The following is a 71524-nucleotide window of genomic DNA, read 5'->3' as shown; positions in this document are numbered from 1 at the left end:
ACACCCGGTCCTGTGCATTTCCTCCTCTGCAACCTGTGGCAGTCCCTGTGTGGTGAGAGTGCAAAGTCGTCACTTCAGGGCACATTTCTCAGCTGTCCTGTAGAACTCTAGTCTTACCTCGATATACGTTCTACCAAAACAGGATTAAGTCGCCGATGTGGTCTTTGCCGGCATGAAAATGAGAATTATGTTAACCATTTATGCAGTCTCTTGTTCAAGAAGTTGCAAGGAGGAATTAACGTGGCTTCCTTTCGTTCTGTTTTAGGAGAGAGCGCAGGTCAGGCGCCCGTGAACATCAACCCCCAGCAGACCCGCTTCCCCGATTTCCTTGACTGTCTTCCGGGAACAAATGTGGACCTAGGGACTCTGGAATCTGAAGATCTGATCCCCCTCTTCAATGATGTGGAGTCTGCCCTGAACAAAAGCGAGCCCTTTCTAACCTGGCTGTAGTCACTCGCTGGCTTTTGGTGCAGCCGACATTTCCTGGGCGCGTGGAGGACGGCAGGGAGCGGAGCAGCTCTGCACACAGGCCGCCCTCTGCCTCCTCCGTAGCCACTCTCCCGCCTTCCCCCGGGGCCGGTTAGTCACTGCCTGCTTTCGATTGACATGAACTTCAGTTAAATATAAATAAATTCTCTCATTTTTTGAAAGCCTGCATTGTTGTGACAGGTAACGGAGACTTGTGTCTGCAGGATGGGCTATGCAGAATAACATTTATTATTATTATTTTTTAAATCTTTCCTGCCCCATAGCTAAGCTTTATGGGTATTGGTTGAAATTTTATGCATCAATTGATTATAATTGATTATCAGAAGAGTTGACCACAGGCAGTGAATTCTGACAGGCAGCTCGGTCCAGGGAATGTGCACAAAGTGATTGATGCCTGAATTACAGTTTGAAAACTGTATTGGTGACAATAGTAGCAAATGCTTTAAAACTTATTTAACTTGAGCTTTGAAAAGATCCTTGTACAGGTAGTAACTGCTGTATGGATACAATGTAGTTTTGAACCCACGAGGGCTCTGACGGCTTGTTTAGTCTGCATTTCCAAAGGCACGTGGAGTCCTCCTGATGTTAGTCCCCATTTTACTGCGTAGCTTAGACAGACAACTTAGTCCTTCCGGCCGGAGGGTGCGGGCTGCCGGCGCCTCCATTCTTTCACTCAAGATCTTGGGAAAGAGACCAATTTGGTACCAGTATGACTATTACTAAACAAAACTGTTTTACAAATTGTGACTTAGACATGTTCAAAAATGCAGCTTAGCAGTTAGTGTGTATTTCATTGAACCCTGGAATGTAGCTTTTGACAACGGGCAGGCAGGTGTTTTTGATCAATGGGTGGCAACCATGTTTGTCTTTGGAAACTCTTATGAAAACATCAGGGCAACTGGGTTGTTCCCTGACGGCGCGCACAGTGAGCTGTTGTGTCTTAACTTCTGAAGACCTGCCAATTTTACTTCCAAGATGTTAAGTGTTTAAAATAATCCTGTGTATGGCACTGAAGGATGAAGCCGGTCTCTGACTGACATGTTAAAAAAAAATGCCACCAGGGTACAGGGTGGAGACGCCTCTGAATTCAGCAAAGCTGGTTTCTAAGTATGTTATCCTTATCCTGTTTGATAACTTGGTATAAAAAGACATGATATGTACTCAATACCTCTTATGTAACCAAAACCTTTTTATTTTTATTTTTTATTACTAGCTTTTAAGGACTGAGAGAGCGTTCTGTTCACCTGGCATGCAGTTTGTCTGCATAGCCAATGAAGTCCTCAGCTGAACTGACATTATTTATAGTCTATGAATTTAATCTCTTGTTTGGAAAGATATTAAGAGTTCAGGTCTCTGAGAGGAACCTTCTAATTCCCACGGGGGTGAGGGCTCATTGTTGGGAATCTTAGATAAGACCCTTTTGATCTAGAAGCACACAAACTACAGAAGACATTGGATCTTGTTGGAAGGAGGGCAAGTGGGAAGGTCAAGGAGAAGTAGTGAGGTGATAGAAGACAGTGGAAAGGATTTTCGGTGTGAGATGGAAACAGACAGGTTGTAGTACCCAAAGCAAGACATGAAAGAGGCGAGAGAGGTGCCCCAAAGAGACAGAGCAGTGGTTTTTCTACCACCCCCTTTATACCAAAAAGACTTTGCTGTAGAAGAGGGCTTTGGCGCACTTTACCGGGGAGGGAGGGCGGGGCGGGGAGGAGCAGGGCCGGGGTGCCCTGTCCATGCCGTGGCTGAACCACGGAGGCAGACAAGAGTGAGTGTTGCTTCCAGCATTCTCTAGGGATCGCTTTGTCCTGAAGGGCCCTCTCTTTGTTCCATAGCCTTTGGCTGTCTCCAAGCACGCTAAGAGAAGTAAGGGTAGATGTTTGTCATGACTCAGTTGAAAGGGAACACTTTGTTTTCCTCTTTTCTTCGCAAAAAAAAAAAAAATTGCAAGAAGAGCTGTACATTCTTTCTAAGGCAAACAAAAACAAAAACAAAAAAAAAAAAAAATAAGGGACCTAATAAAACTTAGCAGTGTTACTGTATTTTTTTTTAAATTTTTATAGACTTATTTTCAGGTTATTAAATGTAAAAGAAACAGATACTCTTCCTTTTTTAAAACGTAGTTAAATCATTCATGATTTATGTTATTGAGGTTTAGAAGTAATTTTCAAGTAAGCTTGTGGCATTAGAAAATATTAGGGTAATTTTTTAATAAATTAGTTGGAACATTTTTTAATAAATATAATATTTTTCCAGAATGAAATATGGCCCTTGACTGTTTACTAATAAAACCAGAAAATCAGATATGCTTTCTGTTGTTGTTTTTAAGACTATCGAATATGGTCTTTATTAAGTATCATTAAATCTAGAAATCTCAAACAAGAGCAACTTTTACTTTTTCCAGGGCTGGGGATTGGACTCAAGCCAAGACTTTGTACATGCTGGGCAAGCATGTACGCTGAGCTACATCTCCAGCCTTTGCAGTGAGCTTTAATGACCCTTGAGTATTATTGCAAGCAAGAACACCCTGTCAAAGTTCATAATAAGGTGCTATTTATATTTGTTATTATAAGACAAGTACCAGAATAGTGAGTCTTTAGCCTGAAATCCATCAATAAATTTCACCCTCTCACCCCCAAATTTTGTCACACAAAAGACAAAATTAAATAGATAATTTCAGGGATTTTTTTTTCAGTAAGTTTTTTTCCTGATAAAAATTCATTTTATCAGGAAATAAAGTTTCTTATAGCAAATAAATAGTCAAGACCTATATGTAATTCTTTTAAGACTGTGTAGTTGGTAGGCAGTGTCTCACGTAGGGTTCAGGGCAGGAAGGGCATCTCTCGTGCCGATTTCAACTTACACGGAAAGCACGTGAGAGCGAAGCTTCCGTCCTGGGATTTGCTGCTCCTTGATGGCAGGAGAGCTGTCTGCGGGCGGAGATGGAGGTGAGGGAGCTATCCCCAACTGCAAGCCATGTTCTCATGATGTAATTAGAAACTTCTGGAAGTACAGCGTTTATGGGAAGATACATGCTGTTGAGAAAAGGAAACAGTCAATTAATTGGGAAAATGGGTGATTGGCAAAGATCATTTTCATAACACTATCATGTATGTGCTCGCACTATAACTTCTTTAAAAAATTATCTCTACACTTGTAATGGCACATGTGTGTTTATTCTTAATTCATAACGTTCAGTACATGAGAAAATATGCAGCCAAATCTGCCCAATGAAACCCTTTTCTCTGGAGTTTGGTACACGTTTTGACTTCTCTCATTCTGTATAAGAAGAATAAATGCAACTGAATGCCCACTCGAGCCCTTGTCTTCATTGCTTGCGCGTGTCCTCTGTGCTGCGGGCTTGGGGTGGAACTGAAGAAGTTGTGTAACCTCTTGGCAGGCAAGGAAATGAGCAGAAAGGCAAAATTCTGTTGGCAAATATATTTTTGGCTCGCATCTGGCCTTCCACATAATAAATGTCCGCAGAATCCTAGTTTCCAGTTTATTTGAGACTTTTAAAGGTATGTGTTAACAAAACAATAGCTCACCCTTCGGCCAACACCCCCACAGACTCGAGGAGCAGCGGGAACATTGTGGCCTGCTTCTATCCTCCTAACGGAAGATAGTCATAGTTTGTCACTCGTTCTGAGCTTGGGGTCCTGAGAATGTCTTTCTCTGCTTCTTAAATCCATTTCTGCTCACTGAAGTCACACTTTTTAAAAATTATTAATTTCACCTTTTTATTGACAACTTCCATAATTATAGACAATAACCCATGATAATTCTCCCCACACACACACACACACTTTCCCTTTGAAACTCCACTCTCCATTGTATCCCCTCCCCCTCTCAACCAATCTCTTATTTTGATGTCATGATCTTTTCTTCCTTTTATGGTGGTCTTGTGTAGGTAGTGTCGGGCACCGTGAGGTAGTTCATGGATATCCAGGCCATTTTGTGTCTGGAGGAGCACGTTGCAAGAAGTCCTACCCTTCCTCTGGCTCTTACATTCTTTCCACCACCTCTTCCGCAATGGGCCCTGAGCCATGGAAGGTGTGATAGAGATGTTTCAGTGCTGAGCACTCCTCTGTCACTTCTCAGCACCGTGGTGCTTTCTGAGTCATCCCAAGGTCACCGCCATCTGAAAAGAGAATATTTTCTAACCAAAAGTGAGAGTTGCACTAATCTAAGCGTATGAACAGTAAGAGAAGTGCTTGCTGGGCAGTTTGGTGACTATAGTATACACATGTAGCCAGACAGCAGCAGACATTACACCCCAGGGCTCGTGACTGCCCTGCTGGGATAGTCTACAAGCCAGGGCGCTGGGTGAGCTTGCTCTGGCACCCATCTCAACCACAGACGTGAGATGCTGTAGCACTAACTTACCAATGCCTGCGTCAAAGGCTCAGCAGTGATTTTAGAGCTGTATATTCTTTTCACGTGTGTGCGTGCGTGTGGTGGATGCACGTACGTGTGCCCACGCAGCCCCCCATGCCCTCCCACGGCGGTCAGAGCTGAATGTTGGGTATGCTGCTCCGTGGCTCTTCCATCAGTTTCACTTGAGCTGGAGAGCTGCTGACCCTTCCCTTCTGTTGTAGTCCGTTCCCCATGGCTGGGGCGAACAACCAAACCAGACACAGATCACGGGAGGAAGGGGCAAATTCAGGTTTATGGTCCAGGGGACGGTCCCTCAGTGGTGGAAGACACTGCTTACTTCCTTGCGTCCAAACAGAAAATCTGCAGCAAGCCAAACACCAGCACACACACGCACACACACACGCACGCACACACACATCAGAGCTCACACTCTACACACTTTGGGCTGGGCCCCCGGAGCCACCCCCAGTGACCCTTCCTCGAGGCAGGCAGCTGGAGATCCAAGTTACAATTTCAGCAATCATCTGAGTCTACGGATGGCCATTCCTTCAAACCCCCACACCTTCCCTCGCCAGTGTCACCTAACAAAATGTGTCAATCACATCTGATTGCTGTGACAAAGAACCAGAGATCAACTTAGGGAAGGAAAGGTAGGAGAATGAGAGGGAGGATTTTCTGTGGTTCTTACTCCCAGAGGCTCATCCATGGCGCCTCCTCCATCGCTTCAAGGCCTTGAAGAAGCATCAGAGAAGAAAAGCATGCTGGGAAAGTCGTTGACCTCCTGGTAGCCAGGAAGCAGGAAGAAAGAAGGGTCCACGGGCCAGAGCACCCCGCAGAGGCACACCCTCCATGACTCTCCAACTAGGCCTCATTCCTGACAGCCCACTCAACTACGAACTCAGTGGATCAAATTGTTAGTGACAATGGAACCCACAAAAATGACTTTTTAAATTTTGTTTTTTCAACGTAGGGTCTCACTCTAGCTCAGGCTGACCTGGAATTCATCTGTAGTCTCAGGGTGGCCTCACAGTGATCCTCCAACCTCTGTCTCCCAAGTGCTGGGGTTAAAGATGTGCATCACCATTCCGGCCCTTTTATTTGTTGTTGTTTGGTTTTCCAGGTAGGGTCACCATACCATGCCAGGCAGCTTCTGGCTATTTTTTAAAAATTTATTTATTTGCAAGCAGAGGGAGAGATAGAAGAGTCAGATACAGAGTGGGCACAGCAGGGCCTCCAGCCACTGCAAATGAACTCCAGACACATGAACCCCTTGTACATCTGGCTTACATGGGTCCTAGGGAATTGAACCTGGGTCCTTTGGCTTCATAGGCAAATCTCTTAACCACTAAGCTATCTCTCCAGCCCCCATTTTGTCTTTTAATATTGTTTTATATGCACACATGTGTGCATGCATGTGTGTGTATACCTGCTGAGCCATCTCTCCAGCCTTGCCCCCTTCCCTTATGGTCCTTTTGTGAGCTGGATCAGTGTAACACATGGAAGGTTGAGAAGTTGATATCTTAACTACAACTACAATAGTCCCCAGAAATATCAACTTGGGCTAGTAAGCCAAAGCGCAAAGCAAGTTCCTCACTTCTGCACAGTAGACTTGATCTTCCCACCATTAGGATAAAATTGCTTAAGAAAAAGGCTGTTCAAATACCTTAACTGAGTAAGGGTGATATGTGATTAAACTCTACATATAAAAAGTTAATTTGGGGCTAAAGAGATGGCTCAGTAGTTAAGGTGCTTGCCTGTGATGCCTAATCTCTGGGTTCAATTCCCCAGTACCCACATAAAGCCAGCTGCACAGTGGTGCATGCATCTGAGTTCATTGCAGCAGCCGGAGGCTCTCTCTCTCTCCCTCTCTTTCTCCCCCCCCCTCTGAAAATAACTAAATAAAATATTAAAAAAAGAAAAAGTTAATTTGTAGGATTGGCAAGAATTAATAGTCATTAACCCTCGACCTTTAGAAAGAGAATCCATCATGGACTTGGTGGAGAGTCAAGGAAGGTTTCCGAGAGGCAGAAGTGCGCTGCTCAGGGAACCGAGAGGTCTGGCACACTCCCTGCAGCATGCGGAGTCCTGCGGAAGGCGGGCGTGTGGGTGAGAATGAGGGCATGTGTGGGCAGTCTCCTTTACAACGTCGCCCTGGGCTTCATTCCTCTGACCCATTAAGACATTCAGGTTCATGCAGTTCTTATTAATTAACGCCGGGGGCTTAGCCAAGTTTCTCAAGGTCTTGCAAACTCAATTCTTCACATACAAAATTGGCACAATAAAAACAGGCCGTACAACGAACATAGTAAAGATGAAGAGACATGGACTGGGTAAGACACCCTTGGTAGGTGGTCAATCAGCACTCCCCTCCCTGTCCACGCGTTCTCTTCTCCCCAGGTCCCTACAGCGCCGCCGTCAGCGAGTAGTAAGAGACAACTTAGTTCTCGGCTGTTATCAGCCATTGGCCATAGTCAGTATCATGAGAGCAGGATTTTGGTTGTTGGTTTTTCTTTAATTTTTTTTTTTTACTTATTTTTCATTTTGACATTTTCATATATGGATATACATTTTTTTTCTCCTTTTCCGCAATTACCCTTTAAAAAATATTTTAGGGCTTGAGAGATGGTTTAGCGGTTAAGGTGCTTGCCTGTGAAGCTAAGGACCCAGGTTCAATTCTCCAGGCCCCACATAAGGCACATGCACAAGGTGGCGCATGCATCTGGAGTTCATTTGCAGTGGCTAGAGGCCCTGGGGCACTCATTCTCTCTCTTTTTCTCTCTCTGTCTCAAATTTAAAAAAAATTTTTAAAGAAAGATTTATGTGTTTATTTAAGAGAGACAGAGCCTGGGTGCGCCTTTAGCCACTGCAGACGCATGGGCCACCTTGTGCACCTGGCTCTTTGTGGGTTGGGGGAGTCATACCTGAGTCCTTAGGCTTTGCAGGCAGGGTTCTTAAACACTGAGCCGTCTCTCCAGCTCCCCAATTACCCTATCTTATCCCCTCCCATTAACACCCTTCCTCTCTATTACTCCCCATCTTACTTTCACGCCTTTTTTTTTTTATTGTTCATGGAGTTAAATCAGGGTTGCTTGCATGGTCATGGCAGGAAGGTTATTCACTGTGGAGCGGCAAGTTGCCCACGGCTACACCACTGATGAAACTGGCTCCTCCTCTCCCAGCGTCCACCAGGCACGCCGGAGGTGTGAGCTCTCCTGAATCCTCTCCCACTGATGGGGAAGTATCAACCGGCCCCATCTTGTGCAAGAATCTGCACACGGGCTGGAGAGATGGCTTGGCGGTTAAGGCATTTGCGTGCAAAGCCAAAGGACCTTGGTTTGATTCGCTAGGACCCACGTAAGCCAGATGCACAAAGGAGCGCATGCGTCTGGAGTTCACTTGCAGAGGCTGGAGGCCCTGGCACACCCATTCACTCTCTCTCTCTCAATCACACACACACTTTCTCTCTCTCTCTCTCTCTCTGCCTCTTTCTTCATCTCAAATAAATAAATGATGTTTTTTAAAAAATGAATCTGCACACACTGTGAGTTCCTGAGTGTAACGGCCATGTGCTTTCCAGAAGACAGCGTTTTGCAGCTCTCCTCCTCCTGAGAGCAGGGATTTTCCTATATATAAAATGTATATTATGTATATAGTTAAATATGTACATTTAATTAATTTGCGAGAAAGAGGCAGATGGGGGTGGTGGAGAGAATGGGCATGCCAGGGCCTCTAGCCATTGCAAATGAACTCCAGACATGTGCCATCTTGTGCATCTGGCTTATGTGGGTATTGGGGAATCGAACCTAGGTCCTTAGGCTTCACAGGCAAATGCCTTAACTGCTAAGCCATCTTTCCTGCCCCAGATGTTTTTTTTCTTTAAAAAAAAATATTTTATTCATTGATCTGGGATTTTTGTTAACACCTTGAACATTGCCTTATACTGAACTTTCCATCTTTTATTGGCTGGCTCTCACCTCTACGCCTCACATGTTTGGGACTCTGGAAAATGTCCCTTTATGGAAAGCACTGGACAAAACTGGAATTCCTCAAAAAGGTAGCCAGCCGAGCGCTCAGAGAACGAGGCTATCCGCGGTCCTCTGGCGGCTGAGCCGGGCCGCCAGCAGGTGGCGTCTGCAGAGGCGAGCGCGGCGCGGGGCGGGGCGCTGCGCTGGTGCCCGCGGGTTTACGCTCAGGCCACTCCGGTGACCTCTAAAGCAAGCACGCGCGTCTGCGGCCGCCCGGCTCGGGCTTTCATTCCTCAAGGAGACCGGGAGAAGCGGAGGCTTTGCCCAGGCCCCAGACGCTGAAGGCCGCCGCCGTGCAGTGCCCGTTCCGCTTCCCTCCAGGCTCCAGGACCCGAGCAAGGTCCGTGGGCATGGGGATGCTGCTGCAGTCAGGTCCGCATTGCTGGCAGAAATCACCCAACCAAGAGCTGCTTGAGGGGGGGGGGGGGGGAAAGGGTTTATTTTGGCTTACAGGATCGAGGGGAAGCTCCACGATGGCAGGGGAAAACGATGGCTTGAGCAGAGGGTGGACATCACCCCCTGGCCAACATCAGGTGGACAATAGCAACAGGAGGGTGTGCCAAACACTGGCAGGGGGAAACTGGCTGTAACACCCATAAGCCCGCACCCAACAATACCCTGCCCACAGGAGGCGTTAATTCCCAAATCTCCATCAGCTGGGAACCTAGCATTCAGAACACCTGAGTTGATGGGGGACACCTGAGTCAAACCCCCACACCTGGGAAGCTGGAAAGTAGGCTGAATGGGGCGGTCTGTGCCTAGACAATTGACACCGGCTCCCAGCAAGCAGGCATCCTTACACTCGCTGATCATGGTCGTCAACCTCCGCTCACGGAGCCTTTGGAGGCTGCCCTTAACCTTGGCTGGCCTCTGCCTTCACAGAGATACACTTGGGGACACAGGAGGGGGGGGGGCGGGAAATCCCAGTGGTGGGGAGCTCGTGCTCCAGTGACAAGGGTCCTGGGCTTGATGTCAGCTCTGCTACTTAGCAGCTGAGCGCCCTGGCTTGCTGTTCAGTGGTTTCGAGGCTCGGCTCTCACATCAGGATGGCACATAGAAACCCAGCCGTTGCTGTGGCGGAGACTGTTACATGGGTTGTGGTGGGGATGAATAATGGTATTTATATCGGACTAAGCACGCCGCCATGCCAGTCCTCCATGGGGCAGTGGGAAAGAAATACGCCTGCATGTAGGGCAAAGCATGTAGGGTCCTGCCTTCTTCCTCCCGCCCCCTCTCCTTCCATTTTAGGTTCTCTAGGGGCTGCAGAAATCTGAGTGCGCATGCTGGTCTCTTCCACACACGCGGAATCAAGTCACTGAGGAGAGCTGCTCAGCAAACAAACAGCACAGGACTGAGCAGTCAGGATGGGAGGACGCGGTGTGTGGCTCTTCTTATGATATGATTGTGCTCTGAGTATCATGTAACATACCCACCTTGATTACGCTTCAGTTAATTTTTCACTGACTTAGGTGAGGATGTAATAAGCAGATGAATCCTAATATTTTTAAAAGTTACATCTTATTATCTTCCATTTCTATTTTGGAACTCGAAATTAGTATAAGAAAAAAAGTTAGTGTGATAAAGCATTCCATCCTAAATACTTGCAGAATCGAGGTGGGGTGTGGCATACTGGCCGAAGGGGTATATGCTCAAATATTGGGGTTTGCATCTGAACTTCTGTTTGCTTTTTTAAAAAAATATTCTATTTAGGTAAATAAATAAATATTCCTTAAAAAGGGCTGGAGGGATGGCTTAGTGGTTAAGTCATTTGCCTGCAAAGCCAAAGGACCCAGGTTCAATTCCCTAGGACCCACGTTAGCCAGATGCACAAGGGAGCACATGGGCCTGGGGTTTGTTTGCAGGGGCTGGAAGCCCTGGCGTGCTCATTCTCTCTCTTTCTCCCTCTTTCTCTGTCAAATAAATAAATAAAATATTTTTAAAAATTCTATTTAGGGCTGGAGAGATGACTTAGTAGTTAGGGCACTTGCCTGTGAAGCCTAAGGACCCATGTTCAATCTCTCCAGAACCCAGGTAAGCCAGATGCACAAAGGTGAGGCAAGCGCAAGGTTGCACATGCCCACTATGTGGCACGCATGTGTGGAGTTTGACTGCAGTAGCTGAGGTCCTGGTGCACCAATCCTCTCTTACATACTCTCTCTAGCCCTATTTGAGAAAGAGCAAGAGAGAGAGAGAGAGAGAGAGAGAGAATGGGTGCGCCAGGTCTTCCACCCACTGCAAACAAAGTCCAGATGCATGTATCACCTTCTGTATCTGGCCTATGTGGGTCCTGGGGAGTTGAACTTGGGTCCTTTGGCTTTGTAGGCAAGTGCCCTAACAACTAAGCCATCTCTCCAGCCCCATTGTATTTTTAAAATATTTTTATTTATTTACTTGCAAGCAGAGAGAGGGAGAGAGGAGACAGAAGAGAGAAAGGAAGAGAGAGAGGATGGGGTGTGCCAGGGTCTCGAGCCACTGCAGACAAACTTCAGAGGGGTGTGCCACTGTGCATCTGGCTTTATGTGGGTTCTGGGGAATTGAATCCAGGTCATTAGGCATTACAGGGAAGCACCTTAGCTGCTGAGCCATCTCTCCAGGCCTGGTCTTCATTGCTGTCTAAAGCCTCACAAGCACATTTTGACTACCTATTACATTCTGTTCTTCCCAACTCCCACCAGAATCACCCTTAAAGCTACGTTTACATTCTAAGGTCTCTGTGGCCTGCATTTCCAAACTGTACCAAATCTTCCCTACAAACCAGCTCCAATGGCTGAAAAACCACGTGGCCAGGTTTACTTACAGTGACAACACCATCAACTTTATCTGTTAGGGTTTTTGTTTGTTTTTGAGAAGGGTCTCACTTTAGCCCAGGCTGAACTGGAACTCTGTATTCTCAGGCTGGCCTTGAACTCACCGTGATCCTCCTACCTCTGCCTCCCGAGTGCTGGGATTCAAGGCGTGCGCCTCCACGCCCGGTCAAAGAGGCTGTCTTGGCCTTGGCCTCCCTGCTTCTCCTTTTCTCCCTCCCTCCCTTCTCCCTGTCTGCCTCTGTCACGAGGTGAGCACTTGCAGGTGAGCACTTGTCGCTCTGCTTCGGCGTGTTCTTTCTTCTGCTTCGGCGTGTTCTTCTGCTGCCGTGATGTCTCTGCGCCGCGCCGGTTTAGAAGCAACGGCGCCAGTGGAGCGCAGGCAGAGCCCCTGGAGACGGGAGCCAGGACCCTTCATTTTGTCCAGCTAACCCACCACGTGACCGGATGCGGGTCCAGTGGGCCAAGGCGAAGGCGAGGCTACTCACATCTCCAGTGCAACGGAAAGCGTGTGGAGTGAGGCAGATGCTTCCTCCGTGGAGGCTGTCTCTGTGATCCTCTCCTGGACTGTTTTAAACCCTGGACTTTTTAAAAAAATTTTTTTGCTATTTTCTTTGTCCTCTTCCTTCATTTCTCCTCTCCTCTCTCTCCATCCATCCATCCTGCCTCTCCTTTCTCCCTCCTGTCTCATAGATTTCTGTCCCATCTCATCTCTTGGGTAACTAGCTCCTGCAGACTACACATTGCCTTTGGTTTGTAGGCGGGATAGTTATTCTGTGGTTTGGTGACTAAACTGCTGCACGGAGTGTCCACTCTGTGAGATCGACCTGGAGCCTTCAGTCATGTCTTCCTGCCCCGCCTAGCTCTTTGTAGATTGGAAAAATATGATGTCTGCCTTTTGTCTTTTGTGTTTTTATTTATTTATTTTTTTTTTGGGTAGGGTCTCATTCTAGCCCAGGCTGACCTGGAATTCACTATGTCGTCTCAGGGTGGCCTTGAACTCCTACCTCTGCCTCCTGAGTGCTGGGATTAAAGGTGTGCACCCGGTAAGAGACTTTTTACAAATTTTGATCCTTAGGTTTTCCTTAGGTGCTGTGGAGACCTGTGTCCTCCTTCAGCTACTCAGAGTGGAGCTTTGCAGGAAGAGCTGCTTTGCACAGCACTTCCTGACAGTATTTTTTAAAATATTTTATTTATTTATTTGAGAGAGAGAGAGAGAGATGGGTGTTCCAGGGCCTTCAGCCTCTGCAAATGAACTCTAGATGCATGTGCCGCCTTGTACATCAACGTGGGTCCTGAGAAATGAAACCTGGGTCCTTTGGCTTTGCAGGCAAGTGCCTTAACCACTAAGCCATCTCTTCAGGCCCCCTCCCCCAGCAGAATTTTGCCTCTTACCATATGTAGGGCTGGCATGTTTGGACAAAGTCTGCATATTATTTTGGCTCTATCCCTCCATCTTTCCCTCCATTAATTCCCCAAGTTCATCAGAAGATTGCGTGTGTGTTGCTGGATGATATTTATCTTTGCTTAAAATTTTTTTTATTTATTATTTATTTGGTTGCAGAAAGAGAGGGAGACTCCACACATGCCACTTTGTGCATCTGGCTTTACATGGGTACTGAGGAATCGAAGCTGGGTGGGCCATCAAGCCTTGAAAGCAAGCCCCTTTCACCCCTGAGCTAGCTCTCCAGCCCCGGATAATAGTTTGAAATGAAAATTGTTTTGTCTTTCTTTCCCAGTATTTCCTCTCCTCCTGAGCAATTGGCCTTTAGGACCTGTGCTTATGGGCTCAGTGGAACGCTGAGGCAGAGGGGACAGCCCCAAGAAAAACCACGTCAAAGTGCAGTGCAATGACACCCAGAGTTGGAAATCAAATGGGGTTGTAGAAAATACAATTGTAAACTGGGTGTGGTGGCGCACGCCTTTAATCCCGGCACTCGGGAGGCAGAGGTAGGAGGATTGCTATGAGTCTGAGGCCACCCTGAGACTCCATAGTGAATTCCAGGTCAGCCTGAACTAGAGTGAGACCCTACCTTAAAAGACAAAAACAAAAACAAACAAAAAAATTCTAATGTTTCATGGTCTTTTATTCCTATTATTATTGTTGTTGGATTTTTGGGGTAGGGACTTGCTCTAGCCCAGACTGGCCTGAAATAGTCTCAGGGTGGCCTTGAACTCACAACAATCCTCCTGCCTCTGCCTTCCAAGTGCTGAGGTTAAAGGCATGTGCCACCGCGCCCGGCATGTTTAATTACTTTACTGGACCTCTGCACCCAGTCCCGTGTTCGATTTGAGACACGAGGCCTGCTTCCTCCTGTTCCGCTCGCCCCCCTGTGAAGGTTGCCACGGTTTATCTCAGAGTCGAGGCTTACTCACTCAGGTCACGGGAGGGGACAAGTAAGCCTGGCGCGGAGCACATCTATCGAATAGCTGTGGCGGGCGAGACAGCGCGCACTGCAAGCCAGCGCTTTTAAAAATATTTTTTTGTTCATTTTTTATTTATTTATTTGAGAGCGACAGACACAGAGAGAAAGACAGATAGAGGGAGAGAGAGAGAACGGGCGCGCCAGGGCTTCCAGCCTCTGCAAACGAACTCCGGACGCGTGCGCCCCTTGTGCATCTAAGCCAGCGCTTTTAATGAGCGCGCCACCTCCCAGCCCTCGGCCTTTGCAATCTTAGGGCTGTAGAGACATTGTTGATGCTTTCAAGAAAGCAACACAAAATTGGCCACTCCTAGAGAAGTTTCTGGAGATTCTAAAGAGTTGTGTGTGTGTCCACACACACGCATACATGTAGGGAAGAGATCCTCTTATCTGGCTCTTTTTTTGGGGGGGGGGCTGAGGTAGGGTCTCGATCTAGCCCAGGCTGACCTGGAATTCACTCTGTAGTCTCAGGGTGGCCTCGAGCTCATAGCGATCCTCCTACCTCTGCCTCCCGGGTGCTGGGGTCGAAGGCGTGCGCCGCCACGCCTGGTTCTGTCTCTTTTTACTCAGTCCTCTTGTCCATGTCATGCAAGTTGCCCTAATTGTCTGGACATTGGATGTGATGAGTATCCTTTTGCATGGAAACTTGTCAAAGACGTCAGCCCTTGGTGCATAAATGATGACACAGACTGGATGACAGCTGTAGATCCCTTTTTTCTCTCAAATGCTGAGTCAATTAAAAACCCTCCATGAGGAACTGGTGCCTTTTCGCACATTCCTGTTTTCTCCCTGAAGAAACCGGGGTGGCAGTGGCGTAGATCAGGCCCCAGAGGCAGGCATCTCCCTCCCCTGGGCGTGGCCCCACTTCAGCACTCAGTGTGAACCCCGGCCAGGAGCGGAGCTCTTGAGGGGCCGTGACTGGGCCTCACCGAGATGCCACGAGGCTGACAGGCCGTCACCTGAGGCCGCACACAGTGGCTGGCTGCTGGCGTCACCTGGTGAGCTGTGGACACTGACAGAGAGACCCGGACTTCATGCCTCATTCCCAGATGTCCTGGCGCAGGAGGTGGAGCAAGGGCGTGAGCATCTAGGTTCAGAGCACTTCCTAGACTGATCTGATAGTGCCCCCACTTGAGAACCGGTGGTCTGAGATGAATTGAAACGTGTGTGTGTGTGTGTGTGTGTGTGTGTGTGTGTGTGTGTGAGTCTTCTAACAAGATTGTAAAGGCCCACGTGCCCGGCCGTGTTCCTCATGCAGAAAGAATTCCGGGCGCCACTTGTAATGGCTTATGTCACTAGGTTTATTGGGTTTATCGCAGAGGGGCCACATCATAGCCTGTGACTCTTTGTGCCCTGGGTGGCCCGCACCTAGCAGGTGACTCTCGTTAACTGCTTTCCTGGTGAGCACGAGGACCAGCTCTGCGCGTGCCTGACACGCACGCAGGCGAGTCTCCGCCCAGGAACTCGAGGCCCCCCGCACTGTTCATAAGGCTTTTGTTTAGTATAGAGTGACTTCAAAGTTTCCCAGATGAATGCCTTTCAATCGTTCTTTCACAGATGGGGAAACTGAGACTTAGAAAGTCAACTTCCCAAGAGCCCTAAAGCTGCTACGTTGTTGAGTTGAAGCTTGAACCTAAAGGGATTTGACTTTGTTTCAGTGTTTGACTCTAAAATCAAAAGTTAATGTCTAGTGTCACACATGGAATTAATATTACTTATCCTCTTAATCCTGGCAAATAGCTGAATGATTATTATCCAAATCAAATTTTTAAACTGTTTTTTTTTTCTTTTTGATGGATCAAAAAAAAAAAAAAAAAAGCCTTTGGTCAGGGGTTGTGATGCATGCCTTTAATCCAAGCACTCAGATGTTTACAGAAAGGGCAGCTTAGGGTACATAGCAAGTCTCTTCTTTAAAAATAAAAATAAAAGAAGCAAAAAAATCTAAGAAAAAAACATAAAGTTTTTAAAAGAGGTTGAGTAGGCATGACTTATTCAATGTTTTCCTCTTTCCTCCCCCAAACACACAATACTCTTTATGACTGTCCCTCTGAATTCAATTGGAAATGCACGAGGGAGCCCTGGCAAATGATGGCAGGCTCATAAAACACGTCTGGAGTAGCAGAGATAAGCTAGCAAAAACAAGCATCACATACAAGTTATTTATGACAACCATTCTTCCCTTTACCCACAAATCTTGGTAAAACTGGTTTCTTATTTTTATTACATTTCCAAAGATGGGAACATCTCTCTCTACAAAGAAGCAGAGCTGTGGGACAGGTGACTTTACTCATTTTATGCTTTAAGGGAAAATCATGAAAAATTTTCTTTGCATGTGTTCTTGCATTTTAGAGTGAACCGAATTGGAAGGATTTACACATCAAATTCATTGCCGCCCTATTTGTTTTATTTGAAAATAATAAAACTCAAACTTGAGCCAAGCTGTCTGGAAAGAGGAAAGGATTTTTCTACTTTCCTCAAGCCTTGTCGGTGAGGGTGAGGAAGCATCCAGGAATGGGTGACCCCAGTGGGCAAGGCGGGGTCACGGGCAAGGCTGCCCATATGCTGAGCGCATAAATTAGATCAGCGTTGCAGGTTAGACAGGTCCATCTCCCTGGAGGTCAGAAAAAGAAATTTGATTATGATTTCCTTTCTTTTTCTTTTCTTTTCTTTTCTTTCCTTTCTTTTCTTTTCTCTCTCTGTCTCTCTCTGTCTCTCTCTCTCTCTCGTCTTTGTTTTTATTTTTTTGAAGTAGGATCTCACTCCAGCCCAGGCTGACCTGGAATTCACTATGTAGTCTCAGGCTGGCCTTGAACTCACAGTGATCTTCCTACCTTTGTCTCCTGAGTGCTAAGAATAAAGGAGTGTGTGTGCTACCATCCCCCATACTGAGAGGGAGAGAGAATGGACATGTCAGGGCCTCTAGCCGATGTCAAAGGACTCCAGATGCATGTGTTACTTTGTGCATCCGGCTTTATGTGGATACTGGAGAATCAAACCTGGGTCGTTAGGCTTTGCAGGAAACTGACTTAATCACCAAGCCATCTCTCCAGGCCAGAAGTACAAATTTTTGGTAATACATTAATTTTACTATGATTTGGGGAAAATTTATTTATAGTTTGTACTTTAAAAAATAATATCTGGACTTCCAATTAAGAGAGCAGCGTGGGAACCACGTCAAAGCAGCCTAGGGGAGAAAAAGAAAAAAACCAGCACAATACACTCTTCTACTAAAAATTGAGGTGTATAAGAAATCATCAACTGCAGCAGAGAAGGAGGAGAGATCCAGAGGGTCTAGAGCCCACGGAAGCTGGCAGAAGCGGCTCCAGCAGGCAGGGCACCAGGTCTGCACAGCCACAGCCGCCAGGCTCGGCCTGAGGTGCAGAAAAAGCCTGGTGAGGAGACCTTCCACTCCCAAGGGCCTCCTGCCAACTCAAGAAAGATGAAGGAAGGACGGCAGGGGCCAATGGAATGGCTCGTGAGGAAGAGGATTGCGAGGACCAGTGGGAGAACTTCAGCCACCATCCACAGCCTCTCCTCTCCTCACCACCTGCACAAGCGCCAGCAAGCACCAGACACCTGGGGAAGGAGCTCACCTACACAGCGCGCCGCACAGGCGATCGGAGCGGCGACCCACCCACCCGCCCAGCCTACCTGAGCCCACAGCGCACCCAGAGGGGCCCAAGCGGGCGCGCAGCATAGCTGAGACAAAAGCCATCCCCAAAGGTAACTGGGATGACACCAGGTCAGTACCCACCAAAAAAGCCTGGTTAATAGGCTTGCATCGGAAGTGCTAATTGCACCTTCCATGTCAGGGGAAAGTAGGTGTTAAATCTGATGGGTGGTCACATCTGCCATTCTTAAGCTACATTTGGACTTGCACTTGTTGCTTCTTGATTTATAGTGCCTTTGTCTCCTCTTCTGTTGTTCACTGGGCAGAGTCTCACTCAGCCACAAGCTGACCTTGGAATCCTCTACAGACCAAAAATCTCAGCCTCACAGTTGACAGGATTAAGGGTGTGGGGCAACACACATCCTTAGGGACTGTGACTTTGTTAGAGGATCTGGTCATAATACCTACTCTTGCATAAAGACTCTGTGCTGGTTTTCACTGAATGTGTACATTGTTTAGTTAAATTTCAGAATTTGCCTGTATTTTGTTCTACCCAGCCTACTAGAATTCTCGCATAGCAGGCAAACCCAACACCAAGGGTCACTTTTGTAGATACTCTGAGAGTCTTAAGAGCCACACCCAGCACCTTAAGCTCCTGCCCTGAAGATATATAACATAAGATTGATTGATACATCCAATAATATTGCAGCTAATGAGAAAACCCAAGGATTAAATTAATCCAAGATGCAAAAATCTCTACATTATAATACAACAAACAAAAAATCAAGACAATATAAATCCACAAAAGTATAAATCCATCAGAAATGACTTCCAGTGAGACTAATTTAGAGGAAATGCCTGAGAAATATTTTAAAAGAATGATTATAAATATGCCAAAAGAAGTCAAAGAGGAAATCTTAAAGAAATGGATGATTTCCTTTATTTGTATGACCTACCAAAATTAAATCAAGATGAGATTAACCACTTAAATAGACCTATAACAAGTATGGAGATCCAAAAATCTCCCAACTAAAAAAAGTCCAGGTCTAGATGCATTCATTGGTCAATTTTACCAGACCTTCAGGGAAGAATAAACACCACTGCTTCCCAAACTTTTCCATAAAATAGAAAAGGAAGGAATCCTACCAAATGCCTTCTATGAAGCCAGCATCACCCTGATACCAAAACCAGACAAAGACAGAACAAAAAAAGAAAATTACAAACCAATCTCCCTCAAGAACATAGATGCAAAAATTCTCAACAAAATATTGGCAAACAGAATACAAGAATAGATCAAGAAGATCATCTACCCAGACCAAGGAGGCTTTATCCCAGAGATGCAGGGATGGTTCAACATATGCAAATCAATAAATGTAATTCACTATATAAATGGACTGAAGGACAAAAATCACATGAAAATCTGGTTAGATGCAGAAAAAGCAATTGACAAAATCCAACATCCCTTCATGATAAAAGTCCTACAGAGACTGGGAATAGAAGGAACATATCTCAATATAATAAAGGCTATTTATGACAAGCTTACAGCCACCATATTACTAAATGGGGAAAAATTGCAAGCTTTTCCACTAAAATCAGGAACAAGATAAGGGTGTCTACTGTCCCCACTTTTATTTAATATAGTACTGGAAGTCTTAGCCATAACAATAAGGCAAGAGACACACATTAAAGGGATATAAATTGGAAAGGAAGAGATAAAGTAATCATTATTTGCAGATGACATGATTCTATACATAAAGGACCCTAAAGACTCTACCAGCAAACTGTTAGAACTGATAAACACCTATAGCCATGTAGCAGGATACAAAATAAAGACACAGAAATCAGTAGCCTTCCTATATGCTAACAACAAACACACAGAGGATGAAATCAGAGAACCACTCCCATTCACAATTGCCTCAAAAAATAAATAAATAGAGTACCTTGGAATAAACCTAACCAAGGAAGTGAATGATATCTACAATGAAAACTTTAAAACACTCAAGCAAGAAATTACAGAATCAGTAGGAAATGGAAAGATATGCCTTGTTCTTGGATTGGAAGAATGAATATTGTGAAAATGGCAATCTTATCAAAAGCAATCTGCACATTTAATGCAATCCCCATCAAAATTTCAATGGCATTCTTCACAGAAGTAGAAAAAACAAACCAAAAGTTCTTTTGAAAGTACAAAAAAGCTTTGAATATCTAAAATAATTTTGAGCAACAAAAATAAGGCTGGTGATATCACCATACCTGATTTTTTTGTTTTGTTTTGTTTTGCTTTGTTTTGTTTTTGAAGTAGGGTCTCATTCTAGTTCAAGCTGACCTGGAATTCACTATGGTGTCTCAGGGTGCCCTCGAACTCAAGGCAATCCTCTACCTCTGCCTCTTGAATGCTGTGATTAAAGGCATGTGCCACCACGTCTGGCTACCATACCTGATTTTAACCTATATTACAGAGCCATAGTAACAAAAATAGCATGGTACTGGCACAAAAACAGATATGTAGATCAATGGGATAGAATAGAGGACCCAGATGTAAGTCCAGGTAGCTACAGCCACCTGATCTTTGACAGAAATGCCAAAAATACTTATTGGAGGAAAGACAGCCTCTTCAGCAAATGGGGCTGGCAAAACTGGATATGTATCTGTAGAAAGATGAAAATAGATCCTTATCTCTCTCCATGCACAACAATTAGTCCAAATGGATCAAAGACCTTAATATCAGAGCTAAAACTCTTAAAGTGCTAGAGAAAAAAGTATGGAAAATCCTTCAACATACTGGTCTTGGCAAAGATTTTCTAAATATAACCCCAGTTGCTCAGGCAGTAAAACCACAGATTAACTGCTGTGAACTCATGAAATTACAAAACTTTTGTACATTAAAGGACACTTAATACAGCAAAGAGGCAGTCCCCAGAATGGAAGAAAGTCTTTGCCAGCTATACATCTGATAGAGGATTAATATCCAAAATATACAAAGAACTCAAAAAACTAAATTAAAAGAAATCAAACAACCCAAATAAAAAAATGGGCTATGGAACGAAATAGAGTTCTCAAAAGAAGAAGTACAGATGGCATATAAACATCTAAAAAAAAAAAAAAGTTCTACATCCCTAGTCATCAAGGAAATGCAGATTAAAACTATGCTGAGATTCCATCTCACTCCTGTCAGATTGGCTACCATCATGAAAACAAACGACCATCAATGCTGGCGAGGATGTGGATAAAAAAAAAAAAAGGAACACTTCTACACTGTTGGTGGGAATAAAATCTGGTCCAGCCATGTGGAAATCAGTGTGGAGGTTCCTGAGACAGCTGAAAATAGATCTACCATATGACCCAGCTGTAGCACTCCTAGGTGTATAACCTAAGGACTCATTTCACTACTGTAGAGATATTTGCTCAACCATGTTTATTGCCACTCTATTCACAATAGCTGGGAAATGGAACCAGCCTAGACGTCCCTCAACTAATGAGTGGATAATGAAGATGTGGCACATTTACAAAATGGAGTTCTACTCAGAAGTAAAGAAAAATGAAGTTATAAAATTTGTAGGAAAATTGATGGACCTGGAAAGGATTATACTTAGTGAGGTAACTTAGTCCCAGAAAGCCAAACATCACATGGTCTTTCTCATATGTGGATCCTACCTACAAATGATTGGACTTCTATGTGAGTAAGAATTAAACTCAGTAGCAGAGACAGTAAGCTAGAAAGGAGATATAAAGGGAATGGAATGAGAGGGAGTGGACTTAGGTATTGTATATATGTGAGTAGAAGAACAGATTAATGGGGGTGAAAAGGCCTAAGTGAGCTCAGGGAAAGAAATTGAATAAAGGAAATGTGGAGGAAGGACTAATCAAAACTAAGATGGTATAAATAAGTTATATGGAAACCTACTTTTTGTGTACAATGAACACTCAGGAGCCATAGATTGTTACTAGAAAATTTTCAGTGCCAGGGATGGGATACCTTCCAGTGAGTTGTTGGCCAGGGAGTCCCTGGATGACTCCAAACCATTACAGGCCATTACCAAAGCTCTTGGTTTCCCACCAGGAATAGATGGTAAGACTCTATTGCTGAAGCCTCCATGTACTTGGGCTGCAAGGTCACTGAGAAATCCTACTGGAGCTGAGCTGAAAACCTCCTCCATGTAGGCCAGCTCACAGAAAGCTGGAAGAAGCCATTCTGCATGCAGTTCAATGGGAGAAAGAGAAATCACCAGTGAAGATACTCAACAGTGGACACTGCAAGCCTTATATTTGGCCAGCCAGGCCAAATGAGCCAACGGGTGCAATAGTGACACGTCTGTCATGGTGGAAACCAACTGCGCTCTAATTGGACTGGAGGCCCGCTCTATGAGAGGGAATACATCCCTGATACTGAAAGCTTAAAAGAGGAGTAGTCATGAGCCCTAGGGGTGTAACATTTGCTGGTGTCTGGCTAAATGTGTATACTATGCCCACCAAACTACCTGGTGAGCACTTCTGTTAATGTTCATACCTATATATTAATGCTACTCTCACTTTTGGTTAGAAAAGCTTCTCTTTTCAGATGGTAATGACCTTAGGATGACTCACAAGGCACCATGGTGCTGAGAAGAAGTGACAGAGGAGTGTTCAGCACTGAAATATCTCTATCACACCTTCCAAGGCTCAGGATCCATTGTGGAAGAAATGGTGGAAAGAATGTAAGAGCCAAAGGAAGGGTAAGACTCCTTACAACATGCTCCTCCAGACACAAAATAGCCTGGAAATCCATGACCTCACAGTCCCTGACATTACCTACACAAGACCTTCATAATAAGGGGAAAAGATCATGACATAAAAATGAAAGAGACATTGATTAAGAGGGGGAGGGGGTATGATGGAGAATGGAGTTTCAAAAGGGAAAGTGGAGGGAGGGAGGGGATTACCATGGGTCATTTGTCTACAATCATGGAACTTGTCAATAAAAAATAAATTAAAAAGTAAACAAAACAAAACAAAAATATCTGCTTATTTTTTTGTAGAAGTAGGAGAAAAGCCAATCTTCAAACTCAGAAATGACTGTAACAACATTTTGGTTGGATTTCTTCAGGTTTTTTTCTATTCATAATGTTTTACTTTTTTCTTATTTTTGTAATCATAAATTATTCACATATTTGTATCTTTGTTCTTTTCAAATAACCACCTCAGAAGCTTTTTTGTTGTTGCTGGTTATTTTGCACGTGCTAGTGATGGGCCCCAGTCTAAGCCAGTGCTTTACCACTGAGCTACACAGCCAACGCCCAGGCTGACCTGGAATTCACTCTGCCATCCATTCTGCATGCAGTTAAAGAATATTCTTTTGAGATATGGTGAATAGGGTGCTTGCAGGGGACAGAATTGGTTCTATTTTATAGATGGTGAAGAATACTAGGAAGAACCAGGATACATGAGCACATCAAGAAGAGAGAACCAGGGCTGGAGAGATGGCTTGGTGCTTAAGCCCTTGCCTGTGAAGCCTAAGGACCCTGGTTCGAGGCTCAATTCCCCAAGACCCATGTTAGCCAGATGCACAAGGGGGCGCACACATCTGGAGATCATTTGCAGTGGCTGGAGGCCCTGGCGTGCCCATTCTCTCTCTCTATCTGCCTCTTTCTCTCTATGTCTATCGCTCTCAAATAAATAAATAAAAATAAACAAAAAAATTAAAAAAAAAAAAAGAAGAAGAGAGAACCACCTAGCGTGGTGGCACATGCCTTTAATCCCAGCACTCGGGAGGCAGAAGAAGGAGGATTGTTGTGAGTTCAAGGCCACCCTGAGATTCCATAGTGTATTCCAGGTCAGCCTGGGCTGGAGCAAGACACTATCTTGAAAAACAAAAACAAAACAAAACAAACAAACCCAACAACAACAACAAAAGCCAAACCAAGAACAGAGAGCCAACTGTCTGCCATGAGGTGGTCACCTCCACCTCATCTGCCAGGGACCAGAAGTCACTACAGAGGAGGCAGTGCCATAACTCTGCCCTCACAGGTGGCCTGAAAACCAGCTCCAGGGAGAGAGCGACAGTGTGGTCCCTGGAACCTCATCAAAACAGAGATCCAAAAGTCTACAAAGAAAGCCACTCTAAATCAGATCCCTCGTGCGCCCACCAAGGCTCAGGGAACACTGTGGGAGAGGGGCCGAAAGACTGTAAGAGCCTCACAGCGGGGGGAACAGCCGGAGGCCCTGGGTCTCCCCCCTCCTTCCCCCTCGGTAGAGACTGACTGAGACCTCACAAGAATACCAATAACTCCACTGAAGAAGACACTTAGCAGAATTGGGGAGGGACTTAAGAGTGCAACCTTCTTATCAATAAAACAATAGAAAGATATGGTGATATTGGGATAATATGTAAGAAATTATGACTGGGCATGGCGGCACATGCCTTTAATCCCAGGACTTGAAAGGCAGAAACAGGATCACCATGAGTTCAAGGCCACCCTGAGACTACACAGTACTTACAGTGCAACCTTGGCTAGTGAGACACTACCTCAAAATAAAAAATTATGCTTTGGACAGATTACCTAAGGTTTAAAGTCACTTGCTTGCCAAGTCAGCCAGCCCAGGTTCAATTCCCCAGTACCTTCATAAAGCTAAATGCACAAAGAGGCACACGCATCTAGAATTTGTAGAGGTAAGAGGCCCTGTCACACCTTTCTTTCTCTCTCTCTCTCCTCACAAATAAATAATTTTTTTCAAAGAAATTTTTTTATACAGTGTGGGGGCTGGAGGAAATTAGTTAGCTAGAAGACAAGGAAGGGCTGTCTTTACATATTTTGTGCATGTGTATATACACACAGATGGAGTTGCATACATATAACGCTTATTCAAAATGGAAATAAAATGATTGTTTTGTTTGTTTGTTTGTTTTTTTGAGGTAGGGTCTCATTCTAGCCCATGCTGACCTGGAATTCACTGTGCAGTCTCAGGGTGGCCTCGAACTCACAGTAATCCTCCTACCTCTGCCTCCCGAGTGCTGGGACTAAAGGAGTGCACCACTATGTCCAGCTTAAAATGATTACTTTTTATTCATACATCTGATTACACTGTATAGTCAGTGTGTGCATATGTATCTAATTGTTTGGTTTTGATTGGTTATTAGGTATAATAGCCAGATGTCTTGCTATTACATGTTTGTTTTTATTTTTTATATTTTGCTAATATTTTATGCTGGTAGAGACTAAATTTTGAGTGATTTTATTTTTTCTCTTCTTATATAAGATTTCTCTTTTCTGTGTCAGAAATTGTATCAAAGTAGAGGTTTATTCTGTTCACTGGAAGTAGTGAGAACATTCTATTCCAGATGATTTATCTAATAATAATAATAATAATAATAATAATAATAATAATAATGTAGTTAGTAATGTGCTCCTATGGTAAATTTTCTTTTACTTTTTCTTTTCTGAGGCAAGTCCAACAGACTGCCTTTTTTTTTTTTTTTTAAGAGAAAGGACAGAATTGGCATGCCAGGACCTCCAGCCACTGCAATTGAACTCCAGATGCCTTGTGTGCATGTGCGATCTTGTGAAATTGTGTCACTGTGTGTCTGGTTTATGTGGGACCTGGAGAGTCGAACATGAGTCCATAGGCTTCGCAGGCAAGCGCCTTAACCACTAAGACATTTCTCCAGCCCCCATTATAAGTTTTCATAGGTAGATAAGTAGAGTCCCTTTCTCCAAGACGATGGCCAGCTGGATGCGAGGTCGGTGAGTGTGGTCAGCCCCAGCCTGGGCATGTTACATGTGTAATAATGTTTCTGTGAGCTGGTGGATGGAGTGCCAGGACCCCCGGTGGCCCAGCTTCTCTGCAGGAGCCAGCCTCCCCTTGCCTCATCCCACTGGCGCTGGTGGCCTGAGCTGGCCACCTTCGTTCTGAGAAGAAACAACAGAGGTGCCACTCACCCCACAGCAGCCACAGCACTGGCAGTCTCCACACAGGGTCCCCAGGAGACCGTTGATCACCTGGATGGCGCAGAGAACCATCTGTATCCCTCCAACCACCAGCAGGATCGAGAAGAGGGTCAGGTTCCAGGGAACCACGTCAGCGGGCTCTTGACACTTGTTCCACAAGGCTTGGTCACTGAGGTAGTCCCTGCGCATGGGCCGGGTGGGCAGGAAGAAGACATCTGAAACAGCTCCCTAGACCCAAAGGTCACCATAACAAGCTGTCACTGTAACAAGTTTTTGTTTGTTTGTTTGTTTTCAAGGTAGGGTTTCACTCTGGCCCAGGCGGACCTGGAATTCACTATGTAGTCTCAGGGTGGCCTCAAACTCACGGCAATCCTGCCTCCCGAGTGCTGGGATTAAAGGTGCGTGCCACCACTTCTACTTGTGACAAGCTATCTGTCAAGTTCAGTAGCCATAGGAAGCCATGTAAAATGAGGTCATGTCATAGGACAGGTCGTAGGAGGAGCCTAAAGCACTTGGGAGGCTGCGGCAGGTCAGGTGCTTCCAGCCCATCAAAACCAAAAATAAATAAGACTTACTTGAATCCAGTTGTGGTTTTCAGGTCCTGGGGATACAGTTCAGTAGTACTATACTCAGTGTCTAGCAGTGTAAGGCCCTGGGTTTGATTCCCAGGATTACAAAAGTATCTTAAAATTATGTTCTTCCTGGACATGGTGGCACACACCTTTAATCCCAGCATTTGTGAGGCCTCTGTATGGCTGTGAATTTGAGGCCAGCCTGGGACTACAGAATGAGTTCCAGGTCCGCCTGTGCTAGAGTGAGACCCTATCTTGGAAAAACTAAAAAAAAATTTTAAATACTAATAAAATATGTTCTCTCTTGCTATCCTTGCAAATAAACAAATTTAAAATGTTTAGGGCTGGAGAGATGGCTTAGCAGTTAAGGTGCTTGCCTGAGAAGTCTAAGGACACAGGTTCAACTCTCCAGGTCCCACATAAGCCAGATGCACAAGGTGGTGCATGCATCTGGAGTTCGTTTGCAGTGGCTAGAGGCCCTGGCATGCCCATTCGCTCTATCTCTTTCTCACTCCCTTTCTCTGTATCTAATAAATAAAATTTAAAAAACTTAAATCTTGAAATTATGAATTTGACTCAAATATATTTTTATTAAAATACAGGAATTCCACATAAGGAAAGACTTAGTTAATATTCTTTTACATATATATATATATATATATATATATCCATATCCATATACACACACACATACATATATATATATATATATATATATATATATATATGTATGTATGTATGAATCAATGAAAGAAATAGCAGGGCATGATGGAACACACCTTTAATCCTAGCACTTGGGAGGCAAAGGTAGGAGGATCACCGTGAGTTCGAGGCCACCCTGACACTACAGAGTGAATTCCAGGTCAGCCTGGGCTACAATGAGACCCTACCTGGAAAAAAAAAAAAGCGAGACAAATATTTGGTTGTCTTTCATTGTATATTTTATATGAACTAAACCAAGAGAGACTGTAGCATTTAGACTTCATCTTATCTGTGCAGAGAGAGTTCATTGCAGCGGAAAGGCACTGCTCCTTGAAGGAGAAAATGCTGTGTTAGGAGGAGAGTGCAGTGAGACAGCGGTGGGCGGGGCTTGCGGGCTGCCCCCTTTCCTTCTCAGGCTCTCAGAGCCGAAGTGTGGGCTCGCCCTCTTCCTATACGTACCTTCCACTCTTAGCACCTCAGCTTCATGTTCTTAGACCTTTCGGACGACCTCTGCTTCCTAGCAGTTCTTGGGCCCACCAGTAGACTATACTTTCATTTAAATACCTTCCAAATTAAGATTTTGGAAATTCTTCAAGATGGTAGAAGATGCTCTGAGGTTGTGTAGAGCAAGAGGAATAAGGGAAGGGACCATCGGCTTGCAGAGAGAGAGGGGGGGGAGGGAGGGAGGGAGAGAGGAGAGAGAGAGAGAGAGAGAGAGAGAGAGAGAGAGAGAGAGAGAGAGAGAGAGAGAGAGAGAGAGAGAGAGAGAGAGAGAGAATACCGGGGGTGAAACCCAGGACTTAAAGAAAAGATGCTAAGGCGCTGTGATGAAATTTGGCGGTCCCTTTTCCGGAGGGTTTGTGTGTAGCGGTGGGTGCAGCGCCACCTGGTGGTTGGACGGGGAAGCGCTCGGGGTGGCAACTGGGTGCCTGCCGAACAGTCCTTCCTGCTCAGGCTGCTGTCCCACCCCTCACAAACCGTCTCCCCAGGCCCCCTCCCCTCGGAGCTCTCAGGTTCCCAGAGCCTCGGAGGGCCCGTGTGCATGTGCAGGTTGATTGCTGAGCCCCACTGCCCAATCGCAGGCTGAGGGGGCGCAAGGCCCTGGTAACTGACCAGTAACTGACCACGTCCCGCCTGCGGCGTGGCAGAGAGCGCCGGGCCCCTGGGAACCGCTCCACCGGCGTGCAGAAGCGCCCACAAGGACGAAGCTGGAGGCGCCTCGTTAACTCGGGAGCAGGGAGAAGTGCTCCCCAGAAAGCGTGAGCAAAGGAGCAGAGGTCCGCGGGCTGCGCGGGGCTGGTGCGGTGGCCCGTCCTCAGGACAGGCTACTGCTGCTCCTAGACAGGGCCTGCGCTCTCCCGAGCTCCGCCGCCTGCTGGCTTTCCCTCCCTGCAGCCTGGGCTCTCACTGCCCACCCGCGGGCCTCCTGTCCCAACCATACACCCACGAGTTCCCAGCCCTGCTCCGTCAGATCCAGCGCAGGAATCGTTTGCTAAGTGCAGCCGCTGCTTGTTACTCCGCAGGCCCTCGCCCTGTGCAGCCCTTGCGCCTGGCATGAGGCTACCTTCAGGTCTACGTAGAAGGAGTAAATACCCAATTTGCAGATTAAGAAGTTGACGTTTGGACTGGGGAGATGGCTCAGCCCTCAGAGTCCTAGTTGGGTTCTTCAGGGGCCATGGAAAGCCAGATGCACAAAGTGGCACATGTGTCTGGAGTTTGCAGAGGCAGGAAGCCGCCTGGTTCTCCAATTCTTTTTCTCCCTCTCTTTCTCTCTCATGAGAGTGGGAAAGAGAATGAGAATGGGCATGCCAGGGTTCCCTGCCTCTGTAAATGAGCTGTAGATGCATGCGCCACCTTGCGCATCTGGCTTTAGGCGGGTATTGGGGAACGGAACCCAGACCATCAGGCTTTATAGCGAGTGACGTTAACTGCTGAGCCATCTGTCCGGTCGCCAAGAAGAATATGTTTAAAAAGAAGTTGAGGGCTGGACAGATGCTAGCAGTTAAGGTGCTTGCCTGCGAAGCCTAAGGACCCCGATTTGATTCCCCAGTACCCACATAAGCCAGATGTATACGGCAGTACATGCATCTGGAGTTCATTTGCAGTGGCTGGATGCCCTGGTGCACCCATTTTCTCTCTTTCTAATAAATAAATAAATAATTTTTTTTTTTTTTTTTTTTTGGTTTTTCGAGGTAGGGTCTCACTCTGGTCCAGGCTGACCTGGAATTAACTCTGTAGTCTCAGGGTGGCCTTGAACTCATGGCGATCCTCCTACCTCTGCCCCCCGAGTGCTGGGATTAAAGGCGTGCGCCACCACGCCCGGCTTAAATAATTTTTTAAAAGAGAAGTTGAAGGCCAGACATTGTAGTCCACACATTTAACCTTGTGCTTGGAGGATTGCCATGAGTTTGAGGCCAGCCTGGACCACAGAACGAGTGCCAGGCTAGGCTTGACTAGAGTGTGATCCTGCCTTGAGACAAACAAATGAATAAACAAGGAAATTGGAGCTAATAAACAGAAGTGCATGGATTTCACTTATGTCAGCCGCACTCCAAAGCTAGCATTTTAACCAATTACACAAAATCTGAGTAGTTATGTACCTTTAGTATATTTCAAGTATGATTATTTATGAAATTTACACAATTTATCTATAATGGTCCATCAAAGTTTATCTGTAGGATGCAAGATTTATCTCAACAAAACTTCACTGGAAGGATTGACATTATCAAAAAAAAAAAACAAAAAACATTTTTGGGATGGAGAGATGGTTTAGCGGTTAAAGTGTTTTCCTGGAAAGCCTAAGGACTCATGTTTGACTCTCCAGATCCCACATTAGCCAGGTGCACAAAAATGAGGCAAGCGCAAGGTCGCAGTCTCCACGAGGTGGTACAACTGCCTGGAGTTTGACTGCGGTGGCTGAGGCCCTGGCAATTCTCTTTCTCTCTTTAAAAATTAAAAAAAAAATTAAAATTTTTAAAAAAGCAATATTTTTTCTAGGCATGGTGGTGCACGCCTTTAATCCCAGCACTTGGGAGGCTGAGGTGGGAGGATCGCTGCAAGTTTGTGGCCAGCCTGAGACTAATTCCAGGTCAGCCTGAGCTAGAGCAAGACCTTACCTTGAAAACACACACAAAAAAAAAGCAAAGAAAAAAAAGAAAATTATAACATTTTTGATAGTCCTAATGTATAATAATGCATCCCCTTCCAAGCACTCATAAAATAAAGAAGGCCAAATATTTATCAAGTATGTGGCCAGAATGTGCAAAGTGCTTTGTGTATATCACATTACTTTCATCTCCCAGAAGCCTGAGTAGATCGCACCATCATGCCTGCCACAGAGGAGGGCCTGAGGGATGAGGGGATGGCCCAAGGTCACACTGCTGGCATGTGGCAGCATTGTGACTGGATCATAAGTTGGCCTGTCTATGAGTTCTCACTCCTTGGGAACATGCACTTTGTGGCATTCCTTGACAATAACTTGTCTAGGTCTTACAAATGAATATGTATGTATGTATGTGTGTGTGTGTGTGTATATATATATATATATATATATATATATATATATATATATATATATATGAGAGTGTGTGTGTGTGTGTGTATATATATATATATATATATATATATATATATATATGTGGTTTTATTTTGTTTTTGTTTTTCAAGGTACAGTCTGTCTCTAGTACAGGCTGACCTGGAATTTACTCTATAGTCTCAGGCTGGCCTTGAACTCACAGCGTTCCTCCTACGAATGAAAATATGTACTTTTATTTTTATTTATTTATCTGATGGAGAAAAAGAGAGAGAGAGAATGGGCACACCAGGGCCTCCAGCCACTGCAAACGAACTCTAGATGTATGTGCCCCCTTGTGTATCTGGCTAACGTGGGTCCTGGGGAATCGAACTTAGGTCCTTTGGCTTTGCAGGCAAACGCCGTAACCGCTAAGCCATCCCTCCAGCCCTACGAATGAAAATATCTTTAACTGAGACTCTAGGCAGATTATTTAATCGTATTTCGTTGTGGGTCTTGGGGGTCCCAGCCACCCATACAGAAGTGCCCTCCCCATGCTGAACTTTGTCCGGGGAGCGGGAGGGTGACAGCCTGACCCCGGGGCGTGGCTCCTTCCCTCCTGCGCTGGCAAGGGCTCGCGCTTCCTCTGCGATGCACACAGCCCCAGCCTGCATCCTGCGCCCTGCGCCCTGCGCCCTGCGCCCTGAACCCTGCGCCCTGTGTCCTGCGCCCTGTGTCCTGCGCCCTGCCCTGCACCCTGCCCAAGCTGCTTCCTGTTCAGCAGCTCAGGGTCACAGCTGGGGGCTCCATCTAGAAGGTTCTACTTCAAAGCAAGTGAGCAGGGAGTGTCTCAAGTGCCAGGTTTCGTTTGCTCTTCTAAGACGCTTCTCTAACACTGTTCTCACGACACATACAGGCCTCATGCGCCCTCAGCGCTCGCACCAACAAATACTTCTGAGGAAAACAGCGCTCAAGTCTATCGCAGGGAAGAGGCGTACATTTTGCATGGCAACTTGGGAAATCTCAGAGGGCACCTTGAAGACCTACCCATGCCCAGGGTGGTGGTCCAGGGGCGATTGCGGGCGGAGCCTTACCCGTTGTGGAAGGGGTAATCCCATGTGTTATTGCCCGTGAGACACTTCGGACCCTTGTTGATGGAGACGGCTGAGATGACGAAGGAATACGCAGCGCCCAGGAATCCGATCACAGCGAATATCGTAGAGGTGAACATCTGAAAGAGACCACGCAGCAGGGCTCCTGGGTGATCTGAGCAGCTCGGAGATGAGCTTGGCGACCCCAGGAGGCGATGGGGACCAGCTATGGTGGGTGGAGCCTTCCAGAATGAAGTATTATGGAGCGTGTTCTTTTTCACTCCTTTCCAATATATATTTTAAATGTTTTATTTATATTTATTTATTTGAGAGAGAGGCGGGGGGGGGGAGTTAGAGAGAAAGTGACAGATATAGAGAGAATGGGACTGTCAGGGCTCCAGCCACTGCAAACAAACTCTTTTTAATTTTTTTTTTTTTATTATTTATTAGAGAGAGAGAGAATGAATGGGCACCAAGGACCTCTAGCGGCTGTAAACAGAACTCCATATGTGTGTACCTGCCACCTTGTGCATTTGGCTTACACGGGTTCTGGGGAGTTGAACCTGGGTCCTTAGGTTTTACAGGCAAGCACCTTAACCACTAAGCCATCTCTCCAGCCCCCATTCCAATATCTGACACTCATTCATAGATGCGCAAGCATCTGGAGTTCCTTTGCAGTGGCTGGAGGCCCTGGTGTGCAGATTCTCTCTTTCTCTCTCTCCCTCCCTCTCTCTCTGTCAAATAAATAAATAAAAATAAAACATTTTTAAAAGATTTAAAATAAATAATTAAATAAAAATTTAAAAAGAATTAGCAAATTTAAAAAGTAGATGAAACAAATACCCTCAACTGATTCACATAAATAAAGTTATATTTTATATCATGTTGCTTTAAGTAACTTCACATAGAGAAGTATCGGACAAAATTCATTAGTGTGGGATATCATCAGTGTTTCAACCAGCATGAATTATGATTATTTTATTTATTTATTTGAGATAGAAATAGAAAGAGAGAGAATAGGCGCACCAGGACCTCCAGCCACTAGAAACAAACTCCAGATGCATGTGCCACCTTGTGCATCTGGCTTATGTGGGTCCTGGGTAATTGTACCTGGATCCTTAGGCTTCACAGGCAAGCGCCCTAACTGCTAAGCCATCTCTCCAGCCCTGAATCATGATGGATGTATTATAGAATTGTTGATGCAAAACTTCTTATGTTAAGAGGAAGATGACTGAGGTCACTTGAGTATGTTAGGGCAGGGTGGGTATTACTTAAAGGGAGTGGGCAGAGGACCTGGGACAGTTCTGGGAGGAGACCACTGTGGGGACAGAGCTGCCTGCCAGATCTTAGAGTCCAGAATGGGAACTTCTTTCTATTTTAAAAAATATTTTATTTATTTATTTGAGAGAGAGAGAGAAAGAAAGAGGCAGAGATAGAGAGAGAATGGGCGCATCAGGGCTTCCAGCCATTGCAAACGAATTCCAGATACATGCGCCACCTTGTGCATCTGGCTAACATGGGTCCTGGGGAATCGAGCCTCGAAATGGGGCTTCACAGGCAAACGCTTAACGGCTAAGCCATCTCTCCAGCTCTTTCTTTCCATTTGTGTCTCCACCCTGTGCTTTACCTTGTGAAGTGAAGAAACAGTCAATAACAATGACAATAGTGTGTCACAATCAAGGGCACGAGTTTGTAAGTAGACAGATCTGGATCTAAGTACTTACTGGATCTTCCTCCATGACCTTGAGAAATTAATGACAACATCTCACTTGTCTCATTCTTTCTCCTGCATATAAGGTCCAGGGATAATTACCAGTGTCACAGAGTTGACAATGCATGCAAAACTGCTGGGTAGTGACAAGTAACACCTTTAAAACATCAGATACTGGCTGGGTGTGGTGGCCCAGCACACCTTTAATCCCAGTACTTGGGAGGCCAAGTTAGGGGGACCACTGTAAGTCTGAGGCCAGCCTGTGACTACATAGTGAATTCCAGACCAGCCTGGGCTAGAGCAAGACCCTACCTTGGAAAACCATACAAAGAACAACAACAAATAAACAAAAACCCCAGACAGTCCCCTGAGTTAGAGTGGGAGTGGGCTTCTAAATCATGTCTAGTACTTATCTGCTAAGACACCAGAAGTCTCTTTTATCCTTGGGAAGTTTTCATGGTATTAAGCTACAGTTAGTAAATTAGTATGCTATATATTGTCCTGCTATGTTGTTATCTCTCTTTTTTGTAGCCTTACACATTCTTTCTTTCTTTTCATCCATACAAAAATGCAAAACTCTGGGGAGAAGAAAAATAAAGGCAAGTAGGCTAATTCTCTCATGGTGGCTCAGCAAACACCTTCTTTCATTCACACTGCTAAAGAAATGCATTTGCGCCGGGCATGGTGGCGCACGCCTTTAATCCCAGCACTTGGGAGGCAGAGGTAGGAGAATCACTGTGAGTTCGAGGCCACCCTGAGACTCCATAGTGAACTCCAGGTCAGCCTGGGCTAGAGTGAGATCCTACCTCAAAAAAACCAAAAAAAAAAAAAAAAAGAAAAAAGAAAAAAAAAGAAATGCATTTGCAGTCTATGATAAACGCTTCCCTTGAAACAGAGGACACGAAAGCCCTGAGGTCACATGCCATTGAAGTCACCTTCTCCCACCTTTGAGACCTTTCTGTGAGGGTCTGGTGGCACCAGGACCCAGCTTGGTAATTGCTCGCAGTGTGTCTCTGGCCGCCTACCTGTTACTATTTGCCAGAGTAAATGGAGAGTTGGGAAGGGAAGGAAAAGTGAGTGGCCTGGGGACCAGGTCGTTTCCGAGTTGGGCCGTGACAAAGAGCACATGAGGACACCTCCCCGGAGCCGCACCGAGGTCAAGCATCCTTTAAGGCTGACTGACTCGAAGTTCCAAGATTGTGCAGCGTTTGGAATGTTTCAGGTCCACGGGCAAATGATCCTGGGCTCTCAGCCCATAAGGGCCATTATCACGTGCCTCTGTGTGACCCAACCTCCTGTGACTATTAAGCAAATGCTTTCGGAACGTAGGAGCCGAGTAACAACTTCTACAAACCCCAGCGCTAACACTGCCAGCAGGGAGCAGGTGAGACCCGAGTCGAGATTTCCACCAATGGATCTGAACAGTGCCCAGGCTATGACTTTATTTCGTTCTGTTTCATGCAACCTTTACCAGGTTGGAACATGGTATTTGGGGAAAACATGAATTTGTGTTTTCTGGGCCACGGCCACCCACGTTTGGCACCAGAGTAAACCATCTCTTATGCCCTTTGAGGTGGAAACTGTTGGTGGTTTCCCCCCCCCCCTTCTCATGGATAGTCTTATTTGGCAAATATTCTAAGAGGCCTATGGAGGCTACTTGAATTCAGTTTTGTTTCTCCCTCTAAGGTCTCCCTGTGTAGCCTAGGCTGGACCAGAACTCATGATCCTCCTGCCTCAGCCTCCTGAGTGCTGAGCTTATAGTGCGCCAACAAGTCCCGATCTTTTTCTCTTAAAAACAATATTATTGCGCATTTCCTGCCTTGGCAAGGCTTGAGAAAGGCACGTGTGTTGGGGGTTACAATCAGGAACTTAACTTGTGGATGCCTCAGTTTCCTCATTTATAAAATGAGAAGCTTATTACTTAATCCAAAGATTATTGTGAGGTTTAAGAGTGGAAATCCCCCCAAATCCTTCCTGAGATTCATCACTTCATTTCTTTTGAAAAAAAAATTATTTATTTGAGAGAGAGAGAGAGAGAAAGAGGCAGAGAGAGTGGGAGAGAGAATGGGCACTCCAGGGCATACAGCCACTGCAAACGAACTCCAGATGCATTACCACTTTGTACATCTGGCTTATGTGGGTCCTGGAGAATCGAACCTGGGGTCCTTTGGTTTTGCAGGAAAGTGCCTTAACCGCTAAGCCATCCCTCCAGCCCAAGCTTGCTTCATTCTTTGAAGAGGTATTTATCCAGGACCTATGTGACCTTCTGATCCCAGGCACTTAGGTGACACACTATGCTTGCCACGCCCTCCCCCAACTTTCGTAACACCCTCCTGGAAATACCATAGCCTATTTATTTATTTATTTATTTATATTTGCACACACACACACACACACACAGACAGAGAGACAGAGAGACAGAGACAGAGACAGAGTGAGAAGAGAGACAGAGAGAATGGGCATGCCAGGGCCTCTAGCCACTTCAAACAAACTCCAGACTCAAGTGCCGGGCATCTGGCTTACATGGGTACTGGGGAATCAAACCTGGGTCTTTAGGCTTCACAGGCAAGTGCCTTAGCCATCTCTCCAGGCCCTACAACCCGTTTTACAGCAGGGGGTTTTACTGTTTGTCTTCATTTTCGGTGGTGCTGGGTATTGAACCCAGGGCTCATGCTAGCTGAGCATTCTCCCAGGGAGTCTCCTCCCGAGCCGGCGGCACAGGGGAGTTCTATGGAGGAGAAGTACAGCTCTGCACTCTGATTTCTTACTCCGAGGGAGTTCTATGGAGGAGAAGTACAGCTCTGCACTCTGATTTCTTACTCCGAGGGAGTTCTATGGAGGAGAAGTACAGCTCTGCACTCTGATTTCTTACTCCGAGGCAGTGTGTCCTGCAGAAGGGTTGCCTTCTCAAATTTCCTTCAAACTGGCTGCCAGGGAAGGAGCCCAGCTAGACAGAGTTTGACCTTGGGCCTCTGCAAGAGGGCGCCCCATGCTGCTCACCCCGGAGCTGTCTCTAGGGGGCACCGGTGAGCTGGGCACGGGAAGAAGTGCTGAGTCACCAGCACCCAGACTGCTTTATGACCACGATGCCAGCCTGCCAAGGGTGAGGGTGTAGGGATTTGTTTACCTGTTGTGGCTTAAGGATGCTGAAATGCCTCCAAATACCTCCTTTATCAATCTTTCCGTCCCATTATTAGAGACACACAACTCTGAGTCAAGTCCAAGGTCTGGAAAAGGCCCTCGTTAAAGCACATGCTTTAATATGAATGAGTTGATAAAATTAATTGGCCCTCTGAACGCTGAGAGATAACTTTTTTGTTTGTTTCAAGGCAGGGTCTCAGTCTAGCCCAGGATGACTTGGAATTCACTCTGTAGTCTCAGGGTGGCCTCAAACTCATGGTGATCCTCCTACCTCTGCCTCCCGAGTGCTGGGATTAAAGGCGTGGGCTGCCACATCCAGCTGAGATGAACTTTTTGAAAGAATTGGAGAGAAGGCAGGAGGCACTGAGCAGACAAGCAGCTAGGAGGGAATCCGTGAGTCTCAGGCATGGGAGGAAGAGGTTGTGACCTGAGCCAGGGTTTTCAAAGATCACCCTGAAAGCCACCTCACTTTTACGCTTCCTGGCTGGCTTCAGTTGGATGCAGGATGCAGTTCAATTGGCAGAAGACTTGCCTAGGATGCAGGAGGTCTGAGTTTGATTCTTAGTGAGAGAAGAGAGAGAGGTCTGAGGGGAGAGAGAGAGGCCTGAGGGGAGAGAGAGAGAGAGAGAGGGAGGGAGGTCTGAGGGGGAGAGAGGAGAGAGGGGAGAGAAGGGAGAGGGAAGCCCGAGGGAAAAGAGGAGAAAGAGGCCTGAGGGAAGTGAGGGAGGCCTGAGAGGAGACAGAACCCAGCAAGTTCCATCTCCATTTTCTCAGGTTCACTATGAAACTAAGAATTAGATGATCTTGAAGTTGTTTCCCACTTCCTGTTTTACTTTATCTCCACAGCCACCACATCCTGCTTCTCTTATCTTCTAACTCCTGGTTTTATTACAGCAGGAAGAGAATGGTACATTTGACATCTGGGGAATGTTCTAGAAAAACAACAAAGGGGGGGGGTGTATACGGAGGAGGGGCTTGAGATAACAGAATTAAGCGGAAGGCTACTCCCGCTGCCCCGGCCTCCTCTGTGCTGGCCGCATGGGTCTCTCAACTGGCGGGGCTCTCAGAACCCCAGAGATACCTTTGGGTAGGATTCCCCTAAAGCATCAGTGGGCAAGTGCCCTGAGCCTTAACAGACAGATCTTCGACATTATAGGGTTTAAATCACTACATAGCTCTTTCCTTTGAGTCTGAAAAAATTGTTTATCAATACCTTCACTTGGTATTCCTGACCTCTGAGCAGAAGGAAGCACAGTATATAAAGCAGGGGTCTTGAACTAGCAACTGTGCCTTGGAGGAGGCCCAGTGACCTTAACAGAGTGGAACGGCCAGTTCTACTCAACGTCAGTGATGAGGATAGATTTCCTTTGTTTAGCTGTGTGCGCGGCGTGTGTACTGACCTCAGTGAGGACCGTAATGGGGTCGTGTGCATGGGCGTTGGTCCTCTCTTTCCATCTTGTTTGAGACAGGCTCCCTCTTGTTGTTTTGCCAAGGGAAGGCCAGGCTAGTGGGATTCTCCTGACCCCTCCCCTTTTCATAGGTGCTTTGGGATTACAGATGCACAAGCCACTTCTGCGACTGTCTTTACATGGGTGCTGGGTGCTGGGACTCTGCACAGAGAACTCACTCCAGTCAGCAAACTTGCAAAGCAAGTGCCTTTAACTGAGCCACCTAGATTTCTAAGATATGGGGTTTTTTTTTTCCATCTAAATTCCTCAATTGTTAATTTTTTTCAACCTGTCACCTCTAACTTATCCTCCCCAAATTCACAAGTTATAATGGGATTATATTCCAACAGGAAATGAGTTACATATTTTTCTTTTATAATTAATCATATGAAAATATTTAGTAATATATAAAACATATATGGTTATATCAGATAAATTATGACTATTTCTTATACCCATTGTAAATGTCAAAATTTTAAATGTCAAAATAACAACTGTCAGGCTGGAGAGATGGCTTATTGGTTAAGGTGCTTGCCTGCAAAGCCAAAGGACCCATGTTCAATTTCCCAGTACCCACATTAAGCCAGATGCAGAAGGTGGCACATGTGTCTGGAGTTCATTTGTAGTGGCTAGAGGCTCTGGCATGCCCATTTTCTCTCTCTCACTCTCTCTCTCTCTCTCTCTTTTTTTTTTTTTTTTTTTTGGTTTTTCGAGGTAGGGTCTCACTCTAGACCAGGCTGACCTGGAATTCACTATGGAGTCTCAGGGTGGCCTTGAACTCACAGCAATCCTCCTACCTCTGCCTCCCAAGTGCTGGGATTAAAGGTGTGTGCCACCACGCCCGGCTCCCCATTTTCTCTCTTTATCTGCCTCTCTCTCCCTCTCAAATAAATAAATAAAATGTTTTAAGAAAATAACAACTGCCAATGCTATTTGGTACTCATAATGATGTTTTGAAGGTGAAAATTCTTTGGAAGATGTGATCTCATATTGAAAACTGTAATATAGACACAGTATACCAACCTCAGCCCTTCATATGTGCCTAATAAATAATTGTTGTTTAAATAGCTTGGGAAATAATGTTGAGAAAAAAAATTAGTATGGCTCCGTTTCAGAACAGGTAGCTAGGGCTTTAGGAAGTGAAAGTGAGGGCATAGAGTTCCCTGTGAGGATTCAGGAGTCTTCTTGATGGGAAACTGAGCCCTGGGTGGATAAAGCAGGGGTACTTCTACTCATTTTATAGCTTAGGGGTGCCAGTTCCACCTCCCTCTTTTTTATATTTTATTTATTTATTTACCTGCAAGGGGAGGGGGGGGAGGGAGAGGAAGGGTGCCCCAGAGCCTCTAGCCACTGCAGACAAACACCAGATACATGTGCCATTATGTGCATCTGGCTTTATGAGTGTTCCGAGGAGTCAAACCCTGTCATTGGGCTTTGTAGGCAAACGCCTTAACCACTGAGCAATCTCTTCAGCCCCTTCCTCATTTTTTTTTTTTTTTTGCTGCACCAATATACCAAGTGCTTAGTATTTTCTAAGCAAACTGTTATTCTTTTACCTAATCATCTTGAAGGAAAAAATAGAATCATTAGCAAGTGCACCAAGTTTTTAAAAATGTAATACTGCTTGTTCTCCTGGAGCCTCGGACTTGTTCTTTCTTGGGAGATATTGAAGGGTTAGCAATAACAGTCTTGGGCTGGAGAGATGGCTTAGCGGTTAAGGCGTTTGCCTGCAAAGCCAAAGGACCTCGGTTCGATTCCCCAGGACCCACATAAGCCAGATGCACAAGGTGGCACATGTGTCTGGAGATTGTTTGCAGTGGCTGAAGGCCCTGGCATGCCCATTCTCTCTCTCCCCCTGTCCCCCTGTCTCTTTCTCTCTCTCAAATAAATAAATAATAAAATATGTTTTTAAAAGGAATAACAGTCTTATTCCCATGAAAAGACTTTTTTCCCTTTGACAGAATCTAAAGACGTGAAAAAGAACAACATTCCCGGCTGCCTGCGCGCGCGCACCACCAGGTCTCGGGGGTCCCAGAGCAGTCCCCGCCCGCCCAACTTCCTCAGCTCGCGCATCAGTGAAGGCGGCAGGGCAGAGGCCCGCCTGCAGGACTGGAACCTGACCCTGCCTGCCAGCTTGTCCCCCTGGAATCCTGATGACCGAAGATGACCGAGGGCCACACAAAACCAGAGAAAGACAAAGTCCTGGGGCAGAAGCTGGGTGACAGTGGGAGGTGACAGGCCTCCCAGGGAGGGGAGCCCCGCTTGGGTAAAGATGCAGTGACCCAGTGGGAGGGGAAGTGACCGTCTTTTATGCTATCCCAAGGTCGCGCGGCTTCTCAGTGGCAAAGGGGAGGCCACCGCCCCACCTTTGCCTTCCAAGAGTGCATTCTTTGCGTGGCACTCCTCCAGTTCTCCAGCTCAGCCATCCCTCTCCTCCCTCTTAGAAAGCCTAAAATGGTATTTGTGGCTTTAAATACGAGGACTCCGGGATTTGATACATCTATTCTTGTACTAGCAGGAAGAACTTAATCAGAGCCTGGCCGGTCACTCCTGGCCCCCACCCCCAGGGTCCAGCGCCAGCGGACGGTGCACCGTGACGCGATCCCGGCCCCTGGGTGACTCACCGCGAACCGCTTCCCGCAGCCCTCGTTCCCGCAGCAGCCGCAGCAGTCGTTGTTCTTCAGGCCCAAGAACACGAGCGCAGGGAAGATCATCTGCCGGGGGACAGGCGCTCAGGGGCTCTGGCCGGCGCAGCCCTCGGCTCGGGGCCGGGGGCCGGGGGCCGGGGGGGTGCCTAGAACTATTAATCCAAGAACTAGGAGGATCGCTGTGCGCTCCAGGTCAGCCTGGGCTGCACTGAGACCCTACCTCAAAGAAACCCAAAAAAACCAAAACCACCGGAACGTCATATGGCCCACGGGGTAGACTCAAGCTATGGACCATCAAGGTTCCATTCGGCCTGGCAGGTCAACCACAGCAAAGAGGATTTCAAGGTGTGGCACCCCTCACTTTCCATGTGGATGGTGGAGTAGGCCGTTGCCATGCATAGTGAGCCCCCTCCCCGACTGCAGACCCAGAGGATCCCAACTCGCTTAGGAACAAGAGGAAGACGTCCTGGGCACCTGTGGGGCAGGGCGCCATTGGCAGCTGCATCTCTTGGATTCAATTCAATCCACTTGTCATAAAACATTGTTTTTCTAAAAAAAAAAAATTCTTATAGGCAGTGTTTTGTTGGAATAAAGTATTCACATGACCTTCAGTTTGGTTCATGGGAGATAAGTGTCCCATGGAAATTGCTAGCCCAAACTTGGGGATAAATTAGTAAACTGTGTCCTTGTCAAGGAGCAGAAAGAGGAGTTACATGGAGGCTCTAATCGCCATCAAGCAAAGCTCGGGCTGTGTGAGCTTGTAAACAGCCCCTGTTCACTGGGTACCGGTTTGAAAAGGAGAGGCCCAGGAGAGTGTCCTTTAGGGGGATTTTCAGGTTTCCTTACTCACCAAGACCCCGCTTCCTATAATTCCTCCGAAATACCAGACCTCTGCCGAAAGGTTGTCGTTGTTACTGATCACCTTTCCTCCGGGGAAGAAGAGCAGGACGTTGGCCAGGAAGCCAAACACAGCCAGGGGAATGAGGGTGCCCCCCAGGCACTTGGCACAGCTCCCGGTGCACATGCTGGGGTGACACGGGGAAGCCCAGAGATCAAATGCGCCTCACCACCCCTTTCACAGGTCTCTTCAGGGCTTTTTGGCAGAGCGACCCAGTGGCCTTCCCCAGTTCAGTAAGAATTTTGTGACCAGGAAGCAGATCTCTTCGAATTGTATCCTTGCAGCTGGTTTGGCTCCCAATGATAGCAACCCCTTGATGGTGATGAGCACTTATATATCCTCCTTGACCTGAAGTCTTTTTTTTTTTTTTTTTGCATCCCATAAATGAGATTACATTCAGTGCACTCGTTCAATTGTTTTGCCATGGAGACCAATAACCTCTGTTAATAATCCACCAGCAGGCAGATACGTCCTTGCGATCGAAAGGAAGGCTGGGACAAGCAGCATTTAGAACCATTGCCCTTTTAATATGACAATGCCCATGCTCAAATAAAGAAAAATCCCCCCAGGCTCTTCATAAATCACTCTTATAATTGAATAACACGCTAATTAATGCCATGTCTCCCAAGGACTTAATGGCCAGCCGTGAGCATCTTTGGACTTTTCTGCTGAAAGCTTGGAATGCAGGGTTATCCAGAAAGGCTTCTGTTTTCTTCCGTATGAAAGTGATTTGGTCTAATTGGATATTGTTAAGTTCAGGCCTGAGATTTTGCTTTTTAAAGGAGAAAATCAGAATAACTTCTTTGTATTGCCTGTTTCTTTACTTGTTAATTAAGCAATGTTTCTATTTTTTTTAAATGATTTATTTTTATTTTATTTATTAGTGACACAGAGGGGGAGAGAGAGAGAGAGTGAGAGTCGACAGAGAGAAAGAGAGAATGGGTGTGCCAGGGCCTCCAGCCACTGCAAACGAACTCCAGATGCTTGCACCACCATGTGCATCTGGCTTATGTGGGACCTGGAGAATAGAACTTGGATCCTTATGCTTAGCAGGCAAGTGCCTAAACCCCAAAACCATCTCTCCAGCCCATTTTCTTTATTTCTTTACTTGCTAATTAAGTAATTAAGTTCCATGTTCCTCCCAACATGTCGTGGGATTAGCAAAAACTATTTTTCTCATAAATGTGTTTAGCTACTTCTTCATACAGGAATAGGAACCTCTTTTTTAAAAAATATTTGATTTATTTATTTGAGAGAGAAAGAGAATGGGCACGCTGGGCGTCCAGCCACTGCAAACGAACTACATACAGGTGCATGAGCCCCCTTGTGCATTTGGCTTATATGGGTCCTGGAGAGTCCAACCGGTATCCTTTGGCTTTGCAAGCAAACAGCTTAATTGCTAAGCCATCTCTCCAGCCCCAGGAATAGGAAGCTCTTTGAGTGAATAAGTCAAAGTGAGATTGTGTACTACACTTCAGTCTTCTTGCAGGATTTTTAGGATGTGTTACATGAGTAACATTTTATTTCCCATGTAATGAGGAGATCCTGATAGACAGTCATCCTTCTGGAATGCTCTGACGACCGCAGACTCCCTGCATTTGAATGGTGACTAACTCATTAACTGTCTAAATATTAATTGTGCTTTCAGACCTTCAGGCAGGAAGTAGAATGCCTAATCTGGAGAGAACGGATGAGAGGAGGGGAGGCTTAGAGGAATTCACACTCAGACATGTGTGTGTGTGTGTGTGTGTGTGTGTGTGTGTGTGTGTGGAGAGGAGTCACTCGCAGATTGCTGGAGGCAAGGGGGAAAGCTGTGGGACATTCTGGGAGTCACTGATGCCCTGCCCTTGCTTGATAGTGATGCTTTTGACACTTTGCGCATCTGGCTTTATGTGGGTAGTGGGGAATTGAACCCAGGCCTTCAAGCTTTGCAGGCAAGTACCTTAAAAGTACATTGAGCAGTCTGTCTAGTCCAGGGATGGGCATTTTATATTCCGCTGCCACGCCCTGTGTTACTGGGTCATTTTCACAGCACACAGCAGCCCTGATGGGAAGGAGTTTCTGATTTTCCTCCCTGACAACTGGTTTCTTTCATATCCTAACTTTGACCCACAGTCTTGCCACTCTCCTGCCTCACTCCCCGCTGCCCACCGAGGATGGCAAACCCAGAAATGGTTTCGTGGAGCTGAAAGATGTTGCTCTGACTCATTTGACACCTCTTCTTCCATGATGAGCAGGGGGTGGCCCCGCCTGAGACATCCATTCTCTGCAGAGGTTTGGGTCCCAGGGGTGTGGCCCCGCCCGAGACATCCATTCCCTGGAGAGGTTTGGATCCCAGGGGTGTGGCTCCGCCCGAGACATCCATTCCCTGGAGAGGTTTGGATCCCAGGGGTGTGGCCCCGCCCGAGACATCCATTCCCTGGAGAGGTTTGGATCCCAGGGGTGTGGCCCCGCCCGAGACGCATCCATTCACTGGAGAGGTTTGGGTCCCAGGGGTGTGGCTCCGCCCGAGACATCCATTCACTGGAGAGGTTTGGATCCCAGGGGTGAGGCCCCGCCTGAGACATCCATTCACTGGAGAGGTTTGGATCCCAGGGGCGTGGCCCCGCCCGAGACATCCATTCACTGGAGAGGTTTGGATCCCAGGGGTGTGGCTCCGCCTGAGACATCCATTCACTGGAGAGGTTTGGATCCCAGGGGCGTGGCCCCGCCCGAGACGCATCCATTCACTGGAGAGGTTTGGATCCCAGGGGTGTGGCTCCGCCTGAGACATCCATTCACTGGAGAGGTTTGGATCCCAGGGGTGTGGCTCCGCCTGAGACCTCCATTCACTGGAGAGGTTTGGATCCCAGGGGTGTGGCCCTGCCCCAGACGCATCCATTCACTGGAGAGGTTTGGATCCCAGGGGTGAGGCCCCGCCTGAGACATCCATTCACTGGAGAGGTTTGGATCCCAGGGGCGTGGCCCCGCCCGAGACGCATCCATTCACTGGAGAGGTTTGGATCCCTATGTGAGAATTTGTTGAAATTCCTTTATCACAAGGAGGTTCGTGGGAAATTCCTGTATCCTTGAAGACACAAATTTTGCAAAGAAACAAAAACATGAGCTCTAAAAGTTGTAGCAACCAAAGGACAAGGAGCCCAGGAAAGCCACGGCCATGACAGCCCAGGAAAGCCATCTTCCTTGTGGACTCCTTGGATTTCCCCCCCCACACACACTTTTTTTTAAAGAAAACCTCAAAACACAATACGTAGAGAACAACATGGCAAAGTAGAAAAGAGTGATTTTAAGAAGGACCCCAATAGTGAAATAGATTAAAAGGAGGCTGTCATCTTTGAGAATACATTTTACCAGCTGAGGTTAAAAATAAGAAAATTCAAACATAATGTAAGATTACACCTATAGCTAGATTATAGATAGAATCTATTTCTGCATTTAAGTAGGTAATACAGCCTTTTATTGTCTGAGAAGAATGTTGTCCTTTAATACTTTACAGGTGTAAGTGGCCTTGTCTTTAAGATGCTCCCGACACCATGGAGATCCAAAGGAGAAGGTTTTCTTCTAGGGAGTAACTCTGTGTTCTTTTAGTCTGGGTCGGGTTAATCCTCTATGTACCCTAACGAGGTGTCAACAAACTTCAGAAGACCTTATATCCTATCTAAAGAAGTGTGAGTAAAATCTAAGCACTTCTCTTAATGCTCATACCCATGTATCAATGCTACCCTTACCTTTGGTTAGACAAGCTTTTCTTTTCAGATGGCGGTGACCTTGGGATGACTCAGGAGGCATCATGGTGGTGAGAAGTGACAGAGGAGTGCTCAGCACTGAAAAATCTCTGTCACACCTTCTAAGGCTCAGGGTCCATTGGGGAAAAGTTGTCGGAAAGAATGTAAGAGCCAAGGGAAGTGTAGGATGCCTTGCAACACGCTCCTCCAGACACAAAATGGCCTGGATATCCATGACCCCACAGTGCCTGACACTACCTACACAAGACCCTCATAATAGGAGGAAAAGATGATGACATCAAAATAAAAGAGAGACTGATTGAGAGGGGGACAGGATATGATGGAGAGTGGAGTTTCAAAGGGGAAAGTGGGGAGGGAGGAATTACCCTGTGTTATTGTCCACACTTATGGAAGTTGTCAAAAAAAAAAAAAGAATATAAGAGCTTTAAAAAAAAAGTTTGAGTAGCCGGGCGTGGTAGATCATGCCTAGGGAGGCAGAGGTAGGAGGATCACTGTGAATTCGAGGTCACCCTGAGACTACATAGTGAATTCCAGGTCAGCCTGGACCAGAGTGAGACCCTACCTCGAAACACCAAAAAAAAAAAAAAAAAAAAGTGTGAGTAAAATCTAATTGTTCCCCCTCTCCACTTTTTTTTTTCTTCTGTTTTCAGAGATAAGGTTTTACAGTAGTCCAGGCTGGCTTAGAATTCACTCTGTAGTCTCAGGATGGCTTTGAACTCACAGTGATCCTCCTGCTTCTGCCTCCCAAGTGCTGGGACTGAAGGTGTGTGCCATCACGCCTGGTTAATTGTCCATTCTTGTTTGGAGCATGGAGGAAAAGCAGTGGCTTTATTTTTTCCACTAGTGCCCCATAAATGCAGAATCTAGCCATAGAAGAACTGGAAGAGTCCCCTGACCTTTAGGTTAGAACAGTTATGCCTTGTTGTTGAGCCACGGATAAGGCGATTTCCAAGGCTGGGCTAAGAACAGTATTTCCTTTGGCTTTTGGGCATTCCTATCCATACTGCTTACAACACGAGTTTATTTAGAAAGGAGCGCTGAGTTACCTATTCAGAAGAGAGCAAAGCCCTGGTATTGCAAAGAAATTTAGCTTTTGTACTTGAGGCACCTTGGTGGCCATCTGAAGCCACTGGAGTGGGGCTTATTTTTTATGGAACTCATTCTTTTTCATATTTTTAAATTTTAACTTTTTATTGATAACCTCCATACACATAGACAATATACCACTGTTGGTACTGAGGAGTGGGGTCATTTGCTACTAGACACCTGACTGTGTGGCTTGGGCCTTTTGGAGCTGAGTTTTAAGAGGAATGTGGAAGAATTTGAAAGGTCCTAAGAGATGCCTTGCAGTGCTGTAAGTACAGCTTGATGGACTGTTATGGTCAGAATTGAAAGAGCTGAATGCAGTAAGAACTATGGACTGTGAGGTTTGGCTTCTGAGGGTGAGAAAGAGCTTTGCTTGGATTGGACTTGAAGAAGTTTGTGTAAGAAACTTGCTGTCATGCCCATGTTCTGAGAAGTTCTGCAGGGTTGCATTGTATAGAAATGGGCTGGTGTGAAAAGAGGGATATGGCACACACAAAAAAATGAAATCTTTGGGTGAAATTGCTGCCTGTTCATCTGCAATTGAGAGATTACAATGTTTGAGATTGGGCCACCTGACCTGCACTGGGGCAACAGGAAGACTGTAGACTCTTTTGAAGGGGCCTGAGTGCTCAATAAGTGTCCTATTCTTCAAAGTCTGCTATTTCCGCCCCCCCACCCCCACTCTCCGATTAACAATTTGGCACCTCACCTGGTATTGTGGAGTATAAGAGATGCAGGGAATAGAGGATCATTGAGTTAGCAACATGTTCTTGTGTTTTGGAAATGGCCATGGGCAGTGTGAAGCAGGTTTGTTGGATCCCTGCATGGAGACCTCATGGGGCCGTGAGGATGAACCGTGGGTTGCAGTGGAGACCCAGTGGAGATGCCGGGACCATGAGGTGGCTGCTAAGGAGAGCTGCCTGCCCCAGATGAAGTTTTCCAGGACTGTGAGTAGTCTAGCTGGAGAGGCAAAATTGGAACTCGAGTCTTGTTGCTGGTTAGAATTATGGGACTTGGAGATTTATCACTTTCTAGCATTGTTGGACTTGGAGCTACAGAGTTTAATGTTTGCCCTGTTTAAATATTGTATTGGTTTCATATTTCTTTGCTATTCCCAATGACATCTTTTGTAGTGTGTTTATTCTGTGTCATTATAGGGTTTTTGAGGTTATTTTTTGGTATTATGGCTCAGTTAAAAGCTCTTGGACTATGGGGGTGTGTGAATATCATTGGAATTGATAAAAATTATGGGGGCTTTAAAACTTGGATGAATGTATTGCAATTTATATCATGGATGGTTATCAGTTTATGGGGGTCGGGGGTGGAATGTGGTGGTATGATTCAGGTGTTCCCCATAAATATAGGTATTCTGAATGCTAGTCTGCCTAGCTGATGGCAATTGGAAATTAGAGCCTCCTGAAGGTGAGCATAGTATACACATTTAGCCAGACACCAGGAGACATTACACCTCTAGGGCTCGGGACTACCCCTGTTGTAGGTTTTCAGTACTAGGGGTGTATTCCCTCCCATGGAGCAGGCCTCCAGTCCAATTAGAAAGAGGTTGGTTTCTCCACAACAGACATGACATTATTGCACCTGTTGGCTCATTTGGCCTGGCTGGCTAAATATAAGGCTTGCAGTATCCACTGTTGATTATTTTTGGCATTTTTATCGAATATCAGGTGGCTATAGCTACCTGGGCTTACATCTGCATCCTCTATTCTGTTCCACTGATCTACATGTCTGTTTTTGTGCCAGTACCATGCTGTTTTTGTTACTATGGCTCTGTAGCATAGGTTAAAATCAGGTATGGTGATACCACCAGCCTTATTTTTCCAACTTCTTTTTCTAATTTTATAGATAAGGTCTCATGTAACCCAGCCTTAATATGTAGCAAAATCACCACTAGTTGAGAAGCACTACCTTCCACACAGCACACGTTTTGATTTCAGGAAGAAAATCTCTAGTGAGATCCAAAAAACCCTGTTCATCTGCAACTCAGGCAATAGAAAATTCACTATTTTGGTTTTATTTTGGGGGTGAGGGGAGTTGAAGCAAGGTCACTTTGGCTGATCTGAAACCCACTCTCTAGCTTAAATGTAATAGTCATCACACCTTACTAAGACAGTGTCCTAACACAGTCCATCCAAGGCCTTTTAACTGAGCCATAATGCCAAAACGTCTTCCAAAAATGCCATAATGGCACAGAATAAGCATTCACACTGCAAAAGATGGCACTGGGCAGAGCGGAGAAATATTCAACCAATACAAGGTTTAAAATAACCAGGGCAAACATCAAACTCTTTAGCTCCAAGTCCAACAACTCTAGTCAGTGACAAATCTCCAAGTCCAATAATTCTAACCAGTGATAAGTCTTTGGAGTTCCAATGCCACCCCTCCAGCTAGGCTACTCACACTCCTAGAAAACTTCATCCAGGGTCGCAGCTCTCCGTGGCAGTCATCTCATAGTCCTAACACCTCCACCGGGTCTCCACTGCAACCCACAGTCTATCCGCGTGGCTCCTTTGGGTCTCCATGCAGGTAACCCAACAAGACTGCTTCACATTGCCCATAGCCATTTCCAAAATACAAAACCATGTTGCAAATTCAATGACCCTCTCCTTCCTGAAGTTGCTACACTCCATAATACCAGGTGGGCTGCCAATTTATTAATCTGGCTGGGGGGGGGGTGGTGAGGAGCTGAAGCAGACTTGGAAGAACAGGACACTCAGCATTCAGCCCCTTCAAAAAACTCTGCATTCTTTCTGTTGCCCTAATACAGATGAGCTGGGCCAAATCTTAATGGTTGTAATGTCTTAAACAGTTGCAGCTCAGCGGGTAGCAGTTTGGGCCCAAAGATTTCATTGTTTCTGTGCCATATCTCTGCACAAGTTCTCAGGACCTGGCCATAACAGCAAGCCTTTCACACAAACTGTTTCTAGCCCAGTCCAGACAAAGCTCCTTCTCACCCTCATAAGCCAAACCTCACAGTCCATAGTTCTTACTGCACTCAGGTCTTTCAACTCTGACCACAATAGTCCATCAAGCTGTACTTACAGCACTGCAAGGCATCTCTTAGGCCAAAGTTTCAAATCCTTCCACATTCCTTCCTCAAAAATCAGCTCCAAAAGGCCAAAAAGCCACACTGTCAGGTGTCTAGCAGCAATGATCCCACTTCTGTGTACCAATTTTGCTTTTGAAGTCAGGTTCACATTCCTGTCAGAAAACACCCAAACAAGAGCAGCTTGTGGGGAAAAAGGTTTTATTTTGGCTTACAGACTCGAGGGGAAGCTCCATGATGGCAGCAGAGGGTAAACACCACCACCTGGCAAACATCAGGTGGACAAAAGCAACAGGAGGGTGTGCCAAACACTGGCAAGGGGAAACTGGCTATAATGCCCATAAGCCCACCCCCAACAATACGCTGCCTCCAGGAGGCTTTAATTCCCAAATTATCATCAGCTGGGGACCTAGCATTCAGAACACCTAAATTTATGGGGTACACCTGAGGCAAACTACCACAGAAGGGAACCTGAGTATTTTTAAAGGGAAGAAACAAGAAACAAGGGTTTCTACACTGGGGGAGACATTCATCTCATGTCCTTAAGATGACCCAATGAGATGGGGATGCTCTAAATCATGTCACGTGACCAGACACCCCTTGGCAAATGGAACCTACAGCAGGGTTAGACGCTGGTTTGAACTTAGAACTCTTTTGGGCTTCCCTATGTCCAGACTGGGATTCCCATCAACTGCTTGTGTTGTTTTCCTCCTAGAACCATGTTTCACAATACTGTGACGTAAGTCTTTGCTATGGACATCTGAGATCACTTTTCTGCCTCGTTGGTTTAAGGTCATTGTGATAAGGAGGTCTGAAAAGGCCCAAGACGCTGGGTTCTGAGAAGAGACTTCCCTGCATAAACAGCTGGGACCTTTTTCCAGATTCCCAAGTTTAAAAGTATAAATAGGCAGGTTTTTTTTTTTTTCCCTGGATCCAATTCTTACTATCTGGGAGACTAACTCCATACCCGAAGGGATGGGACTGACTAAGTAACTGAACAGAGAGCACAGCACATTCTGGCCCATGCTTTATCCATTAAAAGTTGGGCTTGGTGAGGAGGAGTTTCCACTCTTCTCTGCCAACTGGTTTCTTTCCTGAACTTATTTTGACCTCATTTTCTGTGCTACTCTCTTGCCTCAAAATTACTCAAAAGTGAAAGAAGAAACAGTGCTCCTAGATTGCCAAGAGGCTATAGACAACACAGACATTACCCACAAGCTGTAGTCCATAAGGTATTGGCTCAAGCACATTTGAATTATATATTGTGACTCATGAAAAGATGTCATGACTGACAGCCATAGAGGAAGCAGATAGTGGCCGTATTGACTGTGTATTTGTTTCCTGGATGTTAGCTCTTAATTTCTTTTGAACTCTTGAGCTCCCCTAAATAGTATGGTATGTTTCAAACTTGCTTCTTTTTTCAGCTACTTTTGTATTAAGCTTGTAGACAAACTATATTTTTTTAAACTGCCTGTAACTTGAATACTCAGGAACATCAATGTGAATTTACTCATTCAACAAATATTGGACTCATCGCTATTGGCCAAGCATTATTGTAGGCACAGCAGTGAACAAAACACAGATTTTACTGTTTGTAAAGTTTATCTTCTTGTTTGTTTCTTGTGGTACTGGGGTTTGAACCAAACCTAGAGCCTCATATATGCTAGGTTTGACATGCAGTGTGTGTGTTGTTATAACAGACTGAATAAAAGGCAAATGTGAGAATTTAATTTTTTCTGTAGTCAGACATTAAAGAGATTTGCAAGTATAAAACAGCGGTATTTTACCAGCGAATTCTTTGTTCTAGAAAAAGTCACTTCTGGGCATTGATGGTGCACGTTTTTAATCCCAGCACTGGGGAGGCAAAGGTAGAAGGATTGCTTCTGAGTTGGAAGCCAGCCTGAGAGTCCATAGTGAATTGCTTTTTATTGGGAAGAAGGCTTTAAAACGGAGGAGCTGAGGGTTAAGAAGATAATTGGGGGCACTAAGATTAAAATACATTACATACATGCTTGAAAGTGTCAAAATTAAAAAGAAAAATTTACCTTCTGAAAAGTTCTGTTAATATGTGCTTGATTTTTATGTAATTGGTACAAGTATTTTATGGCTGGAGAAATTGCCTAGTGGTTAAGGCACTTGCGGGCAAAGCTGAGCTGGATTCCCCAGTTCCCATGTAAAGCTTGATGTGTCAGTGAAGCCTGTATCTGGAGTAATTTGCTGCATCTGCATCTCTGGTGCTCCTATTCTCTCAGGCTGTCCCTCTTCTCTTTATCTCTCTCTGCTTGCAAATAAATAAAAATATTTAAAAAAAAGAAAATTATAATTATGGGCTGGAAAGATGGCTCAGCAGCTAAGACACCTGCAAAGCTTAACAGCCCAGGTTTGATTTCCCAGGACCCATGTAAAGCCAGATGCACAAAGAGGCGTATGCGTCTGGAGTTCATCTGCAGTGGCTGGAGACCTGGTGCGCCCATTCTCCCTCCCTCTCTCTGGCCCTGTCTCTTTGGAAATAAATGGATAAATCAAATCAAATAAAGAAGAATGTAGTTCTGTTATTCAACAAGAATTTACGTTCTAGAGTTGGTCAGCCTCTAAGCAGATAGGTTGTGCCCATCTAGGTTGCCCTATAAATGCTTGTGTTTCTGCCCAGAGATTGGAGCCGCTCTCCCCTTCCTCAGAGAAGCTTCCTTCTGCAGATGGAGGTGGTGATGGGGAGACTCAAAGCTCTTCAAAGTGCTGAGAATAAGCAACGTTGGGTGCTCTGTTCTACACATGACTTCTCTATCTCATTCTCCAAGGATCAGGAAACACTGCAGGAGATGATATGGAAAGAACGTAAGGGCCAGAAGACGCGGAGGAGTGCTTCGGAACGTCATCTTTTGGACATGCATGGCTGTTGTGGTCATGACCTCACAGAGGCCGTGTTTGCCTACAGAACACCTGCACTATTAGACCCACCAACATTTTGTCATGGGGGGAATGGAAGAGGGCAAAAAGCAATGCCTGATGACCCAGGTTCGATTCGCCAGTACCCATGTAAAGCCAGATGCACAAAGTAGCACCTGTGTCTGGAGTTCATTTGCAGTGGCTAGAGGCTCTGGCCCGCCCATTCTCTCTTTCCTTCTCCCTCTATGTCTTTCTCTCTGTGTTTTCAAATAAATAATTTTTTAAAAATACTTTATCTATTTGAGAGAGAAAGAAGCAGAGAGAGAATGGGCAGGCCAGAGCCTCTAGTCACTGCAAACCAACTCCAGGAGCACACACCACCTTTTGCATGTGGCTTTACGTGGGTCCTGGGGAATCAAACTGAGTGCCTTAACTGGTAAGCCATCCCTTCAGTGCCAAATAATTTTGTTTTTGTTTTTGTTTTTTCAAGGTAGGGTCTCACTCTATCTCAGGCTGACCTGGAATTCACTGTGTAGTCTCAGGTTGGCCTCAAACTCACGGCAATCCTCCTACCTCTGCCTCCCGAGTGCTGGGATTAAAGGCGTGAGCCACCGCTCCGGGCTTCAAATAATTTTTTTTTTTTTTGGTATGATTTCACTCTAGCTCAGGCTGACCTGGAATTTACTATGTAATCTCAGGGTGGACTCAAACTCATGGCGATCCTCCTACCTCTGCCTCCCGAATGCTGGGATTAAAGGCATGCGCCACCATGCCCAGAAATAATTTTTTTTTTCAAAGATGTCAAAGTAGAAGAGGGGCTAGTTGGAGAGAATAAGGGACTCCTTGGAAGGGAAGGGGGCATAGGAAACAGGATGGGACTTTGTCTATTTTGAGTGCATGGGCTCAGTCTGAGCTGGGCTGTGGGCTACAGGATCTAGTAGGCACCATCTACACCCAAGTCAGCATCCCCGGTTGGTTTTAAAATTTGAAATTCACAAATACAGGGCCATCCCTGCCTGATGGCTCAAAGGGAAGGAGGGTTGTGTGATCACTAGCTCTAATCTCAGTACAAAGGCCACAGTGGTGACTTCTCAGAGAGGCATGAGTATTGACTGTCACAAGTAACCTGCTCAAATATTGGTTGTTGTGGCATTCTCCACGTTGCCATGGCTATCGGTGAAAAGTTAACTCTCGGAAAGAACTGACTCCGGTTCCGTGCTGTGGGAGGTCACACTAGCTGAAGTCCCGCACACATATGCACAGCTCTTGGCTCTGGGGGAGTCGGGGAGGCGAAGCTTAGAAAATCCTATTATGGCTTTACAATGATTTCGCTTTTTTTTTTTTTTTTTTTTTTTGAGGTAGGGTCGCACTCTAACCCAGGGTGACCTGGAATTCACTATGTAGTCTCAGGGTGGACTCAAACTCAAAATGACCCTCCTACCTCTTCAAAAAAAAAAAAAAAAAAAAAGGAAAGAAAGGAAGAAAGGGAGATAGCTATGACGACGCGCACATTAGGGGCTGTGGTCTTCACAGTGCTCAGCTCCAGGCGTACCCTAGAGGGTTGGGTTAGTAGTGTCTGAGGGCGGAAAGGACGTCAGAGCCACATGGCGGGTCATGATATGCAGAGACATTTGTCCTACCCATGACTGTGGGCTAACTCCACAATGCACGACCCATTTACCTCAACAAGGAGGGGCCAAGGGGAGGGGCGAGGTCACGGATGAGCCTAATAATGGTACCAAACTGACTGTATTTGCTGAGTACAAAACTAATTAATTATTAATAATAACAAAGATCAGCATTCTTTTCATTCCCTGTAAACACATCAAAGCATGGGCCAAGGTCATGACTTAGGGCTCTTCAAATCTGAACGGGGCATGTGTATATGAATCGCAACAGTTTGGATCTTAAATGGTCCCCAAACACCAAAGCATTAAAAACTTGGCTTCATACTGGAGAGAGGGCTCGACGGTTAAGGTGCTCACCTGCCAAGCCTACCAACCCTGGTTCAATTCCCCAGTACCACTTAAGCAAGATGTACAGAGCGCTGCACGCATCTGGAGTGCGTGTGATCACTGGAGGCCCTGGCACGCCCACTCTCTCCTCTCTCTACTTGCAAACACACACACACACACAAATTGGCTTCTATCTTGGGGCTGTTGGGAGGTGATAATGATTTCCAAAGGTGGGGTCTAGCAGGAGGAGGTGACTCTTGCAAGCGATCATGGGGTCCCAGCTCTGCCCTCTCTTGTCATGTGCCAGCCCCGAGAGGAGGCTTTGTTCTAACCCATAATTCCCTTCTAAGAGGTGACGCCTTCCACAGACCCAAGAGCACCGAGACCAGCCAACGATGAAAGCCTCTAAAGTGCGAGTCAAAATTAAGCTGGTCTTGGGCTGGAGAGATGGCTTAGCGGTTAAGCACTTGCCTGTGAAGCCTAAGGACCCCAGTTCGAGGCTCGGTTCCCCAGGTCCCACGTTAGCCAGATGCACAAGGGGGCGCACGCGTCTGGAGTTTGTTTGCAGTGGCTGGAAGCCCTGGCGCGCCCATTCTCTCTCTCTCCCTCTATCTGTCTTTCTCTCTGTGTCTGTCGCTCTCAAATAAATAAATAAATAAATATTAAAAAAAATTAAGCTGGTCTCTTGTTCACTTCACTGTCTAGATATTCATTTTAGTGACAGAAAGCTGACTGACCAATGAATCATTTGCAATCTCGTTAAATTCGAACGGCCGTGGAAGGTCTGGGGTGGGGCCAGACATGACATCTGGAACAAGCTTCGGGTGCTTCTGCAGCCCTTGGACCAGAAAACCACGCTGCCCGTGTTTGTTGCTGCAGTTGCTGCTGGGCCACATGCATGTCTCTTCTGGCTTCCCACTTTGCCTTTGAGGATGCCTGCGAGGCCCACGCGCAGGTTGCTACGCTTGGGGATCTGAGGAGGCCCTGGGCTTGGGCGAGAGCTTGCACCCCTCTCTCTGCCTTGGTGCTTTTTCTGTGCCTTGAGGCGTGGGTCATAGCGGGCAGTGCATGCTGACCTCCCCTGGGGGCAGCCTGCCACCCCACAGCGGTTCTGTCTGCCCATTGCTGTTACCCCAGACCTTCTTGTTCCCCTCCGCCACCCTCACAACACAGGTCACCATTTCTTCTCTCTTTGCTGAAACAGAAGCCTGGATCTTCCTTCTGCCATCCTTTCAGTTTTATTTTGTTTATTTTTATTTTATTAATTTTAATATTTATTCATTTGCGAGGGGAGAGAGAATGAGAATGGGTGCACCAGGGCCTCCAGCCACTGTAAACAAACTCCAGATGTGTGAGCCACTTTGTGCATCTGTTTTTTACGTGACTATTGGGGAATTGAAGCCATCTCTAATATTTCATTCCCTTCCTTCTTAGCATACATTTTAGTGTGACAATTTTTTTCTTTTTTTTATTTTTGTGAGATAGGGTTTCACTCTGGCCCAGGCTGACTAGGAATTCACTATGTAGTCTCAAGGCTGGCCTCAAACTCAAGGCGATCCTCCTGCCGCTGCCTCCCAAGTGCTAGGATTAAAGGCATGTGCCATCATGACCAGCTCTTTAAATTGAAAACAAATTCTTTTACTAAATTAGTTAATTTGCAACTAGAGACAGATAGAAAGACAGAGAGACAGGTAGAGAGAGAATGGCTGCACCAGGGTCTCTAGCCACTGCAAGTGAACTCCAGATACATGCAACAGTTTGTGCATCTGGCTTTATGTGTGTCCTAGGGAATCGAACCTGGATCCTTAAGCTTTGCAGGCAAATGCCTTAACTACTAAACCATCTCTCCAGCCCCCTCTGGCCTTCATTTATTTTTAGTCTGGTTCTTTCCTCAGCGGGTTAATTCTTTCAACAACCCTTGTCACATTCCACTCCACCTCTGAGACCGTCAGCAGTTATTGCCACTCTCTTGTACAGGGAGTCCTCTCCTTCTGTCCACTTCTCTCTCTTCTCACATGCTCCATTTTCACCCTTCACTTCCTAAGTTAATATTAAAGAAATGAAAACAGATACCTGCTAAATAGTTATATAATGAATTCCCGTCAACCAACTTCAGCAATTATCAAAGGGGGGGGGGTGCTGATCCTTCTCTCAATGGCCATCTCGTGCTTTGATTTCCTTTTGTAACTAAGCTCCTCTCTCTAGTTCCTGACCCTCGCGCCTTTGCTAAGCCCTGGGCACCTAGCGTCCCCCAGGTCCCACTACGGGAAGTCCATCCACGCCAGCGTGCCTTGCTGAAGTCAGTTCTCGCTCCTTTTCTCTTTCTCTCTCAAAGCATAAGGAAAGATAGGAAGGAAAGGAGGAAGAAAGGAAGGAAGGAAGGAAAGAAGGAAGGAAGGAAGGAAGGAAGGAAGGAAGGAAGGAAGGAAGGAGGGAAGGAAGGATAAATTTAAAATTACATTGGACTCACAAAAACATATATATTCCCGCCTGGGAAGTTTGGGTTGTTAGATGTAAAAGAGATCAAAACTAAAGGTTCAAGGAGTTGACAAATGATTGTATCTGCGTTTTCCACAACCTAGTTTTATAGTTGTGCATAAATGATAGTTCCTATCATCGCCATCGCCATTATCAGGTAATATTTTATGGTGCCTTCATTAAGTGAAGGGCACTCCACTAGGTACAGTTAAGGACTTTACCTTTCCATAAGATACCATCATGGAGTCTAAGGAGTGTCCCATATCCACCTCTAGGGCAGAGGTAAGATTAAGGGTTTTGACATCATGACCCGTTTGAAGAACTGGAAATCCCGGAGTAAGACTTGGAGGGTTCACTTCCAAAGTCCTTGGTGGAAAGCTCGTGTTCACTCGGCTGCCCAGGGAGCAGGGTCTGAGGAGCGCCGGGCTGCGCCAGAGAAGCGAGATTTAGAGAGAGAGAGAACGGGCACACCAGGAACTCCAGCCCCACTGCAAATGAACTCCAGATCCACGCACCACTTTGTGCATCTGGTTTATGTGGGTCCCAGGGAATCAAACCTGGGCTCTTTGGCTTTGCAGGCAAGCGCCTTAACTGCTAAGCCATCTCTCCAGCCCAGAAAAAAAAAAAAAATCAAAAAATGATGTTGACTGGAACACTGTCTGGCAAATAGTCTGGACAATTATATTTGGGACAGAGATGTGATGTTCTGGAAGCTCTGTCCAGATCCTTCTGCCATGTGCACACGCTGGCTGACAGACCCCAAGTGAGCACCATCTTACAGCCACCCTGAGACCTGAGTGCACCATCCGCCAAACCCAGGACCCATCTATGATTTGCTGCCTGTGAATTCAGCCCCCAGTGCCTTCAAAAGCTGCCTGATGGGCTCCTGGTTCATGCACCAGCTTTGGAATAAGCAAAGGAGGGAAGCAGGAAGATCTGTCGCAGCTCCCTGGCTGAAGGGATTTGTCCTCTGAACCTTCTCGTTTGTCCTTGTCAAGCCGCCTGGTCACTCCACGTGGTTGGCTGCAGGTCACTGGAAATCAAACTGGAGCTGAGCTGGAAGCCTCTTCCTTGTTGACTAGCTGTCAGAATGCTGGAATGTTGGGCTAGAGGAATAGCTTAGTGGTTAAGGTATTTCCCTGCAAAGCCAAAGGACCCAGGTTTGATTCTTTAGGACACCATGTTAGCCAGATGCACAAGGGGGCGCACACATCTGGAGTTCATTTGCAGTGGCTGGAGGTCCTGGTGTGCTCATTCTCTCTCTCTCTCCCCTCCTCCTTTGTCAAATAAATTTAAAAAAATAAAAATACTTTCAAAAAAGAATGCTGTAATAAGTTATGCTGCCTGCAACCTTTTGAGGACGAGAAGCCATCAACAGTTTCAACCAGCACTGGACCCTATACGCCTCACGGCTGGCCAGCCACGCCAAATGTGCCAACTGGGTCAGTGGTGGCATGTCTGGTATGGAGGGAACCAGCTGATCTCTGATTATACTGGAGGCTTATCAGGGGTGGTGGGAGGTTATGCCCGGTTCTGAAAACCTAGTCCACACAGCCATGGCAGGAAAGGTCAGAAGGCCTGGGGAGAACTACCGCTGTTGTCTGGCTAAATGTGTATACGCCGCCCACCCAACTCTAAACACATATGTTTGCGCTCACATACGAAGGCTACTCTCACTTTGCATTAGAGAAGCTTCTCTTTGCAGATGACAGTGACCACAGGGGTGACTCAAAACCCATCGTAATGCTGAGAGGAAGTGACAGAGGACTATTCAGCACGACAGGCGACTTCTCCGTCACACCCTCCAAAGGCTCAGGGCTCGCGTTGGAAGAGGTGGCAGAAGGCATGTGAGAGGAAGGGAGGAGCGCTTTCATGCTGTCTTCCGGACATAAATGGCCTTGACATTCACGACCTCACCGTGGCTGGCACCACCTACGCAAGACCTGCCTCACCGGAGGGACAGAAACACCTGATGACGTCACGCAGAGAGTCTAACTGGGAAGGAAAGAAGGGGTTCAGTGGAGGGGGTTCCGGAGGTGGAAGTGGGGGTTGTGGGAGGGGCTTATGACCACAATATATTGCCTATGCTTACGGAAGTTTTCAATAAAGGTTAAAAATCTCAAAAACATTATAAAGATGCCTGGTCATTGTTGCAAATGAAGCCGCTCTCAGAGCGCGCGGGCAGGTGTGCCCTTGAGGCCGGCCTCCTTTGACTTCTCTCGAGAAGCCTTGCTGGAAAACAATGGAAAGTGTCCCACGTATATATACACGCTCTGCTTGCTGCGGTCCTTGCGATTTTAGCCCCTTAGAATACCAGCCTCTTCACCTGCGATGTGGAATAATTACTTGGGGTTAGCCGATTACAAATCAATTAAGTGCAATAATGACATACATTACCATTCATACAACTTGCTTATAAAATAAAATACGGGTATTTGACATCATGCTGATCAAGATCTGCTTTGGTTTTGTTTTTCGGAGACAGAGTGTCGCTGGGTAGCGCAGGCTGACCTCAACTTTGCCCTCCTTCTGCTTCAGTCTCTCGGGTGCTGGGACTGTGGGGGGCACCACCGTGCCTGTCTCCAGGCTTGAACCCCGGGCTTTGCTCATTGTATGCCAGTGCTCCACCAAGGAGCTACCCCCTACCATGCTTTCTCCAGTTTTGATTTTGAGATGGGGCCTTGCTAGTTACACTTTCTGGGTTTGATCTTGTTCTGCATCCCAGGGGAGCTCTGAACTTGTGATCTTCTTGTCTCTGCTTCCACTCTGATTTTTTGTTTTTTGGTGTGTGTGTGTGTGTGTGTGTGTGTGGTGCATGTACACATGTGTGCAGATGTGCATGCTCCATTCCCCTGCATGCTGAGGACAGATTTGGGATGTACTCTGCTATTGCTTTCCTGCCTTACTTACCTGAGAGAGGCTCTCTGGGAAGCTAGAGCTCCCTGCTCATTGGTCAGACTGGCCGAGCAGGGCGACTGGAGGACCTGCCTCTGCCCCACGCAGTGCTGGAGGAACAGGCATGTGAGGCCACGTCTAGTTATCTAGCTGGGGTGCGTGGGAGCCTCGGGTCCTCTTGCTTGCACGAAAGCACTTTCACCTGCAGAGCCATCTCCCCTGCCCCGACTTTTCTCCTTTTAATTCAAAACTCGTGTGTTTACTTCTGGAATTTTCTATTCCATAAATAGAATTAAGCTTTCTTTTATTCACTGACTGTAGCTGACTACCGGCAACTGAAATAGTAGAAAGTGAAATCGGATAAGAGAGTTGCAATGTATTGCACATCAATACACACATCCTGATAATGAGGTCACTCAACACAACCCAAATCCCACAATAGCAGTGACCCACAAGCCTTTTCTCAAAATATTTACTTAAGTAACATAATATTGAGCCCAATACTAAGGACATGTTCAAATAGGCAACAAAAATCAAAGGTAATAATTAGACATATATGTTTTGAGCATATATAAACATTTAGCATTCTTCTCATTTGAAGTTTTGATTTTTTTTTGTTTTCTTATGGTAGGGTCTTGCTCTTGCCCAGGCTGACCTGGAATTCACTCTGCCCAGCAATTTTCTTTAGCTTTTTTTTAATCAACAAGTTTCATGACTGTAAACAATACCCCATGGTAATTCCCTTCCACTTTTCCCACTTCCCTCTTTGAAACTCCACTCTCCATCATATCCCCTCCCCCTCTCAATCAGTCTCTCTTTTATTTTGATGTCATCATCTCTTCCTCCTATTATGATGGTCTTGTGTAGGTAGTGTCAGGCACTGTGAGGTCATGGAGACCTAGGCCATTTTGTGTCTGGAGGAGCACGTTGTAAGGAGTCCTACCCTTCCTTTGGCTCTTACATTCTTTCAACCACCTCTTCTGCATTAGACCCTGAGCCTTGGAAGGCGTGACCGAGATATTACTCAGTTCTCCAGTCAATTCTCAGCACCATGATGCCTTCTGAGTCATCCTAAGGTCATTACCATCTGAAAAGAGAAGCTTCTCTAACCAAAAGTGAGAGTAGCATTAATATATGGGTATGATATTAAGAGAAGTGCTTACTGGGCAGTTTGGTAAACATAGTATATATATTTAGCCAGATACCAGCAGACATTACATCCCTAGGGCTCATGATTACCCCTGTGGTAGGTTTTCAGTATCAGGGATGTATTCCCTCCCATGGAGCGGGCCTACAGTCCAATTAGAGGGCAGTTGGTTTCCCCCATGACAGATGTGCCACTATTGCACCCGTTGGCTTATTTGGCCTGGCTGGCCAAATATAAGGCTTACAATGTCCACTGTTGAGTATCTTCACTGGTGATTTCTCTCTCTCTCTCCCATTGAACTGTGTGCAGCATGGCTTTTTCTAGTTTTCTGTCAGCTGGTCTACATGGAGGAGGTTTTCAGCTGAGCTCCAGGAGGTTTTCTCAGTGATCTTGCCACCCAAGCACATGGAGTCTTCAGCAATAGGGTATTACCATCGATTCCTGGTGGGAAACCAAGGGCTTCAGCAATGGCCCATAATGTTTTGGGGGTTTCAGTGACCTCCCTGGCCAACAACTCACTGGAAGGTATCCCATCCCTGGCCCTGAAAATTTTCTAACAATCTATGGCTTCTGAGTGTTCCATTGTCCAAAAAAGTAGGTTTCCATATGACTTATTTACATCCTCATAGATCTGACTTTTTTAAAAAAAATGTGGACAGTTTTATCAGACATGTTGAATAACCCAGACAAAACCATGGCATGATCAGTGGAGGCTTCTGGACACAGCATCAGTCATTTCAGTTCAGCCACGACTGAACATGACACTGGCTCAGTCTTTGGTGCTTGCTCATACATCACTGCACTCAGTACAGTCAGCTACTTGGGGAGGGAGAGGGGGCCCAGGCCAGAGAAGCCCATAGAGTTGTCAAATATCCAGCAAGTGGCAGAACCAAAATTAGAGTGAGTACTCTCTGATGCCCAGGTGAAGGCTTGGGCTGTTGCCAGGCAGAGAAGGGCAGAATGCCCTGACGAGGAAGCCTTCCAGCCTGTGGCCCCAGTGACCTGAAGCCCACCAGGCACTCTTCCCACCCACTCAGCAACCTACCCCCACCCTCGTTCATCCACCTCAGGTAAAAGAATTTGAAGAAGTGTCTAAATGGCCTGGTTATTTTATGTGTCAAATGGTTATTATGTAATACCAAGAGACAATCTGCATTGCAAGTATATAAAACACACAAACTCACACATTGTTTGTTTCGAGGTAGTATCTCACTCTAGCTCCAGGCTGACCTAGAACTCACTCTGTAGTTCCAGGCTGGCCTTGAACTCTCAGCAATCCTCCGACCTCTGCCTCCCAAATGTTGGGTTTAAAGATGTTAGCTGCCATACCTGGATTTTTTTTTAGCATTTTTATTGAGAATTTTAATAAACTCACATGCTGGAATTTAATTTTATTCTCATCCCGTCATCCTCTTTTGTAACCACTGCCCACCCCCACCCCCGTTTCCGCCGAGCTCCTCCTCTTTCCAAGTGCTTCTTCTTCCGTTCGGATGTTTGTTCTTTTTTTTTTAATTTTTTTATTTAAAAAAATTTTTTTTTTGTTTATTTATTTGAGAGTGACAGACACAGAGAGAAAGACAGATAGAGGGAGAGAGAGAGAATGGGCGCGCCAGGGCTTCCAGCCTCTGCAAACGAACTCCAGATGCATGCGCCCCCTTGTGCATCTGGCTAACGTGGGACCTGGGGAACCGAGCCTCGAACTGGGGTCCTTAGGCTTCACAGGTAAGCGCTTAACCGCTAAGCCATCTCTCCAGCCCCGGATGTTTGTTCTTTTTGTCTTCCTCGGTCCTCTATGTCAAAATGTCGATGGGCTCAGAACGGTACAGGTCTTGTGGGTGTGGTGACAGCCACCGTGAGGTCCTAAATGCACCAGTCAGTTCATGTCTGGAGAACAGTGCCCCAAAGTCCTCCATGCCACCCTGTGCCCCTCACCTTCTTTCTATTTCTTCTGCAATGTCCCCCGAGCCTGCCAGGGCACGGCAGAGATGTCTCTTCCAGCTTCTGTATTTTCTTTTGTATTGCTTAGTGATGGCTGTGTAACAAGCCACCCCCAAACTCAATGCTTAATCCAAGTCTAAGGAGGCCAAAAAGATCAGGTCTTCTGTAAGTGGAGGCCCAGGCAGAATGTGGTCTACCCTACAGGTGATGGGCCTACAGGCTCCACGTTTCCTCCCCCATCCCCAGCCCACTTACATGGATGTCTCGCTTAGAGCTACCACATGGCCACAGAAAGTAATGCTAAGAACTGTTTGAGAAAAATATCTGTGTCTTTACTTTTGGTTTCTTATTTGCTTTGAAGTTGGTCATCATGCCTCTTAAGTTCACATCAGTGTTCTAAAACTCTCTGTAGTCACACTGTTCAACAAAATCTCTTGCATCTTAAGTTTCTATGTATGAACAAGTGCGACATGGTAGTGCACCAGTTAAGGCACATGCCAGTAAAGCCTAAGGACCCAGGTTTGATTCTCCAGGTCCTGTGTAAGCCAGATGCACATGGTTGTACCTGCATCTGGAGTTCATTTGCAGTGGTTAGAGCCCTGGTGTGCCCATTCTCCTCTCCCTCTCTCTCTCCGTCTCTCTGTCTCTAATAAGTAAACGAAAATAAAATCTTTTTAAAAAATTATAAAAATAAATAAATAAAATGAAATAGTTGCTGCTTGTGGGTGGGTACAGAGACACTGCAAGAGATGGTGACCAAGGGAAGCCATGTTGAAGAATTTATTATCTGTCTATTTATCTATCTAGTATCACCTGTCTAATCTACCATCGACCTATCAATCATACATTTATCTATCATCTACCTCAGTTACTGGGACGAAATACCTGGACAGATGCAGCTTAGGGTAGGAAAGGGTTGTTACAGCTTACAGATGTGATGGAAAGTCCAGGAGAGCAGGGACGATGGCGGGAGCAGGAAGCTGGACTTCACTGTAACATGAGCAGGAACAGGGCCCACACCCACTGACACACCTGCCACTAGGCTCCCCCTCCTAAAGGCTCCACAAGCTTTCTGAACAGCATCACCCATTGGGGATTACGTATTCAAATCATGAGACTACGGGGCAACGTTTTAAACTCAAGCCACCACTCCTGTCTGTCTGTCTGTCTGTCTGTCTATCTATCTATCTATCTATCTATCTATCTATCTATCTATCTATCTATCTATTTCTCTATCTTTATCTAATAAGTCAATTTTATGTTCTTGAATCAAAGACCAGTAGTGCCATGAGGTCATTGTTGCAGTCCGGTTCACATTGCTGGTAGAAATCACCCAACCAAGAGCAGCTTATGGGGGAAAAAGAGGTTTATTTTGGCTTACAGGCTGGAGGGGGAAGCTCCACGATGGCAGGGGAAATGACAGCATGAGCAGAGGGTGGACATCACCCCCTGGCCAACATAAGGTGCACAATAACAATAGGAGCGTGTGCCAAATGCTGGCAAGGGGAAACTGGCTATACCACCCCTAAGCCTGCCCCCAACAATACACCACCTCCAGGAGGCATTAATTTTCAAACCTCCATCAGCTGGGAACCTAGCATTCAGAACAGCTAAGTTTATGGGGACACCTGAATCCAACCACCACATTCCACCCCTGGCTCTCATAAACTGTATAACCATACATGATGTAAAATGCAATGCATTCATCTAACTTTAAAAGTCCCCATAGTTTTTATCAATCCCAGTGATGTTCAAATATCCCTATAGTCCAAGATCGTTTAACTGAGCCATAATACCAAAAAAAAAAAAAAAAATTCCTCAAAAAAACCATAATGGCACAAAATAAATATTCGCACTGCAAAAAATGCCACTTGGCATAGCAATGACACATTCAGCTAATTCTAGATTTAAAACAACCAGAACAAGCATCAAACTCTGTAACTTCAAGTCCAACAACTCTAGTTAGTGACAAATTTCCAAGTCTGATAATTCTAACCAGCAACAAGTCTCTGGAACTCCAATTCTGCCCCTCCAGCTAAACTACTCACAGTCCTGGACAGCTTCATCCAGGATGGCAGCTTTCCTTGGCAGCCATCCTGTGGTCCCGAAATCTCCACTGGGTGTCGGGAGCCACAGAGGAGCTGCAGTTGCTCTTTGACTTCGGGAGCTACAGGTGGTCTTTAATCCCTTATCCTACAGCCTGGGTGAGAAGGCAGCCCAGGTGAAATAAAGCCAGGTATCATTTAACATAAGGCAAAGGCACCTGATAGAGGGGCGTTACCACATGGCCCTGGGCACGAGGGCATTGTCTTCTGTATATAAGCTGTGTCTGCCTGAATAAACCTGAGCCTTGATCAGAGCTTGTCTTGGCTCCATTCCTTGTGTTCTTGGCTCAGATTCATTCCCACTCCCTCCTTCGGGGTCTGTTTCGACCTTCGTGCTGCAGGCCAGCACAACTGGGTCTCCACTGCAATCCACGGTTCATCCTCATGGCCCCATGGGGTCTCCATGCAGGCATCCCACAAACCTGCTTCACACTGCTCATGGCCAATTCCAAAATATAAGACTGTATTGCAAACTCAATGACCCTCTCTTTCCTGCATTTCTGACACTTCACAATACCAAGTAGGGTACCAGTTATGAATCCAAGGGGAAAATAAAGCAGATTTTGAAGAACAGGACACTCCTTGAGCACTTAGCACCCCCCCAAAAAAAACAAAGATTCTACATGTTTCCTGTTGCCCCAATGCAGGTCATCTGGCCCAATCTCAAAGGTTGTAATCTCTCAATGGCAGCTGATCAGGCAGCAATTCTCCCAAAGATTTTTTTCTGTGCCATATCCCTCTGCTCACACCAGTTTATTTCTATGCAAAGCAACCCTGCACAACTTCTCAGGACACGAGCATAACAGCAAGCCTCACACAAACTGCCTCTAGCCCAGTCCAAGCACAGCCAAACCTCATAAGCCAAACCTCAAGGTCCATGGTTCTTACTGCATTCAGGTCTTTCAGCTCTGACCAGGATAGTCCATCAAGCTGTACTTACAGCACTGCAAGGCGTCTCTTAGGCCAAGGTTTCAAATCCTTCCACATTGCTCTTGAAACAAAAGGCCAAAGCCACACAGCCAGACATCTAGCAGCAATCCCACTCCTCGGTACCACTTTACTGTTGCAGTCAGGTTCGCATTGCTGGTAGAAATCACCCAACTAAGAGCAGCTTGTGGGGAAAAAGAGGTTTATTTTGGCTTACAGACTCAAGGGGAAGCTCCAAGTTGGCAGGGGAAAAAGATGGCATGAGCAGAGGGTGGACATCACCCCCTGGCCAACATAAGGTTAGCAGCAGTAGAGTGTGCCAAACACTGGCAAGGGCAAACTGGCTATAACACCCATACGCCCGCCCCCAGCAATATATTGCCTCCAGAAGGCATTAATTCTCAAATGTCCATCAGCTGGGAACCCAGCATTCCGAACATCTAAGTTGACGGGGGACACCTGAATCAAAGCACCACAGTCATCTAGCCCAAGCTCAATGAGATGGTGCCTTACACAAATGCAAGCCCTGGCCTCCCTTCTTTAGAATCCAATGCCTGCTTTATCAGGGTCATGTTAGACTGCATTCCTTAACCTTTCCTGATTCATGTAACATAATTTTACAATCACCAAATGTTGAAAATTATTTTTGAGCATCTGTGTTCCCTGGAATCTCAATAGGAATGTAGGTCAAGAGAAAAATGTCTGGTTTATTAGGTCAGAATGGAAAAAAATATACCTATGTTTAAAGTATAACTTTGTAAACAAAAATGGATAACAGATGCATGTGCTTTATTTATAATGCATATTCAATATATGTTTTTTTTTCTTCATTTGCAAGGAGAGAGGAGAAAAGAGAGGAAGAAAATGGGCAAGCCAGGGTCTTCTGCCACTGCAAACGAACTCCAGATATATGTACCACTTTGTGTATCTGGCTTTATGTGGGTACTAGGGAATTGAACCCAGGTCATTAGGCTTTCTAAGCAAGCACCCACCTTAGCCCTAGACCATCCTTAGATTCTCCACCAAGTTACTCATCCAAGTCCTCCTTTTGAGACATTCTATGATTCCCCACAGTGTGTGTGCTTTCCACTAATAGCCATACTGAACACAATGATAGGAGCTTCCAGATGATATAAATACATATAAATGTGCAAATATTTGCATATATATAATACATACATCTTTGCAAGGAGAGGAGAGAGAGAGAGAAAGAGAGAGACAGAATGGGTGCACTAGGGCCTCTAGCCACTGCAAACAAACTCCAGATGCATGAGTCACTTCTTTTAATTAATTACTTCATTAATTTGCAATCAGAGACAGAAAGAGAGAGAGAGAGAGAGAATGGGGGCACCAGGCCCTCCAGCCACTGCAAATGAACTCCAGGTGCATGCACCAGTTTGTGCATCTGGCTTTACATGGATACTAGGTGAATTGAACCTGGGTCTTTAGGCTTTACAGGCAAGTGCCTTAATGGCTGAGCCATCTTTCCAGTTCCCAGCACACTTTTTTTTAACTTCTTTTTTTTTTTTAATTAGTTTTCTATTCAGCAAATACAGGCAGTTTGGTACCATTATTAGGTTCATCCATGACCTACCCACTCCCTATTGGCCCCTCCTTGTTGAGGTATATGGGTCATGCATTGTGGAGTTAGCCCACAGTTATTGGTACGATAAATGTCTCTGCATGTCTTGACCCAACACGTGGCTCTGACATTCTTTCCACCCCCTCTTCCACAAAATTTCCCTGAGCCATGCTAGGTTCATTTTTGGTCTGATTCAGTGATACCTTGGAATAACATTAACCAAGGAAGTGAAAGATCTACATAACGAAAACATAAAAACGCTCAAAAAAGAAATTGAGGAGGACTTGAGAAGATGGAAAGACCTCCCGCGCTCCTGGACAGGCAGAATTAACATTGTGAAGATGACAAAAGGCAATATTCAGATTTAACGCAATTCCAATTAAAATCCCTACAGTGTTCTTCACAGAGATAGAAAAAATGATCTCAAATTTCATATGGAAAGGCAGAAGGCCTCACATATCCAAACATATCCTCAGCAAAAGAAATACCTCTGGTTGCATCACCATACCTGGTCTAAAGCTATATTACAAAGCCATAGTAATAAAAACAGCATGGTACTGGCATAAAAACAGGAGTATAGACCAATGGAACAGACTTGAGGACCTGGGCTTTGGGCCAGGCAACTATAGCTACTTGATATTCGACAAAGGCCCAAACAATATAGGCTGGAAAAAAGACCAGCATCTTCAACAAATGGTGCTGGACAAACTGGATAATCACATACAGGAAACTAAAACTTGATCCACACATTTCACCATGCACTACACTCAACTCCAGATGGATCAAAGACCTCAATATAAGACCAGAAACTCAAATACTACTGGAAGAAAATTTAGGAAGTACTGTCCATGATATAGGAATGGAAAAAGACTTCCTGAACAAAACCCCAGTAGTTCATGATCTTAAACAGTCACTCAACCAATGGGATCACATGAAGCTGAAGAGTTTCTTTACAGACAAGCATACAATAAGCAAAGCCAATAGCTTACCCACAGAATGGGAGAAAATATTTGCAGGTTATTCAACTGATAGAGGCCTAATCTCTAGAATCTACAAAGAACTCAAAAATGTAAACAGAAAGAAGTCAAACACCCACTCACAAAATTGGGCAAAGAGCTGAACAGGCAGTTCTTATTTCTTTTTTCAGTCTAAACTTCAGGATCTGGGCTGAATCCACGAGTGCAGAATGTGGATGAGCAGCGCCGACTGTATTTCTCTTTGGGAGATGCTTTAAGCATGTGAGTGTGTAATCATATGATCCATGGCACTTGTCTGGTAGTTATTCAGGAGAGATGGAAAATGGGTTGGGGCACGGGGGAAACAGGACAGGTCATAATTTAGAGCTGGGTGATGAGTATTACCAAAGTTTATGATAGTGTTCTTTGCTTTAAAAGTTTTCCATAATAAAGCATGTGAATAAAAAGATTCTTGGAGTCCAGTTGCTCGTGAGTATTTCCACTTCGGGAAACACCAGTGCTAAAGGAGGCTGCCTCTGAATATGTTGAGGAACAGGATGCTGGAATTTAATGGAGGGTTCCAGAGGTATGTGTGGGTGTGGAGCTGAGATAGGGCAAGATTTCTGAAAACCCTTACAGAAAAGGTGCATGGAGTTCAGGGACATTACTTACTTATTTATTTATTTATTTTATTTGAGAAGCATATAGAGAATGGGTGTGCCAGGGACTCCAGATGCATGTGCCACCTTATGCGTCTGGCTTACGTGGGTCCTGGGGAGTTGAACCTTGGTCCTTTGGCTTTGCAGGCAAACACCTCAACTGCTAAACCATCTCTCCAGCCCAAGTTCAGGGAGATTTTTTGCGGGGTGGGAGGTTTGAGATAGGGTCTCTCTAGAGCCCAGGGTGACCTCGATCTCAGGGCGATCATCCTACTTCTGCCTCCCAAGTGCTGGGATGAATGGTGTGTACCACCATGCCTGGCTCAGGGAGATTTAAAAATTTTTTTTAATTTATTTGCAAGCAGAGAGAGTGAGAGAGAGAGGACCTCTTGTGACAACAAATGAACTCTAATTGTAAACACCATTGTGTGCATCTGCCTTCACGTGGGCACTGAGGACTTGAACCCAGGCCAGTAGGCTTTGCAAGAAAGTGCCTTGAACCTCTGAACCATCTCCCCAGCCCCTCAGGGAGACGTTTTTAGTCAGTTGGACACTCTGTCTGTAGAAGCCATCTGAAGAGGTTGGGCAACCAGATATTAGTCAGCTGGGAAGGAATGTGCACTGCAGAAACAAGCAGGGTGAGGGGAAGACCTGGAATGGTGAGCAGGAGGTGAGCACTGGAAGATTCCTCCCTGGAGCGTGGCGTGCCCGAGGTCAGGTGTGCTGCTATACAGCAGACGCATACAAAGAATTACTTGAAAATCAAACAATTTTCTGTTTTCAACTAAACTATCAAGTTTTCTAAGGCCTGATGCTTAAAAAATCAAACATACTTGTGAAAAGAAATTATTTTTATTATTTTTTAAAATTAATTAATTCATATGTGTGTTTAGGGTGCACCAGGGCCACTTTCTGCAGCAAATAATCACCAGATGCTTGCACTATTTTTTTTTGTATTATCTAGCTTATGTAGGTGGCTTGGGAATTGAACACAGGATGGCAGATTTTGCAAGCAAACCCCTCTAACTGCTGAGCCCTCTTCCCAGCCCCGAAAATGCATTTCTTCTCCTCTTCCTCCCTCCTCCTCCTTCTTCTTCCTCCTCTTCCTCCTCCTCCTTTTTCTTCTGCTCCTCCTTCTTCCTTCTTCTCCTTCTTTTCCTCTTTTTCCTCCTTCTTCTCTTTCTCTTCATCCTCCTCTTCTTCCTCCTTCTCCTCCTTCCCCCTTCCTCCTTCTTCTCCTTCCTTTTTGATTTTGTTGTTGTTGTTGTTTTGAGGTAGGGTCTCACCCTAGCCCAGGCTGACCCGGAATCACTATGTGGTCCCAGCTACCTCTGCCTCCCAAGGGCTGGGACTAAAGGCGTGCGCCACCACTCCTGGTCCTTTTTGATTTTTGAGGTATAGTCTCACTCTATCTCAGGCTGACCAAGAATTCACTATGTAGTTCCAAGGTGCCCTGGAACTCAAGGCAATCCTCCAACCTCTGCCTCTCAAGTGCTGGGATTAAAGGTGTGCACCACCACCCCTGGTTTTTGAAAATGAATTCTTAAGATTTCTTTCCATTTTAATGGAATTGACTTTCTAGCAGTGAGTAGTTCTGGTGAAAAGGAAAAATTCATTTATTCAGAGGGTCTTCCTGAGCATCAGGTATGTGAGGGAGAGTCCAGTAGCTCTGCTGGGCAGTGAGGGTGACTGGGCCCCTGAAAGTAGCCTTGCTGTCTCCACTTTGCTAGAGATCAAAGCATGATCTGACTTCTGATCTCTTCCCTAGATCTATTTTCCCACAAAAAAGCCTGGGCCCCTCCTTGGAGGGCCATCTTTCCTAGGATTTAATACTAACATTGCGGTCTGTCAAGTTCAGCCCGCAGAGCTTGGCATCCTGGCTAGCCTCTTCCTGAGCCACCCCTAGCCCAGACCATTCCGCCGTCTCTGGCTCACCTGAGCCTGAAGGTAGAGGCACTACCACAAAGTCCTAAATACATTTGCAAGTGGAGGGTGAGCTCTCAGGGCTGCCTGACCACACCTGAGCCTCCAAGCTGTTGTGAGAACCCCCTGACCCCTACTTCTGCCCTCCACATGGCAGGAGCTCTTCCTTCCTCTTTGACACTCTTTTTGTGTTTTTTTTTTTCCAGGCCACACAGTTGTATTCATTTTTTCCCCCTTGGTTCTGCACTTCCCTCAATAAATATAATGATTTAATAATTATCCTTCCCAGTTTGATTTGCCCAATTCATTGGTCAAATGCAAACATGAACCCAGGGTTCGGGGTTCAAGGACTTTCCTAAATCCTTAACACCCCATTTTATGTGGACTAGATAAGACAAACAGGCCTAACATGTGGATCTGGAGGCCTGCTGAGGAAGACAGAAACCAACGCAGTCATTTCACAAACTGAGGTGAGAACTTTGAAGAAGTGTATGGAGCTACCAAAGCACGTGCCTCATTCCCACAGGGCATGATGGGAGTCAGGGTTACTGGACACAAGGGAACAGCAGCATCAGAGGGGCCGACAGCGGGCAGTGGTCTGATTGGTCCTAAGCCTCAGCTTTCTGTGCATGCAGAGTGGTGAGTTACAGACGACATGACCTCACAGAGGATGAAATCTGTAGCTCAAGGCCCAAAGACACCTTAGTCAAAAGGAAGACAGTGGGCTGGAGAGATGGCTCAGCAGTTCATGCACTTGTCCACAATGTCTAATGACCAGGGTTCAGTTCCTCAGTACCCAGTAAAGCCATGT

At 45.9% G+C, this 71524-nt stretch overlaps 2 protein-coding genes across 3 annotated transcripts in view; one reads left to right on the top strand and one right to left on the bottom strand.

The window, feature by feature from the left end:
• Wwtr1 (WW domain containing transcription regulator 1) overlaps positions 1-655 on the top strand; it is a 132912-nt gene extending 132257 nt beyond the window's left edge. Inside the window, exon 7 of one of the 2 annotated variants that reach the window (XM_045131091.1) lies at positions 266-655. In XM_045131091.1, the coding sequence (XP_044987026.1) occupies positions 266-450 (185 nt within the window). In that variant the 3' untranslated portion in view covers positions 451-655. The remainder of the gene's footprint in view (positions 1-265) is intronic. The other variant, XM_045131092.1, reaches the window with a different exon arrangement.
• A 15878-nt stretch (positions 656-16533) lies between these two features.
• Tm4sf4 (transmembrane 4 L six family member 4) lies at positions 16534-41592 on the bottom strand. The gene is made up of 5 exons (XM_004655902.2): positions 41322-41592; positions 40448-40537; positions 31527-31663; positions 25639-25828; positions 16534-16726 (listed from the first exon to the last, which is right to left on the bottom strand). The coding sequence occupies exons 1-5, from the start codon at positions 41493-41495 to the stop codon at positions 16709-16711; spliced, it is 609 nt and encodes a 202-aa protein (XP_004655959.1). The 5' UTR covers positions 41496-41592; the 3' UTR covers positions 16534-16708.
• Positions 41593-71524: the final 29932 nt, after the last annotated feature.

This window comes from Jaculus jaculus, chromosome 12 (assembly GCF_020740685.1).
Source record: "Jaculus jaculus isolate mJacJac1 chromosome 12, mJacJac1.mat.Y.cur, whole genome shotgun sequence".
Lineage (NCBI taxonomy): Eukaryota > Metazoa > Chordata > Mammalia > Rodentia > Dipodidae > Jaculus > Jaculus jaculus.
The sequence above is the reverse complement of the archived record's forward strand: the minus strand, read 5'-3'. Positions and strand labels throughout refer to the sequence as shown.

Bases quoted from the DNA above. Each gene is read 5' to 3' on its own strand.
- Tm4sf4 (XM_004655902.2), bottom strand. From the start codon at position 41,495: ATGTGCACCGGGAGCTGTGCCAAGTGCCTGGGGGGCACCCTCATTCCC. The intron at 31,664-40,447 runs GTGAGTCACCCA...GGTCTCTTTCAG, and splicing joins GCTGCGGGAAGCGGTTCGCG to ATGTTCACCTCTACGATATT. The intron at 25,829-31,526 runs GTAAGGCTCCGC...GCCCATGCGCAG, and splicing joins GATTACCCCTTCCACAACGG to GGACTACCTCAGTGACCAAG.